Consider the following 70,513-nt stretch of genomic DNA (forward strand, 5'->3'; position numbering starts at 1 on the left):
CTCACTTTATTATTTTTTCTGTAGCCTTAAATGTTTTCAAGGTTTTAGAACCTCTGTATTTTATATTACACTACTGCTGGCTTTTCTCATCTCCAACAGTATTTTGATTTGGTGTTTCTTTTTTTTTTTTTAAGCATGGATCAATTTTCTGAATCTCTCTTTTTAAGAACCTTACTCGTATTGCCACTGATATTCATTAAATTTGATCTCAGGACTTCCAATAGAAATACTTAGTGCAATAGTGTTAAAAAAGGACAAGTCTGACTGCCTTGGTTCAGTTGGAGACCAAGATGAGGTATTTCTCTTGGCTAGCTCTCAAAGGAAAAATCAGTTTCAGGAAAGTGGGTAGATACAGCAAGACCCAAGCCCTTATTTCAGCCTGGATCTTTGTTCTCTCCAATGGCACAGTGATATTGCAGATGTTCACATACTTCACCCACAGTCGACCACTTTTCCTTTGGATCAGTCTATGTGATCCTACAGTGAGAGAATTTGAAACAACAGGAATTCTGGCAAAACCTAGAGATGTTTTTCAGGTTGTGAATGGGGTCATCTGGAAAAGAGACCCATGCTTGCTTCCTAGAAATGGAAAGATCTAATAGCTGTATCTGATAAGCATTAGGTATAGTTTTACAGCAGATGAGACTGTTATTGATGAGGAAGGGTCAATGGGATGACCAGCACTTGCCAAAAATGATTGCCCTTTTTCTGTAACCAACTTGCTATCTCCAGTGTGCCTCATAAAACTGAAATCTGACTGGATTTCTCCTTCACATCCCATCTTAAAAATGCTGAAAGCCAAGAATTTAAATAACATCTTGTGCAAAATTATCTCAATATTATTTTATCCTATTTTGTTTCCTGTGGGAGGAAAAAATGGCCATTCTTCCCATAGGCAGGAGACTGGATTAGAGGTACCTTCCAGACTAAGTCACACAGAAATCCTCAACAGTGCATTTCTCAGTTCTGTAGTATAAATACAACAGAAAAATATCAGTTGTTCCAAAAAGGTTTATATGTTCCAGCGTATTTCTTTTCTTTCTTTTCTTTTTGTAAGGTTCAAGACTGAGGCTTCCTTTATATAAGAAAAGACATTTTTCTTACTATAAAACTGACTAATATGACCTAATCTCCTGCAAATATAGTTTAGATTGTTTGGTCTCCTCTGGGAAACTGCCTTCAAATGTTAACCAAAGAATCGCCTTAATCAGTAAGTGTATCAAGGTGGTAAAAACTTTAGACTTTCTGGCTCTGCTTTATCACCATGCTGAGATCAACAGCTTTTCAAATGGCTAGAGGATGTGCTCACCTGTTTGGGCTCTCATGTAAACACAGTGTTTAGATTGTCTTCAAAGGCTGCATCCTTATCCTCTCCTCTCTCTGCCTGGATTTACCCATGTTCAAAGGAGCCAAATTCAGGCTGGAAGAGGTGCAGAGAAGGAATATCAGAATGACCAGAGGCACCGAGATGTGACCTGAAGAATTTTCTTTATTTACCTTAGGAATACCAAAGACTGGGAGGAGATAATGTAGACCCCAACAGATAGAGGGCAAAAGGAAAGATGGAAGGAAAAACACGAGGTGGGGGTAGCGAAGAAGGAAAAGGAAGCTAATTAAGTACAAGAAGGGTTGTTAAAAAAGTACCTTTGATCCTCAGAAGCCTCAGATTGCAGAACGCTGCTCTACCTGGAGAAGAAGGGAAAATACCTTAATGAGGACTGATCATTTTAAGAGGGGAATAGAATGGCACTTCTGTACACAGTGTCACCTAGATCTGTCCTCTCCAAGAATCCTGCTTTGGGTCTTCTGACTCTACAGTAACCCTTTCTGCTAAGGAAGCTGATTAGGATAAACTCTTTCAGATCATCCGTTCTAAAAAGCCTACTCTTCTTTCTTTCTTTTTCCTTCCAAGGCCATCATAATAATGCTTGATGCTGTCTTTTGCTAAGGGAGAATATTCAAGTGCCGAGCAGGTAAATATCCACAAGTCCAGGAGCAAAGGTACTGAGTGAGCTATTTGCAGTCCATTTTTATCATCTGTGACCTCATTGTGGCTGGGAAACCCCTGACCTTGCTCAGAGTGCCACGTGGTCATAGCATTTTTGAGTTTGCAATCTTTATCTTTCTAAGTGAAAGGACTAAAGCGGGTGTCCATGTCCTTAAACATTTTGCTTGAAATATTCAAACTATTGGACATGTTATCTGGCTTTGATTTAAGCAGATAAGGAAGGACTGGATCTAAGTATTCATACACACACCTATCTCTATGGCAGTAAATGTGTATGCCAGTGTTGCAGATCAAACTCTCCTGTAAGGTTTAGTTCCCTCTCAGTAATCCAGATCCATTCTGTCAGCCAATGCATGCTTGTGGTGGAAGTGCATTCTTAGCTAAGTGAGCCAACAACCCTTTAAAAGCCTTATTTATTAGGAAACAATCAAGATAGATGTATCAGAATTTCTAATTGAACGTGCATCGTCAATAGCCTTTTAGTCTTCAGTGAAAAAATGTTTCACAACACCACCAACTTCCCTGTAATGTTCCTGAGGTTAATAAATGCAAATAACTCATCTCATGGCTCAGCCAGTTACTGACTCACGACAGGACTAAGCCCTGAGTGCATGTCATTGAATGTAAACGAAAACACGACAGTCTTCCCATCAGTTAAGCATGTGTGTGAATGCAACTCCCACTGTCCCACACTATTTTCTACCAATGGTTTTTCCTCTTCTCTCCTGCTCCCCCCATTCTTCAACATTCACTTAGCAAGGAAGAATACTACTTAAACAAGTTTGGACACAAAAGTGTTATTTGGACACAAAAGTGTTATTTGGACTGTGAAGAAATACTATATATGAGCAAAGAGCCAAGAAACAAGAAGCACTGACACTCACGAAAGAGAAAGGCAGCCAGTATTAATCCCCTTGTTAGAAGGATTCATGTGTTGACTCTTCTGATACAGCTGTCTTCTTTAGTATGAGTTTCATTTTAAGATGTGCACATTCCTTGGTGCTCTGATAAGCACCACTGTTTCTTACCCTAGGAAGATCCAGGCACTGTCTTGCTCTAGCTCCATGCATCAGACTATAAGGGACCAAGTTATATACAGAACAATTCATTCCAACATCCAGGTTCATTTTCCAGAAAAACAGCACCAGAAAGAAAGAAACACACAAAGAGAAAAAGAAAACCAAAACAGACAAAAAATAACAAAGAAACCCAACCTCATCCCAAAGCAGAAAGCAAATTTTCATATAACCTACAATGTTACATGAAATATGGGTGTTTCATATGTCAAAACATATCAACTATGATGGTCCCATATGCCTTATGGGACTGTCTCCTCTGCACAAAATAATCATCTTGGTTCAAAGCTGGATGTTTGCTGACAGCAGAACAAGCATATCTGGGAAGGGTGCAGGTAATGTCATGGTTTAGGTGATGCCTAGACCCAGACATTAAGACCTAGAACGTCTTAAAATGCTTGAATGCTTAAATTGAAACATCTGTAGAACAGAGTGGCGTGGAATTAGCTAGCTTAATTCTTTAAGCTACAACATCTAAACATAAAATCATTCTGGACACGAATCACAAATTTTTAATTGAAAATTGACACTCAAGCATTGTTGTTTTGAATGAATCTAATTCCTCCACTCTGCAGCAGTTCCTTTGTGAAGCACTTCTGCCCAGCTGGCTTTTCAGGTGGGTGTGTTGTTACGTAATCATCCTCTGCTGAAAGACAACAGGATTCCAGGTATTATGTCTCAGGACATTGGAAATCCCATGCATGATTGCAATATCCTTTCTTGATGGGCACAAAATGTACTCAGCACAGTTCTGCTTTTTTTCAGCTCGCAGATGCTCATAAGCTATTTAAAAAATGCTGCTGCTGCTCAATTTTTGGAGTATCAGATCAATCTGCTTGGAAGCAGATGGAATAAAGGAAAGAAATTGCCTTGGATATTTCCCTGTCCTCTTGGCACTGTACTGAGCTATTGGGAAAATGATCCTGATTGTCAATAAGAGAAACTTGGATAAAAATTAAGGCGTGTAGCAATCAGATTCCTCTGTCCTCTCCTGTTCATAGCTTAAAAACACAGCGTATTTTAACTATTCCATACCTCAGGCTGACACAGTGTGAAAAATACACCTACTTATGCTGGTGTGAGAGGCCGGTGTGCAAAGTTTATATCAGAATATGAGAACAAATGCATCTCTGTATCCATTTCTTGTTTTTGAAGTAGATATTTCATACACTTTGGGGCTTGATACTGCTTTTAACTTCTTACTGCCTACCAGGACTCAGCAACAAATCTGTACAACCTATTTACAAAGTCCTAAAAGCAGTTTAATTTGCTCAGAGCTGCACGGAGCAGTCCTGGAGGTTTCCTCATCGCAAACCTGTTTCTGGCATTCAATTCGTACAACTGTCCGTTAAAAAAGAAGTGCAGAGACAAGAGAAACCCAAGTAAGTTCCTGGATGAGTGCCATTAGGAGATGTGACCCTGCGGGATGTGGTGATGGGCATGGTGGGGATGGGTTGACGATGGGACTTGGTGATCTTAGCGGTCTTTTCCCACCTTGATGATTCTATGGCTGTATTCAAACTTCTTAAAGTCTGAAAGCTGTAGCGCTTCCTGAAAATAAATTACTGGCCCAGAAGAGTGGTGAGGTGGAATTGCAATCCAAAATTGTAATCTGAAAGCCTTGCGCTTGCTTGATTGTTGCCTAACCCCATCGTGTTTAATCACTGCAGGCTTTCATTTAGATAGGAGAAATCAGGAACCTGGGAGACCCCAAGGATCCTTGGTGTTGGCCGATCAGAGTGGTTTGATTAAAATCAGTTTGTCATTAGAAAACAGCATCCCTCTGGCTGTGGGAGTGCCTGCTCAGGGAGCATATTGAAGGAATGCAGGTGTTTCTGCTGCTGCCATGCTAATGGCATGGCCTTGTGGAGTAGGGAGTTGCCTTCATGCCCATTTCACTCAGCTGGGGTTCTTGGTCCTCCCACTGGGCTACTGGGGCTGGATGTTCCTGGAGGGAGAGCTGTTGGACTGAGAGGATGGGCTGGAGATGCTCAGAAAAACCTGAGCCAGAGGGAAAGAACCTCTGGGCTGGAAAGGTCTGATTGTGGAAGGGAAGAAAGCCAAGGGAGTGGCGAGGTTTGTGGCAACTGTGGGTATTAATATGGCTGATGGAATTCCTGGTTAAAGGACTTTCCAACCAATTATAGATTATTTGGGGGAGGGGAGGTGCCTGCTTTCTTCTCTTCTTGAGGGGAATCTGAAGGCGCTCACTGGCTTTATAAAGAAGGAGATGTTGTGGAGATAAAAGAAATAATGGGGTTGGGGATTCATGGAGTTCAACTACAGTTCATGTCTTTTCTATTCAACAAGCGAGCACTAAAATACTCGATCAACCTGTTTATAAAAGCAGGGTAAAATCACTCATTTCTACTCTAAGGAATTTCAAAATCTAGTGATGAGAACAGCTGTAGAAGGCCTGCATGTTCGTAATAATGGTGTCTATATCATCCATATCCTTTTGAATGGCTTTTTTTTTTTTTTTTCCTTTTACAATCTGAATGTATTTGGCTACATCATTATTGGTTTAGTGTCTCTATAATGTTTGTTTGGTGACACGGATAAGTAGTACTACTACACACTGTATATTGCACTGGATCTTTAATGTATGGGGTTGTTTTTTTTTTTCCTTTTTTAATTGTGTCATTTAACAAGTGATTTTATGGTGTTATTACTTAATGTGAGGTTGCTTTTGCCCATGTGAGGAGTCCCACTGGCTTGAATAAGCCATTTCTGAGAGTATCTGTAACCTACAGGAATAGATACTACAAAAAGGAAAGCATTGATGGAGGCATTTGCCTTCCTAATATATTAGGCATGGCGAACAGCCTGGCTTTTGTCCTGTTGTGAAGGAATATAAACCCAAGGATAATTCCATTAAAGATCACATAACAGCATAGTATGTTAGCATGCAAAGTTACCTGAATGAAAGTTAGACTGAGCTGACAGCTTTTCTTTCTGCTTTATGGTAGTCAAAGCCTGTATTTCAAAAGCTGCTGATGAGAGTGAGGGACCTCAGTTCAGCATATTTGAAAATAGCATTGTACTCATCTGTAGGCTTTGTCTTACTCAATTAAAAATGACTCCTTAGTGCCTTTGGAATGTTTCCCAAGAGGAAAGTCATTATATTCTGACACCTCCCAGATTTTAGTTATTTCATCCCTTTCCTTAGTTGTATCTGTTGTTATGACTCTCAGGATGCTCACCTAAGGTTTTGCATTTACGCACTGTTTCTGTTGCTTGAAGACAAGCTGAAGGTATTTGGTCAGGGAGGAGGCAGCTGGGGGTGAGGCTGGCCTGATGTCTCACAGCCTTGGGTGCTAATTTGGCAGCAGGCTCATCTGCCCATGGAAAGCTGAATTGCTCTGGGCCATATTTAGCAGCAGAACTGCAGGAATTAAGTTTTCTGGGGCTGCTAATGCAGTTGTTCACCTCATTTTAATGATTCCAAAGCAAGTCAGTATTTCAGCTGAGAATTTTCACGGGTTGACATGTCTGATAGAGACATCTAGCCTCTATTTGATCTGACTTTGGATTCCTTAATCTTTTTTTTTTCTTTGTTTTGATCTTTACTCTAGATGGAGCTCTATGTTTGAGAAGCATCATATTCACATGTGGCAAACCAACAGATTCTCAGTGACTGGAACTTGTAGTGTGTAGATCGATTATAGTAGATAAACAGCTGACAGTCTTGCAAATAGTCTTGAAAACACCTTTATTAACTTGATGGATGGGGACTTGTGCATTTTGCATTTATGGTGCTTTTCCAGCTGCTTGGTTTGGAGGAGATCAGTGAGTTAATTAGCAGCCTCCTACTTTGGGGTATGATAGCCTAGAGGCAAACAGCTCAGCAGAAGTGATGTTGCTGCACTTACCACCTCAGACAACCACACAGCTGAACTCAGAAGTGCTAAGGTTGGGAAGAAAATGGGATCAGGTACCATTACTTGCAGTTGGGTTAATACAGACTTTTAATGTGATGACATAATGCATAAGGAGTTCCTTTAAAAATATGGTGGAGCTTTTCCTTCAGAGAATGCCACCCCTGCAAAATAAAAACATTTTATGGGAATATTTTTGGTAAAAACCTTGATGGAGTATTTCTCAAACGATTCAAAATGAAGATAGACTAATTTGTTTCCACTTTCCATTTTATTTCCTCTTACTTTAAATTCTCTTTTGTACCAACAGTTAATATTCGAACAGTGAGCAAAGCTCTTCAAATATTAGAGAAATTAAAGAATACACTTATTCTGATACTACTTTTCTAAGGTAATTAATCCAAAATTCTTAGAACTCCCAATCCATGAACTCTATTTTTAAAAAAAATGTGCTCTTGGCTCTGAGATCCCAACTCAGCAGATGTGAGCTTCTTCATGGCCTCCTGAATGGCAGCAACAAACCTCCCAGCTATGCAGAAAAGGCACAGAACTGATAAAGAACAACAACACAACCAGGAATAAGTATGTATAAAAGATTATTTCCTCTTCCCATAGGCTAAATCTCACCCTTGCCCTGAAGGGATCAGTAGGGTTGGAAGCGGAGTACGCTTCTTGTCTCTGTTGGCTGATTCACACCAACTGTTGGATGGAAGCCATTAGGATGAAGCAAGGGAGACAATTGGTTTCGTCTCTGCAATTTGCATAGCTTGTGCCTTCATTAACACTATCACTGTTTTCTGAGCAGCTCTGGATATCCCTCCCTTTTAGATGTTGTCCCACCTTGCACACAGAGCAATAGTACATTTCTCACAGGTGGAGAATCCTGTCTTGTTTTCACGGACTGCTTGACCAATCAGTGGTTTAAGTTAATGGTAAAGGTTGTTCGAGATCACCTGCAGGTCAGTTAACCACAAAGGAAACAGTCTTACTCATTATCACTTTGTCCTTTAATCAAGGCTGAAACTTTGCTAAGCCCTACCATTTATATTTAAATTAATGCTTTGTGTTTAATTTTGTTGTTCACCTGTGCAGGAGAAGGTAATTCCACCTCCTGTGGGAGCCAACTGTCTGCTTTGCCTTGCTTGGTCTGTTGGCTTGTAACAGTCATAGGATCAGAATAGGATCAGTCATAGAATGGACTGGGTTGAGAAGGACCACAATGATCATCTAGTTGCAGACCCCCCCTTCTACATGCAGGGTCACCAACCACAAGACATCCCTTCTGCCTTTCTGATTCTGCTCACCAAGAAGAGTACGATGTGGCCATGGAGCTACATGGGTCACAGTAATCATGTGTTGTTGATGGATGGCTGGGTGCTTGAGGTCATCTTCCTCAGACCCTGAAGACCAACTTTTTTCCTTTTTTCTCTGGTTGCATGCATTGCTGCTACCTTAGCTGGTGTTTGTCTGCTGCTGAGATGATGCTGGGATAGAGGAAGAGAGAGAAGACTTTCTGCTCGTCAGCAGCTACAGATATGTAGTCCCTCACTTCCATTTTGTGGGAATGCACCAACAATCCTTATGACCACGCAATGCCCGTTGGCACACCCCTTGCCCATTCCTAGGTGTGGAGCAGGTTCATGACACTTGCCTCATGGTACCCAGTGTGGCGTCACCTCCTTATTCTATAGCTGTCACTCCTCTTCTTGGAGTGGGTTTTCTGGTCTTTACCTTCTGCTTGTTGGCAGTGGGAATGGTAAATGAATGATTGTTTTGTCTACTGATTCAGTTTTGAATGTGTGTGCCCGGTGCCAATATTAGTTAGCACTGCTATCACAGAAGATACAGATTAAGAAATAGTTTACTCATCTTGTTCTTAAATAAGCGCACCAAACACCTCTACTTCATTGCCATAGCTGTGTTTGTGTTTGCTCAGAGCCATATCCAACATGTGATAAAACCACTGCTGTAACTAGATGGAAAACACAGATATCTTTAGCAAGTTTCAGGGTTGTTTACTGTGTTGTCAGTGCATTGAAGCCATCCTAATTCTTATTAGTGTTATTAATTGGGTTGACAGAATGCCCTGTACATGGAGTTCGTAATAGGTGATTTTCCAAACTAAAAAGTGACTTAGATAGCTGCTATGGTGTTGGTAGCTCTGCTGGCTTTGGGGAAGCAGCCTTTGGGGCTTGAGTTTGATCTTTAGCCTCCAGAAATTGCAGATCAAACTGTTGTGCTATTCAGCTGCATATCTACCAAGCAGGCAAAATGAAGGCCTGCCCCAGGCAAAGTTCTCTCCTTTAACTGAATTCATCTCTTCACTGATCACCTCCTGAATGCTGACTGTCCTCAAATACAGAAAATGCATTATGAAGAACATTCCCGTGGTCAGAAACTGAGTGCATCCCAGGAGCGATACCTCCAGTATAGTTTTACTTTTAGTCATCTCGAGTTACACAGAGAAAATGCCACAGCTGGTGACTCCACAGCATTACAACATGCACTTAATCCTAATAAGGAGGGAGAGGCTGTGGCTAACAGGTTGTTTTTCATCTCGTTTTGTTTCTAAACAAGCTGATAACCAGTTCTGAATCATGAGTTTGGAAGAGATTTGGATGCTTTTGTCGGGTGCTGCTTGCAGGAAAGTGTTGTTTTCTACCTGGGGAGCCAGTGGTCCCCAGATCCCAGGGTTATCCATAACCCAAACCAAAATCATGCTGTCTCATGTTAAAAATTCCATATTCACAACTCACTCTGGGTTTGTCAGGTTAATTTAGCTTACGTTAAATCCAAACAGACTTCAGAAGAATCTCAGCTCACCCTCGGTGTGTGCGAGCTGTGTGCTGTGCCATGTAGAACTGAAGGCTGGCATTCTGTGTTCTCATGCTTGGCTGTTACAGCCCACAGTTTGCAGGCAGCCCATCAAGGAATGCTTTCTTAATTTGTTTACCTTAATTTGCAGAGCCTTCATTGTGCCAAGACAATACGCTTGTGCTTACTTTTGTTTCCAAAGACGCAGTATTCGGGCATCCTTCCAGGGGCTAAAATAGAAATCTCCAAGAGAAGCTGCTGCATTAAAAAGATAAATCTGATTTGACCTGTGTTTCAGGTGCTGTCCCACACACTCTTCACTCCTGATACAACACATGGAGACTCAGGCTGGGTAGTGCCTTACTGAACAAGGAGCCTCACTAATTGAGAACAGTGTATGCAGGTGAGAGAAAAGAGTGGGTGCAATGGAGAGCAGCGAGGCAGCTGGCTGACCATCATGAACCACTGTGTGCTTTAGCTGCTGTGCTCCTGAGTGCCCATAGGGTATACGTGGGGAAGGCTGCTCAACTTGGTGAAGCACAGGAGGTCCTCAGTTAAGTCGTCGTTGTCATTAAGCCATTGCTTGTTAAATTCCTCCTCTGGGGGTGGCTTTGCTTTTATGACCTGTCTTGTCTTTGTGTGTCCTGTGCGTGGAAGGTGTTTAGAAACCGAAGTTTAACCCCTGTTGTGCCCTTGGCTTTCATGCATCTCCTGAGCTGAGACTCTGGCGTGAAGAAGGAAGAGAAGGAACAGAAGGAAGGGATGGGTGTTGGATGTGATGGGAGACCGGTGTGCTGGGAACTGCTCGTGTGGCAGAAACGGAGGTGAGGCGGGCAGGCAGTGGTTCTGCGGGGAGAGGCATGGGGTGATGTGGGGTCAGATGTTCTGGCAGGTATGTGAGAAGCTGGAAGGCTGGATAGGAGAAGGCTGGATAGGCTGGAGAGGAGAAGTTGGATAGGTAGGAGCAGAATGTGTGTGAGAGGGGAAGCGGGTCCGGGCGTGGAGAGGGCAGGGGGTACTTAGGAGGGGAAGTGGGCAGGGGACCGGGACAGCTCGGGCGGGTGTTCCCGAGGAAGTGGGCGAGGGGTTGGGCGTGCGGAGGGGAAGTGGGCACGGGTTGGGGCGAGAGGCCACGGGGCGCCCGAGCTGCTCCAGGGGGCGGGAGGGACCGCATCGCCCGCAGCCCCGCCCGGAGCGTGGGGCAGCCCCGGGGCCGCGGTTCCTGGCAGGGGGGCGGGCGGCAGGAGGGAGGCGGCTCCGATAAAGGGCCCGCAGCGGGCGGCGCGGGCAGAGCGGAGCGGCTCCGGCAGCGGCGGCGATGGGGATGCTCAGCCTGCCGGGCTTCCTATCCTGCGGGAAGAAGAAGGTGGGGATGGGGCACGGGGCAGGTGGGCTGTGTGGGTACTCGGGTAGGTGTAGGGACACTTGGACTGGTGTGTGTTGGGAGGGGAAATAGGCGGGTTACAAATGCACCTGAGCAGGTAGGGTATGGAAGTGCTTCAGGTGGGCATAGGGGCATTTGAGTAAATAGGGTATGGCTACCTGGAAGCACTGGGCAGGTGATATGGTGTACCTAGGCAGACATTAAAGCATCTATCCAGATGGGATGCAGGTAAATACAGGAATACAGGGGGACCTAAATAGGTGGGCAGAAGGGGATGAGCTCAGTACTTAGACAAGTATGGATACACCTGGGCATGTACAGAGGCAGAGCAGAGGGTTCCTGGAAATTCTGTCCCCAGGAGCTGCTAGAAGGAGCAGGATACAATTGGCTCTGAAGAATCTTTGGGCTCCCGGGAGGACCCTAACAGGTTCGTGCTGTCTGGTCAAAGACCAGTTGGACTGGTCACCCCACCTGGCTCTGCCCACCCTATCTGACTGCCCTGCCCAGAGATGTTCAGGTGATGCTGTGGACAGATAAATGAGGATACAACTGTCCTGCTTACCGCTGGGGTGATCCTGAGCCTTCCCTCTTCTTCTCTTCCAAGGACTTCAGTCTGTCAAATGAAAAAGATGCTCACGCCAGTGACAGTGATGAGAACTCAGATCGTGGCAACTGGTCGAACAAAGCTGACTACCTTCTCTCCATGGTGGGCTACGCTGTGGGCCTGGGCAACGTCTGGCGTTTTCCATATCTCACCTACCAGAACGGCGGAGGTACCTGTATTGAATGGCAGTTCTGGGTGGGCACCTTGCTATCTCCAAGAGCTATGAAGGCCAGCCCTGAGGCTGGATGTGTTTTGTCAAAGCTGGATGTGAGCATCTCGCTGAGAACTGGGATGATGCCTGCTGATAGGAATGGGAAGAGCAGGAAGAAGCATCTCTGTGCTTTTTGAGTACTGGCTGAGGAGAGGGATATGATTTAGTTTTAACTGCAGGCTTCCATCTTAGTATTGCAGAACTCTTCTGACTTCCTCATCACGCAATTGCACCTCTTTATTAATGTGCCAATATCCATTGATAACAGCTTAAATAGCTGTTCTGTTTCCTCAGTGTTTACTGCTTTGATATGTTTATAGAGTGCAGTTGAGTCCTCTCTCAGTCTTTGTTTTGCCCGGACAAATGAGCTAAGCTGAAATAATTATCCAACCTCAGTAGTAATCCCCATCAGATTCTACAGAAGTGTGGGGCAGAAAGTCTCTACCTGCTTACATAATGAATAACTGGCGAAGCCAAATGGAGGCTCTAGATTCTCTGGCTGCTCTTCCAGAGCTCTGTCTACCCACCAAGCAACCACTGGTAATTAGGAAGAGTGCAAATGTCTAGTATCTGCAGTGTGCTTACTTCTGTGTACTTATTTACTCTGCCCAACAATCATTTTGAGTCAAATTTTGAACTCTTATATGCAATGCAGTTCATCCAACTGTGTGTGGAATGCAAGATGGCATTCTTAGTACAGAAGTTTTATTGGCTTGAGTTGTTGGCCAGATTGCCTTCCTTATGGCTCTTGAACAAAACTGTGAAAACAAAATAAGTCAGGGCATCAGCCTACCTGTTAGGTGGTTTGTATCTGCTGCAGCAGATCTAGCATTTAAAGCACCATTGTGTTGCTTCTTGTATCCTTCTTTGCCCCAACTAATTGAAGGGGGCTATTTGCATCCTTAAATTACAGCAGGTATTTGCAGTTCCTTGTAGAACTGGGTCCTCAGTGGCTTTTAAGTCAGGCAGCATGGAGGATGGATTTCTGCCTGGTTACACATGTGGATGTCGGGTCGTGTTCAGGAAAGCTGTGTTCTCTCTTTCCTTGTTCTTCATGTGTGCACAAAAGAAGTGCCAATCCCTTCCACAGGACAGGGTTCTCATTGATGTCAGGTTAATGTGAGCTCTAAAATGGGCTTACACAAGAGCCATGCTGGGATCCTGTTTGACATAGGAGTCAGCCAACCATATAACATAATTTTCATGCTTTGACATCCTGTAGGTTCTCTGACGGTGCAGCTGCAACTCGTGGCTAAGGATGTGAAGAAATACTTTTGTCCATGCTTAAATTAAAAGAAATAGAAAGCAGACCAAGCCTACAGCTGAGCAGCGTTCCTGGTTCTCTGAGAACAATATCTTCAGTAGTCTTTGCAAAATCCCTTTAGCTCAATAAGAGGAATAATCCCATGTAAATAAATTCTGGTAACCCACATCTCTTCTTCATAGGTACTATTAGTCTTACAGAAAACAACTTTTACATATAAATGCCTATGTTCTGCAAAAAGCAAATAAGCCACAGCAGGTATTTGAGACGGGGCAAAGTAGTCTTATAAAATGCAGTGAATAGTGAAAGATTCATTGTTTTCTGCTTTTTTCTTGTTCTCTGCTCAGGTGCTTTCCTAATCCCATACACATTGATGTTGGCATTAGCTGGCTTGCCTTTATTTTTCATGGAATGCTCCCTTGGGCAGTTTGCCAGCCTAGGCCCCATTTCCATCTGGAGAATATTACCATTGTTTCAAGGTTGGTACTGTTAAATTTCCTCGTTTTATTAATGAACAGATGCAGATTGACAATTTCCTCATAGAATTATTAACTAAGAAGCTTTTTCTGTTCGATGTGTGGACAATGCTCCTACTGGAACTGGGTTAGTATTACATTCCCAGATAAATGTCTTCCTTATTAACAAATAGATAAACAGATGTGGGTAATGATTTTCCATGAAGTTTCTAACTGTGTGAGGCTTTATCAGTAATTCATGCTAACTGCAGCTATCTGGAGAGAAGAAAATTACCACGTTTGCTTCGTGATGGGAAAACCCCACTTGCATACCTGCCAGTCTACCTAAGAGATTGTGAACCAAACTTTGCCTTATCGCTTTCTTTGCACTACAAATCCCAAACAACTCGCAGGACAGTTCCATGTTGATGTGCTCATTCTGCATTTGGCCAACCAGAGTTGGTGCAGGCGTATAGAGTTGGTTGAGGTGTGCAGTCAACCAGGTATCACTGCACTTCCAATAGGTAGGAAACTGATCCAATGGATCCAATAGTTTAGGCTTCAGCTTCATAAGGTGAAGTACCTTCCATGGTAAGAGGGATTGTTGTATTCTGTAGTGGTAGTTTGCCTTCCTATGTGGGGGTTTGGATTTTACACGAAGACTTATTTGTTTGGAAACAACCAATCACGTGCTTTACTCACTTATATCCACTCAGATGATGTGCATGTGGGTGTAAATGGCTACGTAATTGGTCTTGTTTGTCCTTTATCTACCTGAGAAATTAATACAGGAACAAAGAAGGTTTTTCTTTTCTTTTTTTTTTTTCTTTTATGATTACAGTAAGTACTTCAATCACCACCTTCTACAAAACAAAGGAGGTTACAGACTGGCTGGTTGACTTACACTTTTGCCAGTCTTTACTCAGCAGCACAACCAACCTTTCAAGAGAAGAATAGTGTGTTTATCTTCAAAGAAAAAGTCTATAGACACAGCAAACGCTTTGTGTGTCTGTGAAGATATAAATTTAAATATACTCCCTGAATGATTAGGAGGTGTTTGGCAGATTTCCTCTAACTCAGAACAAAGTTCATTTCAGAAAAGGAGAATACCAGTATTAATGGCAGACTTCTGTCATTTTCTGCTATTTCTCATTTATTGGCAAAACTAGTAATTACAAAGGTATCTTTAAAATGATCTGTGCTAGGTCTTGTGTAGTTTCCTCTGTTTTACTAAGAAATCAAAGCTTTCCACTGAGCTAGGAGAGGAAAAAAACATTGAATTTCTCCTTAGACTTGATAACTAGTCCAATTATTTCTATGGGTCTAAGTTGAACCTTGTTTCAAAAGCACGTCTGGGTTGGTCAGTTTGGATCATACCCTTCATTTCATGGATGTACCCGTTCTGTCTGGTGGCTGTTTGCAGTTATTAAAAGTAGTCTTTGTCCTGAGAAGCCTTTCAAAAGTGAACTGAAGGCTCTTCAGTTTTTCAACCTGAGTTTGGAGTAATTAAGACTCTGCATCTTTCTGTTTCATAGGAGTGGGTGTCACGATGGTCATCATCTCAACGTTTGTGGCAATCTATTACAACGTCATCATTGCCTATGCACTCTACTACTTGTTTGCCTCATTTCAAAAAGTGCTTCCATGGTCGGATTGCTTTTCCTGGGCAGATGAGTTCTGCAGCAAAACACGCCTAGGTACTGTGCTCAACAGCTGTGGCTCAATATTACTCTTGATAAAGTGTGCTTTGGGCTGTTTTCGGGGAGAGATTACAGGAGCAAGATGGCAGCCATGGCTTGAGGAAACGATTCCTGGATTTTGATTCTAAACTCATGAGCATAATGCTTACCATCTTCTCTTTCACCAGTTTTAGGTTCTTGGGAAATTTACAGAGACCCGGGGTGAACTTCATTTTTTTTTTTTCCCCCTCGCCTTTAAACTCTGATGTTCCTGGCAATTGCATGTACCAGAAGAAATACTGCATTCCTATTTCACCAGGCCTAATGGCAAAGCAAATGCCTCTCTCAAGGGAAGCAAAAGTATTCCTATAGCTTTTATCAGGGCTGCTTTCATTATCCTTTGCCTCTTCTGTAGCTACAGCAGTGCTGAGCACCAATAAGGCATTGATTTCATACTTTATTAACTGTTGAGAACATATCTCAATGCTATTATTCTTGATGTTTGGCAGCGCATGTACTGCCAAACACTTATCTCCCCAGCTTTCTTATCAGGGTAGTTTAAGGCAAAAGGTGAAGCTGATGTGATAATTATCAGTTATTAGCACAGTTGGAAACAAGTTGCCATATAACCTCTGACACTATTAAAACAGGGACAGCGCTACAAAATTCAGCTGAAGATATTGTCTTAAGTAACCTTCCACCAGATTTTATGGTAAATGCTGATACAGAGCTTTTGAGTGCTGAGAGTAGGTTATATTTGCTGTGTATAGCTGAAGCTGTAACTGTTTAGAAAACATATTTACCATTGTAGGCTGACTTCGTTTTTTCAATCGCTGCTTGTTGATTGTATCTTTTCTTCCCTGCTGTTTTTCTTTCAGTAAAGGACTGCAGTGCAATGTTAGGTGGAGAAATCATTCATGCAAACTACTCGTTCATCACAAGCAACAACCTCATGTGTATCAACGGCACCATCAACTATAAACCAGTGCAGTTTCCCAGTGAACAGTATTGGAAGTAAGAAAGAAACAATCTTGTCAATGGGAATAAGCATGGAAATCTGTGCAGGAGGAACTTAAGTTCTCGTTGATGAGTGTGGGCCCTTAAAAATTATATGGAAGCAAATGAGCAAACACGTAGCAAGCTGAAAAATAGTCCTGCTGAAGAAGCCTTTTCTTGAGTTCTGCTGGGACTACATGGTGTTGTTGTATATGGTATCTACTTTTTTGGGGGGGATTTATGCAGTAAAATATACTTATTGTTCATAATCAGAACCTATTTTGAAATCTCCATTTCTTCAGCTGTGTGATTTCTATCTGCCTGAGAACTGATTCTTGTCATGGGCTCTTCTGCTGTTAGAATCTCATGGTTAACTTGGAGGCATGATGGGACCTGTGGAGTCGGTCATGGAGCTGAGGGCTGGTGGATGCTGAAGAATGCAAAACACACAGCTGCATTTTAGGTTTTTCGGCTCCAATCATGCAGTTATAGCTGCTGCCTGTGGGATCTTGTAAATATACCTGTGAATCATTACAGTTGGAAAAGATCTTAGATCATCCAGTCCAACCATCAACCCATCCCCCCCAACCACTAACAGTGTCCCTCAGTGCCAGTACCTATAGGAAGCAGTTCGTTTTCCTTCAGGAAGGGACTGTAGAGGAGCAGGTGCTTCTGTCACTGTTTTCACTGTGCTGTTTTGTGCTTCCAGTAAAGTGGCTCTTCAGCGCTCCACTGGGCTGAACGAGACGGGCAACGTCGTGTGGTACCTGGCCCTCTGCCTGCTCCTGTCCTGGATGATCGTTGGAGCTGCCTTGTTTAAAGGCATAAAATCTTCTGGAAAGGTGAGGAAAAGCAGACGGCAGATTCTGGCCTGATCCTACCCAGCAGCAATCCCAGTGTCACCTGGACTGGAGGGAGGCCAGCGCAAGGCAGGATGTGATGGTGACCCACTGTTAGGCTCTGTTGCTGTGCCTTGGCTTCAGAACTGTTATATAAAATATGAGTAAGGTGCTGATTGCTCAGCAGTTACTTAAGGCACTGCTCTGCTGGCTCCACCAGGGCTGCCCTGTGTTTGGAGACCATGCTGTCACTCAGGTGATGCAGGCTGGGTGCTGGCAGCCAGCTGGCTGGCAGTGATGAAGGTGTGCATGTGACAGCACACGCACATATGCTGTGGTAACACCCAGTAATTATTTGCACCTACAGACCAGTTGAGATGTTTGGACAATAAAGGTCAAGTCCTGCCAACAGTTGTACATGTACCTACCAGGTTGTGAAATCTTGTTTGTACCCAAGATTTCTGAGCTGCCTGCAGGGACCAGGTCCATAGGTGCTTATTTTCAGACTCTGGCTGTGCTGAACTATCAGGCCTGCCTGTGTTCTGCTGGATAGGGAGGATCCTCTTCAGAACTCAAGCTGTATTTCATTCCTCGCTGCCCGAGACCCTTCTCTCAGTTTAGTTGATCCCCTTCCCATATCTCTTATTCCCTGTGTTGCATCTCTGTTACTTGTTCCTTCAATCCGTTGTAAGGAACTTTGTCAGCATTTCTGCACTCATTTTCTTTTTCCTCCTTAATTCCTCTCACTGTGCCTTTCCAAAGTTCCGCATTGCCTGCCTTGCTTTGCTCAGTCTATCATCTCCTCCTATTCTCCTCTCTATTTGAAGCATTCTGCTTTTTGTCTCAGAACTTTGTAGTGGAGTATCTGAGCTTTCCCAGTATCGTTTATAATGCCACATTGTTCCTCTATAACTTGCATTATTTGGCTTCCTCGCAAATGGCTCTTCTGTCACTTCTCTTCTGTATGAAGGTAAGACTACTTGAGGAGAAAGTTAAGAATCAGAACTATCTAGCTGGGCAGGAATAAGGAAGTGATGAAGAGTTGAGAGTTGACTACTGCAGGCAAATATGAGAGAGGTCTTCAAAAACAGACTCTCCACCTGGTGCAGGGCTATGGCTTGGTGAAACCAGCACCGTTCTTTCAATTATCTGCCTGCGTAACACCGAAACCAAGATTTGGGAAACAATGGTATTGTTAAACACAGCCTGCATGATAAACTCGCTGCTGGCCTGGTTCCCACCATGCTAGAAGTTGTATGGACAAACAAGCCGGATTTGTGTCTGAGAGAGCTGAAAAGTCCTTGTTCCCAGTAGAGAAAAGTTTCCAGCGTGGGCTGTTTTGTTTTGTTTTTTGGTCTCAATAGGAGATATTTCCATCCTGATAACCTAATTTTGCTAGCTTCAGGTCTTGTTTGCTAGAAGCATTGCATAGTAAGATGCACCTGAGGTAGTTGAGTCCAGGCCTTGCCATAGCAATAAATTATGTCAGAAAACATTTCTGAAACTGATCGAGAGCTATCTGAAAAGTGGATATGTGGCTTGAGCCTTCTGCTGGAATGAAGCTCCAGAACTGGCTAAGCCAGATGATTGGTGCTTGACGTGTGCTCACCTCCAGTCCCACTTCCCGGATTGTCGGCTCTTTGTACCAGCAGCTCTCAGCCTAGACCCTTGGCCTTCCTCATGCATGAAAGGCTGTGCATCTCATCACTGCTAACATGTGTCCCTGCTCTTCTTTCTGCAGGTTGTCTATTTTACTGCGCTCTTCCCATATGTCATCCTACTCATCTTGTTGGTGCGAGGAGCCACCCTGGAAGGTGCTTTGGATGGCATTGAATATTACATTGGGAAACAGTCCAACATCACCAAGTTGATGGAGGCAGAGGTGAGAAGTGTCAGGTGTCAGGAAGCATTTCTGTGGTTATATGGGCTTGGCATTTACAGAACAATTTATTTTTTTATCCAGTCAAAAGTTCTTCACTTCCTGCCCTGAGTTCTGTATAGACAGCTGGTTTCTGGCTTTCCAGTAACCCCAGCTCTATGAGAGCTTCAAGTCCCTGTTCTAGCTACTCTCAATCTGTTCCTTCCTTTCCACACTGGACAGCAGCAAATTCCATCACGTTGCCTTTGAGCAGTTCTCCAGAGGCAAAGTTTCACCATAGCAAAACCTGCTGAGATGGTCCTTGGTGTGGGATCAAGCATTGCTCTTGCATGATGCCCTCTTGCTTTGGTTGTAAGAATTTCAAGGAGAAATCCAGGCTGTGCATCGCCCAGCAAATCGCCTCAGGAAATTGGATGGGTAGGGAAGGGTGCTTTGTGCAAAGGAAGCCTGGATGATTTTTCATTATAGTTCAGTACATTAGTTCTGCTTGAACAAAAGCAAATATTCAGTATGGTTCATTTGTGGTGTCGTAGGTGAGCATTGGGCATTAACTGAGGGGATGCAGCAGGGGCACAGTTTCCCACATAAATCATTTGATTTGGTTGGGTCATGGTGTGAGGAACAAAAGTTAGTGAGCAAATGGAAGCTAATTTCTGAGGCCTCTCCTGGTTTTTCTTATTCACTGGCGCTGTGACAAGGCTCACATCTTGACAACCTATGTATGTAAGTGAATTGAATCTCTTCTTCAAAGTTGGCCCAGTAAAGCCTAAATATTTGGCAACGTACTTGGGATGTTGCCTTTATGATTTCACAGAGGACCTTGTTTGTGCTGGAGACTGCAGCATCACCAGCATGCTACATCCTACCTATTCTGAAGTTCATATGAAATAAAATCAGATATTTAGTCTGGATGTAGAAAAATCTTGGAGCTTCCATGGACAGTACACGTGAATAGCTATGGTGCATTTAATAATAACTTTAATAATAACTCACATGTGCTTGGTTCTGGTAGGTTTGGAAGGATGCAGCCACTCAGATATTCTACTCCCTCTCTGTGGCATGGGGTGGACTCGTTGCTTTGTCTTCATACAACAAGTTCCACAACAACTGCTACTCGGATGCCATTTTTGTTTGTGTAACAAACTGCCTCACCAGCGTATTCGCCGGGTTTGCAATTTTCTCTGTCCTGGGACATATGGCATTCGTGTTGAAGAGACCTGTCTCAGAGGTCGTGGACTCAGGTAGGGTGATCATTGCACCATTGGTATGACTGAGCTTGAACAAAACATAGCAGTAACCTCCATCATTCTGCTTCTTTCCAGGATTCGATCTGGCGTTTGTAGCCTACCCTGAGGCTCTCTCCAAGTTACCAGTTTCCCCTCTTTGGTCCTTCTTATTTTTCTTCATGCTTCTGCTTTTGGGCCTTGACTCCCAGTTTGCCACTATAGGTGAGTGGGGTTTTAAGTAACTGATTGCTTCCCAAATGAACAGTACCTTTCTAAATTGTGCTCTTCAGAACTCACACTTATCTTTCCCTTGCAGAAACACTTACAACCACCATACAAGATATATATCCCAAAATGATGAAAAAGTTGAGAATCCCTATAACCCTGGGTGTGTGTGTATTGCTCTTCTTTCTTGGTCTTATCTGTGTTACTCAGGTAAGGTGCCATACTTGTTTTGGCAGTGGCTTTAGTTATTCTGCAAGTGGGTCAGAACATCCCTTTGCAATGTGAAAAGAGCTTCCCCAAACGCTTCCATTTGCATGAGTCTGAGAGAATCACCGATGCTGTCCATGTGCTTGGATGTGCAAATAGGAAATTCCTATGGGGAAGTGCTGGAGTACTTCAGGGTGTTGTGTGGTTACTCAACTGAGATGTGTTTTTAAATAAAAGGCCTATAAATAGCCTGTGAGCCATCAACCTGACTATTTGCTACTGGGTTTAGAAGACTGTGTAATTTCAAGCATATATACACAGTGTGTCTGCAGCCTTGTGGGAACTGCTGCTAGACATGGATAGAACCTTTGTGTTCAGAACCAACTACCAAACACAGCAGTGTTTGAGAAATTCTCTGTTCAAGTCATAAAAAACCTATTAACACATCATTACTCCTCCAGAAATACATGGGATTTCCAGTACGCTGTGTGCTTTTTCTTGAGGCAATTGCTTGTACAGTTCTAAAGGTTAATTGCCAGGACTACATCCAGAAACACAGATTCCTATGTGTAATTGGACTGAGAATATAAAGATCACTGTGGTGAATAGGCAGCAGTGTACGGTCAAGGAAAGCGTATAGGTTATGAAACATGATGGGGGGATTTGCAAAGGACGCGGTATGAAAGAATGTGAAATACAAAGCTGTCCCCTGCTCTGTGATCCTGCTGTTGCATACAAGTATTCACAGCCTTGTTCAACCAGTGTGGGAAACTTGTGTAAGAGCACAAGCCTATCAGAGCTGCTAACTGGCACAGCCATTCCTGTAGCTCAGCATTAAAGATGGTGAAGCAGGCTTATTTCCTTCTCGTGTTGCCGATGCTAATATATACTATAGCTATGTTACAACTATGAATGCTGTAAGTGCCAAACTTGAATCTTGCTATCAGCTGTCTATATACACTTTGCATATATGCGGATCTCATTAACGTGACAAAACACTGTAGATCTGCAGACCTGCTTTCTAATTTTTCATAGAGATGTTTAAATGAAATAATGTTTGCAAATGTGTGCTTAACCTGGAGAAATGGGAATTTGAAAAGCTCAGACTGGTGGTCAGTTAAACTGGCTTGAACAAGAGAATTTTATTTACATAAAGATATTATGGGCACTGGGTACGTTTTTACCTCTTTCTTGTTTGTCCTGCAGGCAGGAATTTACTGGGTGAACTTAATAGATCACTTCTGTGCTGGATGGGGAATTCTTTTTGCTGCAGTCCTGGAGATAATAGGCATCGTCTACATTTATGGTAAATTACTGACATTGAAAAACCACACTTTGACTACAGATTTGATTATACAGACAGAGCATACATTAAACATTTGTTTCTGCAGTAAAAGATTTATGACTTCTTAATGGTGAAAGCCTTTTGTTTAATTGTCATAGAACTGGAGTTATTGACCTTGACCACCTCCTTCCTTCTGCCATTTTGATAGGCACATGCAAGGTCCTTATGTGCTTTACGACGCACCGTGTGATTGTTTTTCCACAGGAGGAAACAGATTTATTGAAGACATAGAGATGATGATTGGGAAGAAGAGCTGTTTCTTCTGGATGTGGTGGAGGATGTGCTGGTTTTTCATTACTCCTGTGCTGTTAGTGGTGAGTACAGTTGACTGGATTATATTAATGTGATAGAATTTATTGATTTGGTGACAGATAGGTTTCCATGTAAATATTCAGGGATGAATGCCCATGCTCTGTAGGCAAAGATAAGCTATAGCTGAGACAGTGGAGCATCCTATGCATTATCCATACTGTTCAATACATGCCACTTATAGGATTGTTACGGTTGGAAAAGACCACTAAGATCACCAAGTCCAACTATCAACCCACTTCCATCCCCACTGACCATAGCCCTCTGTGCTATCTCTGTGTTTCATGAAAACCTCCAGGGATGGTGACTCCAGCATCCTCTCCAGGACAAGCTACACCTTCAGATCCAGCAAACTGGATCTACGCTCCAAGGAGTAACACAGAGCCAAGTAGATTGTCTATTTTAGCAGCTGGCTTTTCATCATTGCAAACTAAGAGAATATATATTAAAACCTAGCCTCTTGTTTGATAGAAATCCCATTTTCTGGACAGATCTCTTGCATAGGTTTATTCTTCGGATGTCCAGATGTTCACCTGTCTGAGATTTCTCTTTTGTTCTGTAAAAATACATAGAACTTCTCAGGTTTGCATTACTCCTCTGTTCCTTGCTGTGACTGTAGATGGTTGGATTTTGTTGTGTGACTGAACTTAATATCCTAAATCCACAAGCAGTGACAGGTCTCTTTGGCCAGAAGGCATTTTGTCTTTATTCTCTTCAGATTATAATTAAGAAAATGTTCCTTATAAACAACTTCCTTCTGCCACCATTTAATCTTAATTATTTTTCATTCCTGTAAGTACAGGAACATTAGAGCACATAAAACATTACAGGAAAAGATGCTAAGCTTACTCAGTAACGTGTCCTCCAGTGCTGGGCTCAACAGGACCCAGAAATCTAGTTCTGTTTAAATGAAGGTATGTTTAAAATGTTGGCTTTCATGTCAACATCCTCTTTGAGTTCTGTCTGCCAGTCTTACAGTTTGACCATAGCTCAGCACTGAATCCTGTACAACAAATCTCATGTTCAGAAAGCATGAAGAAACTGCAGAATGTGTAGATAGGTTGGGTTGTTCATTTGTTTGTGTTTTTTTTTTTTTTAAACTAAGTTGGAAATATGGTCCAACTTGACTTCAACTGGAAATCTGCTTTTCTCTCCTATCTATTTCTTTATATATACTTTTAAACAGGCAATTTTGGTCTGGTCGTTAGTGACGTTTTCAGCTCCCACTTACGGCTCAGTGCCATATCCAACATGGGGAACTGCTGTTGGCTGGTGTATGATCATCTTCTGTGTCATCTGGATTCCCATTGTGGCTGTTGTAAAAATATTTAAAGCAGAAGGAAACCTTTTTCAGGTAAGGATACAATGCAGTGGTCATTGTCCCCAGTTTTGCTTTTCGTGGCATCGTCAGGAATGTCTGTGCCTTTTTCTCAGAAGCATGTTGAATATCTCAAGGTTCCATCACCTGGATTTATACACCAAACCACATCTTTGGTAGTTATATCAGAGCCAAATGTACCCTATTGTGGTCTGGTATGAAGATAAAGTCTACTTCTGTGGGAGTGTGCCCACACATTCAACAGTGATTTTTTGTTGTTGTTTTTTTTTGTTGTTATTCCACTTACTTAGAACACTATATATGTATGTGTGTGTATTTTTTTCCAGAAAATTTGTCTTTATTTTTCTGGAATTTTGCCTCATATTCCTCACTGAAACGAGCAAGTACAAGATCTGGTGTTTGCTCTTCTTGCCAGGCTTTGCAAGAAGAGTCCTGCTGGTCACAGCTTTCTCAGTCTGTTTGACTTCAATAGCTGAATCTGTCCAGAATGTTTTATAAAACATCGATGGTATGTTTGCTGTTTCTTGAGTTAGGGACATGTTTAGAGTTACAGCTTTATGGAGCTTTAAGAATAGCCCAGAATAAGGTGAGATATGAACTGCCTCTTGCTGTTGCTTTTCAGCGCATCGCAAGCTGCTGCAGGCCCACAGCAAACTGGGGTCCCTACCTGGAATGTCACCGGGGAGAAAGATACAGCCACGTTGTAACTCCCAAAAAGGAAAAGGAGCATGAGATTCCTACTGTGTCTGGCTTTATGTACTTCCGAGAATGAGATGGCTCTTTGGATGATCAACTTTTAACATAGATGTGTGTTTTCTTTAACTGTTAGAAAGTGACAATGCAAAACAACAATCAACCTTCTGCCCTTCCAAGTTCAGCCTTCAGATGCAAGCAAGCCCCATTATTTATTTGTAGTGTTGTATTCTTGGGGAAGAACAGATCTTCCCAGGTAACCAGGTCTGAGAGGGCAGGAGGAGGCTTTGCAGCCTCCCCAGGCTGATGGACTGGGCATGCTTGGTCCCATCCCACCAGTATCCAGCTGGACTGTGCCTACTGGCGTGGAGAAGAATAAAAACACACCCTGGTGCTTCCCAGCTACATGAAATTTAAGCCAAACGGTGCTGTACTTGCATGCACATCTGTGCTGTGGGCAGCATGCAGCTCTTCCTTCTGCTGTGCCCTCTGCAGTGCTGCGTGGGGCTGTGCTGTTGCCTGGCCCCTGCAGCTCAGGGAACATGAAGACTTTTTCTTAAAACCTTGCTCAATGCTGTGAGGCTGCTCAGGATCTGATGTTCACTACACAGTGTGTTCATTTTGTCTATGCACCTAAATATTGAGTGGCAAGAAGTTGCCATCACTGGAAATAAGGCGGTGAGAAGCGGCCTGCTCTATCGTTATTTCTCTTGGAGCCCACCAAGTCACCTTTTGTTGTGTCATGCTCTGTACCCAGCATTCAGCCATTTATAATTCAAAAATCCCATATCTCCAATAATCTGTCCTTGGTCTCTGCAGCCCCCAATGGCAACCTTTGATTTCTGCTCTCCATGCAGCCAGCGAGGCTTGCTCTCCTGGGATTTTCCTTGCAAGGGAAAGCAGAGTGCTTTCTAAGGGTTCAAACAGTGTCATCGGTCTTTGGATAGAGCTAGAAGAAGCAGAACTGCCAGGTAAAGGTTAGAATTGACTTTGTAATACCAGTAGTCCAACATTTGCTGATGTGTGAGAATACTGAAAAGTGAGGAAGTCTGTGATGTATTTGGGAGAGCAGACTTTTGCTTTTACCTTGGAACCAGTGGGATAGCTGGAGAGCTGACCTCACTCACAATAGGACTGAATTCCCCTCTTCAAAAAACCCCAAACAAGGCTTTATGGAATGAAAGCATATGTTTTCTGTGCTGGGGCATGTCTCTCTCACTGTGATAATTGTTCCTCAGGAACAGTGCAGCAGGGTTTCTCATCCCTTCCTCTCAGGGCTTTGTCACTGTTTCTAAACATTGAAGGACTGTGGATCGTGGCTCGTTGCCCAAGACGCACACCTCGCTGTATGTTTTGTACTGATTTTTTTTTTGTGACAAATCAACACTTGATTGCAAATAAAATGTAATTTTCTGTTTTTAATGGCTCTTTGGAGCTGCAAAATGAGATTTCAGCCTTTTGTATGGAGGTGGGGGGCAGCAGTTGGTGGGGTGGGAAGTACCACCACCTCTTCAATGTTTGGTGCTATTGAACTGGAAAGGTTCAACCTGGACAAAGACTTTTCTTATAATAGGTAGGACTGAATGCAGTAGCCCTGTTTCAAAGCTTAGTCTGAACATACGAAGGTAACCAAGAAGTGGTGTGGAAGCAGGTTGGCCAAACCAGCTCCAAAAGAGTTCCAGGAGAGCTTTGACAAGAGATGAAGGCCAACACCTGGTTCCCATCTATTGCCCTGCAGGGAGCCCCTGCTGGGACTCTTCTGAAGCTTCTTCTGCTCATAGGTGCTTCTAAGAATCAGTTTCATGATGTTTACCAGTGGAACCTCCCATAAGAGTGACGTTAGGCAACTTCTCAAGGGCTGGAGATCCAGATTTGGGTGATTGCATACCCCATCTTTCCAGTGCGTGCAGTCTTTTTGGGGTGAGCTGATTTTCTCCTCTTTATGCTGAGTGCTGCCATCTGCCAAGGAGTTTTAAAGAGTATTTAGGTGCTGGCATTCATATTCTTCACCAACCCAGCTCTGGCCCATCCCCTGGGGTTGTCAGATGGCCCCGGAGAGTTACTGTCCCTCTGTGCAGAGGCAGCAGATCCAAGCTCTCTGATCCTCTCTGATGAGGGCTGGTGCCAAACATTGCAGTGCTTGTTTGTGTTGCAAGGTCTGGGATGGGAGGGTGTTCTGTGCTGGGCAAGGGATCTAAATGACTGTTTGTTTGTGTGCTTCCTTAAGGAAAAATGTTAAAAGAGAATGATTCTGCTTTGGATGAAACTAAAAAGAGAGGAAAACTCTTGGAAAGAGAAAAGTAGAACAGGGAAAGAAGTCGATTTTGGACTGCCTCAAAACACAAGTATGTTTTCAGACAGAAAGAGAACACAGACGTGTGAGCAGTTCCAAAAAGCCTGAAAAGCCACATCTACAGCATGGAAACATTTAAAAAGAAGTATTCCAAGTGGCGTTTGTAGATGTACGCAAGGCAATTAGTTAGGGGCCCAGCACAGGAGAGCAAATATAAATCCCCTGTTATTTCCATTGGGAAGGCAGTCTATAGGCTTGAATTCAAGTTATGAAAGTCTGAGAGCTGCCGGCGCTGCTCTGACCAGCAGGGAGCAGCGTGGCTTCGTGCTGTGGGCGCAGCGCTGCTCCTAAAGCTGAGTCATTTGGCACTCGTTCCTGCCCTGCTGGTGGCTGCTGGGCGGTGGCTGAGCTTTGAATCCGGCCAGTAGTATCAAAAGGTCTTTCTTGCCTTCTCTTCTTTCCCTTTCCCTCTTTTTCCTAGTTTTATTTGTGTTATTACCTTTTACGTTTCAGCTGGGTGGAAAAAAAGATGCTCGGTGCTCTGAGATCTTCATGGTCTCAGTGAAGTGTTTATGTTGGTAAGGCAGCTGCAGTATGACAGAAGGTGACCATGGTCACCCCAGCAGACAGGTTATCCCCATAAATGGACCTTCTCTGTCCTACAGTGGAGCTTTGTGCCCCCTGTTCCCAAATGTGCAAGGGGTAAGTCAGCATTTTACCCTTTGCACTTTGGGCTGCAAGTTGGATTCTCTTTGGAGAAGGCTGAGGGGAAAGCTGAGAGCAGCCTTTCAGTATCTAGAGGGGCTGTGAGAAGGAAGTGAACAAACTCAGTAGCAGGGTCTGTTGTGACAAGACGAGAGGAAATGGTTTCAAAGTAAAAGAGGGAAGATTTAGGCTGGATCTAAGGAAGTTTTTTCCAAGAATGGTGAGCACGCAGGTTGCCCAGAGAGGTGTTTGTGCTCCGTTGCTGCAGACACCCAAGGTCAGGCTGGATGGGTTCTGAGCACTGATGGAGCTGTGGATGTCCCTGCTCAGTCCAGGGAGTTGGACCAGATGGCCTTTAAGGGTCCCTTCCACCTCCAACAATTCTATGATTCTATGCAGTCCCTAGGGTTGCCCTGTTCTCATTCCATACTTTCCATGGATGAAAATAAACAGAGAGGAAAACTCTTGGAAAGAGAAAAGGAAAAGAAGTTGATTTTGGACTGGCTTGGGACTATTCAGTAGATCCTCAGAAGGCTAGAGCTATAGAAATAAGATGAATCAAAGACAGCAGCCTCTGGCCAAGCCACAGGATATGATGTTACACTGAGAAGCTGTGGTGAAAGAGGCAGCAACGTGTAAATTGGAACATCTGCTGAAAGAATTGTTGTGGGGAATGGCCTCACCTGTGGGGAATGGCCTCACCTGAGCTCCATTAAGGTCAGTACAGCTGATGGCATGGTCACAGTTATTAAAGGCAGACTTTCTTCCCCAGTTAAACCCATGTGAGACAGCTTTCCTAAGCTGCTTTGTTGGTGCGTGAAAACGCAGCCAATTATGTAGGTAAAACTGCACCTCAGTGAGGTATGGAGTCAGTATGGAGGTGAAGTCTGTGTAGGCACCTTGAATACAGCACACGGTTCCCCCAGCCCAACAGTTGGGAATGCAGAAGAGTTTGCAAGGAGCTCTGTAGTTGGTGCGAGCAACTTTCTGTGTCAGGCCTGGTAGAGAGAGCAGACAGGGAAACAAGCAAACAGAAGATGGATTGCATTCACTTGATTTTGTTGTTGCCAGAATCTAGATGGCAGCAGAAAGATTAAAACAGAGCTGGGTACAAATAGTGCTACTGCTGGGAAGCTTGTGCAGCAGGACGGAGTTGTGTTCCTGTTTGTGGGAGCCTGGGATAGAGTGAAAGCATGGGCTGTCCCCTCACCTGCAAGCGTGCACAGGTAGAGATGCATCCCAGTGTGCTCACCTGGTGCAGCTTTGCAGGCAATGAGTATGAAGGGGCTGAGCACACAGCTGTGTATTGCAATGGTGTTGCACAAGGTAGGGTGCAGACCTTCAGGCAGGGAAATAGGGGCAGAAATTTGCTGAGCTGGATGCTCAACTGACTGTCTCAGGTCAGATCCCAGTGGAGAGTTTTATTAAGGAACGGTTGGAGCAGCAGTGCAGCTCCTCGACTGGCAGCACTTCTGTGGAGCTGAGAGGTGATCGAGTGCCAACAGAGTTCTGCAGGCCTGCCTGCAATGGCTGGAGGGCTGCAGTGCTGGTGGAAGCTGGGTGCAGTTGTATCAATGGTGTGCAGTGAATGTCTGCCTATTTCAGTGCTCGGAAATGGTATGGCCCCTCTTGGAGCCACAGAGAGAAAGCTTGTGAGGCAGCTTGTAACCATGCACTTGTGTTTTACTTTCAATACTTTTCAAGTGCTTTGAAAGCAAAGAGAGAAAAGAATAAGCAAACACTGACAAGGAGCCAAAAAGGCCAAACACTGGTCGTGTTTACAGGACATACTGCAGACAGCACTGTGGGAGGTAGTAATATAGTGGTGTACTTGATACAGCTGCTGATCAGAGAATGATGAATGCCCAGGGGAAAATCTAGAAATATGTAGAATACTCTGATTTCATATTGGTTTGACAAAGACTAAAATAATGAGAGGAATCTGCCGTGTTTCACCTGTTCAGAGGGAGGTTCAGGGCTGTGAAATGACAGATCAAATTAATGCGCTGGGCAGAAAGGCTGTAATGAGAGACTGTGATTGCTGAGGTGTTGGCCAAGCCCTGGAGCACAGAGCTGGGAGAGGTGAGGAGGAGCTGATGGCTGGATGGACCTCTGCTCCTGCTGAGCCTGCTGCTGCCTCTCAGTGCTCTTGCTCCCAGGCATTGGGGCTATGTGGTTTTATCTTTATAAATGAACCTAGAAGCCCTTTTCTTCTTTTGGCCAAGTCACCGTTTTCTCATATGGACAATCGAGATGTTTCTGTGTTCAGACCCCACTGCACCAATGCAGTTGTATTGTCTCCAATTCCCAACAACAGCATTGTTCATGGCCCTGGTGCAAGCCCAGGTCCAGGCACGGGCTTGGGAGTTGGTTGCAAGAACAGGGTGACCTTTTCTTTCTGGAAGTGATGGATGGCTTGTGCATGGTAGGCAAGAAAATAAAACTTGTCACTGGAAGATAGACGAGGGCAACATTTCCCTGTAGTATTAGGATATGTGTGTTCCTCTCTGAATAGGTTTTCATCTTATGTTGGTAGTGCATGTGGTCCTTCCAGGGGAGCCTTGCCAAATGTTTTGGTGCTTTATGTGAAATTTGGGAGCTATGCTGCTTGTGAGCTAGGCAAAAGGAGTAGAAAAAAATAGAGCTAGTCTTTGCAAACTGTTGGTGATCGATGGCTGTTTGGATTGGGTGATCCTGTGGGTCTTTTCCAACCTTGATGCTATGATTCTGAACCCCTCTCTGTCTCACTGCAGTGCTGTAAGGGGTCCGTTGGTATTTTACCCCTTGCACTTTAGGTTTTTGGATTCTCAGGTCCTGCTCAGCATGCGGCAGCGCTGAGCCAGCATTCCTCCCCCTCATCCACAGCACTCAAATTCATTAACCTGCATTTATCGGCTCTTGCCAGGGAAATGGTGAATAATGAGGCCTGGTTCAGGTAATGAAATGATCTCCCTCTCACATCTGATTACTTTGCTTCTTATTATTTCCTCAGTGTGTAATTTTGCTTCCCTGGAAGCTTGTTTTGTAAACACTAATGACTGTGCAGTTACAGCCCAAAGTTAAGCTTCCCGGCAGTGCTGCAGAAGCCTGGTGAGCCATGTGGCCGGGCTGTCTGCGTTACCATGTGTGCTTCATTAGCTAACACAGGGATGGAAACACTCCCTTTCTTTGCTGCATGGTACAAGGAGCAGCAGCAGGGATGGGCAGCCCTTGGCATCTACCAGGGACTATGCATATCTTCTGTTTAGGTATCAGTGCTGTGATTTGGCCCACCTATCTGTTCTTCTCTAGTGCTTTCTTGAGCAGTGAACACTATCAGAGATATCTCACATAAGGATTCTATGTGTCCTCTCTCTGCTGGAGAGACTTTTCTCATACATCTTAAAATTTCATCTACTTTTTCAGCAGCATCCACTGGGAAGTCCAGGGCCATCTGAGTTAAACCATTATATCCAGAAATCCTCATTCCTTGCCCCAAAGAGATGACCTTCTGTGCTCTTTGCCCTATTTCCACAGCAAAATCCCTTGAGGTCATCTCAACTTACATTGAATTTTCCTATATTATTTCCTTCTCATTGACCTTTGTTTGTACTTGGCAACACCATCCTCACTTTAGCTACTTTCTTCTTCAACTGGGCAGTTTTACATGTCTCACCAACTATAGTATTTGTAGCTGTGGGGGGTGCTTTACTGAAGATTAAGCAAATGAGGATTCCCCACCTAATGTGGCTTAGGCATCCTGGTCTGATGGTTGACAACCCTGCCCACAGCAGGAGGGTTGAAACTAGATGATCTGTGAGGTCCTTTTCAACCCAGGCCATTCTAAGATTCTATGACTGCACACTGGAAACACACTGGAAGCACACTGGATGAAAGGTCATGGCCTTATGTTGATCCATGGGACATGGTAGGTGGGCATGCTGGGGATGGGTTGATGGTTGGACTGGGTGATCTTAGTGATCTTTTCTAAACATAGTGATTCTATGATTCTGGCTTTGTATGTATTTCCATGATATACCCTGTCCAGATAATGCAGGAGAACTTTGTGTTATTGCTAGAGAAGTAAAATCTTATTTATGAAGCGTGTAGCCAGCTCCTGGCTTGCCAGTAGTCATCCTATGTCTTCTCATGATGAGTGTTTCATTTCCCTCCTCATTATCTCTTTACTACGTTATGTAGGAGCTTCAGTAACAGCCTGAAACTCCTGCAGGGTACTGTCCAAGCAAGGAGTGGAAGAGCCACCAGATGGAGTCCAGGCATGGCTGAGCCTTTGGGCACGCATGAGCTGTTCCATAACAGAGTGAAGGTGGTTGGAGTCAGCAGTTTGAACAAGGTACCAAGGCAGCATTGGTGCACAGATAATATGTCAAAGACTCGAGCTGCACTCGAGGGACTGTGCTTCTCTCAGGAGATGCTTTTTCCTCATGGTCCCTTTGGCCGTGTAAAAGCTGCTGGGAAGCTGAATCTAATCATATAGGTCAGCTGTATCTGATGTAGGAGTTTTTGGAAGAGTTTTGTGTTCTCTTCAGAGGGCTTGTCAAGGCACAGTTCATAAATTTGAGGAGGCAGCTGGCCCTGTTATGGATTCCCATGGTGTGCATTGCTGGGACAAGCCTGTCCCTGCAGCAGTGCCTCCTCCTGTACAGTCATGGGTACATCCCTCATACACTGATTGCATACATGCTCAACCAGTCACTAAAAAGTAAAATTTGACCCCATCAAGCAGAGGATCATAATGATCTCAGCAGGTTTATTGGCCTGATCGATAGCACATGACTCCTCTGCAGGAGCTGAAAACGTCTAAGTCATCCTCACATTAAAACAAGTGTGGGGGAAAGGCATTTCCACAGTGAATTGTTCAATCTGTTTAAATTAGTTTCCCCCCCCCCCCAAACTATCGACTAATGGGCTGAAACATTTCTAAATGTGTCTGTTTTTGAAGACAATGCCATTTTTCTCAGGAAAGAAAATCGTTAAGTGACAAGTGAGCAACGAGCCTGTCCTTGTCAGTGTGCTTCTCAGCTGGGGAAACAGGTGTGGAAAAGGTTTAAATTAAGTGCTTCTCCGCACTGTGAGTCAAAATGTAAATGGTTCGCCTTCAGATGGTTTTGTTTTCCTCTTAGGGTTTTGCTCATTTTTGCTATCAAGTCCAGTCGTGCAGTATATAAGTGCAAAGTTCATAATGCATCGATTTCCTTGGTTGTAAAGCCTGTAATTTCATCACCATTTCCTGTACACCTCAGGATTTCCAATGGCTCCTATGATGAAGCCAGCCCTAGGCAGCCACCCCTCATTTCAACCCATTGGCGCATGTGCAGAGCCCCTCTGTGCTGAAAGCCATGTGCCATTTCATTGCCTCTGTATCATCATCCCAAACCCTGGGGAAAGGTTGTGCTGGGGCTTTGTCAGCACAGCAATTCACCGTTGTTGCTATTAGCTTTGTCCTTCCAGCCCCAGGTGGCTGTAAACCCTGCACTTTGTACAAAGGACATGCCACACCCCTCCCATCTCCTGTTTTTATACTCATTTTCAGATGTTATTAGGACAGGTTTCTTCTGAAAAAGAGCAGTGATGCACTGGCACAGCTGCCCAGCAAGTGGTGGGGTCGCCAACCCTGGAGGTGCTCCAGATCAATGGGGATGTGGCACTGAGGGATGTGGAGATGGGCATGGTGGAGAGGGTTGGGGTTGGACTTGGGGATCTTAGTGGTCTTTTCCAACCTGATTCATTCTATGATTCTGATTACATAAAGCGCTTAAATATACCAGCTCAGGGAGGAAGCCAAATCCTGCTCTGTCTTGTGTTGAAGGCAAAGGTAGAGACCAGCCCAAATCTTTCTCACCTAGGGAAAATGACTGTTCTTGTCATGGAAAATACCAAGCAGGTCATATCTATCACCTTCCTGTATTAAGAAACCAATGGCAATCTAATGTAAATCAGGCAATATTTACCAGGGTAAGTGGAGTACTTAGTGGTGTTTGATGCTCTCTATAACTTCCTGAAGGGAGCTTGTAGTGAGCTGGGGGTCGGCCTCTTCTCTCGTGTCATTAGTAATAGGACTAGAGGGAATGGTTTCAAGCTACGGCAGGGGAGATTCAGGCTGGACATGAGGAAGTATTACTTTTCAGAAAGGGTGGTCAGGCACTGCAATGGATGCCCAGGGAGGTGGTGGAGTCACCGAGCCTGGGGGTGTTCAAGGAAAGGCTGGATGTTGTGTTGAGGGACATGGTTTAGTAGGAGCTATTGGGAATAGGTGAATGGTTGGACTGGGTGATCTTTTAGGTCTTTTCCAACGTTGGTGATTCTATGATGATTCTATGCCATATTTATTGGTGCTGGGTGATTTATTTTTTCCCAGATTTGCGGTGATATTATCACACTTGGAAGAATAGGAACAATAAAGGGGAGTTGGACTGATTGACCTTTAAAAGCCCCTTCCAACTCTAAGGATTCTATGATTCTAATATTGGAAAATGCAAAATTTTCAACAATTGTGGAACTGGTGGGGAGATGAATCTAGCTTTTATTTTTAAAAGCACAACTGAAGTTTAAAGCAGAAAGGGAGGGGGTATCCTTCACTGCCCATGCTCCCTTTTAGCAGGTGCCTTGTTGTATTGATAACACTCAAGATTGGCATCAAGTTGTACCAGCGTAAGTTTAGGTTGGATATCAGGAAAATCTTCCTTACAGAAATGGTTGTTCAGCACTGGAATAGGCTCTCCAAGGAGGTGGGTGATTCACCATCCCTGATTGTGTTTAAAAATCATCTGGATGTGGTGCTCAGGGACGTGATTTAGCAGAGGGTTGTTCAAGTTAGGGTAGTAGGGTAAGGTTGCAGTTGGACTTGATGATCTTTAGGGCCTTTTCCAACCGGAGCAATTCTATGATTATCAAAAAAACAAGTTTCTGAAGTGATGAAAAGCTGGTGCTGATGCTTGGTTGTGGTCCTACAAATCCTCTGAGCCCAGGTTCGCTGTTGTTCTGCTCCTCATCATGTCTTTCACATGTAAAGCTTCCTGTGGCACACAGGGCTGAGGGCTTTGAGGACATTGCATATGAAAACAAAGCAGTAATATTTTTTTTGGTTGAATGATCCTCTGAGTTCTTTTCTATACGTGTGACTAAAAAGTGTTGTTGTGCAATCTTATGAAAACGAACCAGGAGATGGGAGGAGGCATTCTGGTCCCACTTGGGCTTTTTGGAGGGGTAAACTTTCATTCCTGTGATTGTTGAAAGCAGATAAAGCAGAACAGGTGCGGAGAACCTGGCTCCAAATTACTCGTTGTGCAATGGTTTGGCTGCGATCTGAAGGAAGGTGCTGGGAATTACAGCATAAAGGCAGTCAGAAAGCAAAGAGCAATGGATTTTATATTGTAGCCTTTCAATTCCCTTTCCACAAAGTCTTTTGTGTGCATTTAGGGAGGGGAGGAGAAGTGGCTGCTGGTCCTGCCCATGGGAGCAGAGAAGGGTATGAGGGTGACGCAGAATGCTCTGCATCTCTCCTCTGCTCAGGAAGAGATTCAAGATGCTCTAAGCCAGAGAAAGATCCACAGTGCACACAGGGGAAAGCTTGATTTCCTAACACAGCGGTGTGTTTTGCTTTTTATTAGCTATCTTGCACTGCAGCAAAACTCATCCCGGTCATAATCGTTCCCAGTGCCAAAGAAAGAAGTAAAATGCAGGAGCAAATAACTGCCTTTGTGGGTTCATGAAGACCCGGGCGTCTTTCACTTCTGAGTTCTGGCATAATAAATCCTGAAGTGCTTTTCTTCTCACAGCAGACGCAGTTAATACAGCTGTTTGCTGGTGTGTCCTTAAGAGCAAACAAATGGCAACTTCTCAGTGGGCAAGCAGCAGAAGCCTGAAAACCCTGTGATTTTCTCCTCATTTGAGAAGCTAAGAAATAAAATGATATATATCTATAGATTTTCTTCTTTTATTCTCTTTCTCTGTTTTCTTCCGGGACAAAATGCAATCAGCATTTCAGAACGTGTCTCTTAAGGTGGAAAAGACAGCAGCTCACTCACACCACCTGCCTTGACACCAGAGAGGGGCAAGTGGACAAGATGCTTTTCCTACCCAGCAGCTCTTCTGCAGAGGGAGAAGGGGCCTATGGGGATGCTCAGGTGTTCTGGGCCCTGTAAACTTGATGCTGTATAAATGCAGGCTACCTCTCCTCACATTCTGCACCCCCCAGGACAATTCTTAGCAGGACACAGTGAGCATAGCAGGTTTCCCTTCTGTTTCTTCCAGTGCAATCACAGCTGCTGACTTTTGCTTGTCTGCAGATCCAGCTGGAAGCTCAAATCTCCTTTTATTTTCTGTATGGGTTCCTAATCTGGAAATGGATCTCATTTGCTTTACTGAATTACAAGCAAATTAAGCTGAACACATTGTGTAATGCCCGGATGCGTTGCAGGGTTTTAGTGAAAGAGAAAAAAGAGTGTTTGTAATTGCTTCAAGTTTCTCCTTTCCTCAATATCAGTAACTTAGTGTTCTCAAAAATATAAAATGTCTCTATTAAGCGGAGGTTTTGCTCGGGGCCAGGAGCTGGAGCTGCATCTGTCTCACATCTTTCATCCTCTCAGCCATAAAAGAACATCTCTGCCAACATCCCGAGTTCTGTTCCCTTGCAGTTCCTCCCTTCACAGTCAGGCACACTTTGGTTATCTGCAATATTGCTCTTGATAGTATTATTAAATAGTTCTGATCGTTTTCCTGTTGGCAATGGCTTTTTCCTCTCAGATGGATTTTTTTTTTTTTCCCCTGGTTGTAAATCAGCTTTAGAGCCTCGTATGTTTAAGGAGAGTAAATACCTCAGTGCTCCAAATGAGACAAGTATTTTGCATTTTCATTTCCTGACCCATCAGGGAGAGTTTCATGCAAAATGCAAGAGAAACATCAAAATGATGAAACAGCAGTGTTTATGGTTTGATCTCTGGTTAGCACAGCTGATGTCAGACAAACTATCCAGTGCTCCTCAGACTTTGCAGAGAGTGAACTCCAAGAGGGCAGACCCTTTATAGGTCATTTCTCAATGGCCAGTTGAGCTTGCTGACAAACACTCATCACCTGAGTTTTTGTATGTTTTTTTAGTTTACTGATTTGATGAGATCTGAAAACCAAGAGATGAATCTTGCCCGAGGAGGACAGGCTGAGAAGAGAAGGCTCTGGGAAGGGCTGGGAGTAACCTGTCAGTACCTACAGGCCGTAAGGAAAGAGGGGACAGACTCTGTAGCAGGGTCTGTAGTGACTGGACAAGGGAAAATAGTTTCAAAGTAGAAGAGGGGAGATTTAGGCTGGATCTAAGGAAGAAGTTTTTTTCCAATAAGGATGGTGAGGCAGTGGCACAGGTTGCTCAAAGAGGCAGTGGGTGCCCCATCCCTGCAGACACCCAAGGTCAGGCTGGATGGACTCTGAGCACTGATGGAGCTGTGGGTGTCCCTGCTCAGTGCAGGGAGTTGGACCAGATGGCCTTTCAGGGTCCCTTTCAACTCCAACAATTCTATGCAACATCAAGTTTGATTTCCTTTCACCACACCACGTTTATTCTGATAGCAAGGAAACCTTTCCTCTTCCCAAAGGCTGTTTAACAGGACTGATTTGCAAGGTTATTTTTTAAGCTGAGAACAATTATAAACTCTGACTGTGATAATTAACAGTCACAAAGCTTATCTTTGGGGAAAGCATAGCACGCAGTCCTATTTTAGTCCTATTATAACGAGGAGGGAGAAAAATAATGTCAACCTGCACCAGCACTCAGAGCAGGAGCCTTGTGGAGTGCCTGCATAGGGCGTGAGCTGCCATGCAGCACGGGAGGTGTGTCATTTTGGCAAACAGAGAATGTTGTGACGCAGAATCAAACTGTCAGCAGCCAATGTGTGAAAGGGTGTTCCTCCCTTCTCACAGGAAGTGATAGTTTTGTAAGCCCAGGGTCAGCCTTCCGAGACCAGGTCCACCAGGATGCTGGGGAGGATTCTGGGCCGTGGTCCAGTGGGGTGGTGCAGGTGGGGGGCTCACCTACACCCCTGGGACCTCCATGCTGTTCCACAACTGCTGTGCTGTGCCAGAGGGAACAGAGCCAGGGTTGCGCAGGGTGCAGTGCTGCAGACAGCTGCTCCAGGTGGGTGGAAGTTCTTTGGTCGCTGTTTTGTGCTGCAGAATGGGGGGAGAAGGGTTTGTGCAGGGAACAGCTGGGAAATGATCCCCGTTCTGTGCTGTTGCATTGCTGTGTTGGTGCTATGGATGCTCTTGGGGATACGGAGACAATTGAGAGTTCCAAGTAGAGGGAGGAAGGTTTTTTTTCTGTGTATTAAATAGTTCTGCTGCTGTGGTGGCAAACACAAAGTGATGCCTTATGTCCGAGAATCTGTTAGCTAAAAAAGAAAGTGAAAGTTCCTCCTTGCAGCTTGCTGCCAGCTTTCTGTAGGTGGGTGGTGCAATCCCCACTCCCACAGGTACAGTGCTGCCACATCCCATCCATCCCCACCCAGAGCACTTTGGAAACCAGGGATGTGCCAGTTCAGAAGGGGACACTGCAATGCCTCAGTGCAGTGACTTCCAGGCAGTGGATTTGTTTGTTGCTCCTTCCAATGATAATGATGTTCCTAACTGTGGTTGCACATCCTTCCAGGCTGGTCTTCCCACCAAGGAGCTGCTTGGTGCCCACTGCAGATGAGGTTTCTGCACCAAATTCCTCGCCCTGGTGAGTACAGACTGTGGGGCTGCCAGTGCTGCCACTGGTATGCAGCATGGGACTTTACCCGTATCTCCTTGGGATTGGAACCTGTCCTTTTAGCAATCTGCCCATCTGCTGATCAAATTCAGACTCACTGATATTTCAGATTCACCTCTGGTCTCCCTGGCACTGTTGAAAAAAAAAAAAAAAAAGTAGGAGAAGAAATAGATTAAATTTACCTGCACTGTAAGGATGCCAAGATTTATACCTGGAATTGTTCAACCTTTTATCACCCCTGGTGTGCATGAGCAGGTGTGGAACAAAGGCAATAAATGTGATTTCACCATCTCAGTGCAGGCAGGGAGAGATGCTGTGTGCCCTCAGCAGCAGCCAGACAGTATGGGATACTCAGACCATGCATCTTTGTGTCCATCCCTTCCTGCATGGCTTGGTCACCCACAGCATGCTTCTAAACACCAGTCCCACATCACAGGGCACCATCACCCAGCATCTTGTTTGCACCCTGCCTGGGTGTGCAAGCAGTGGTTGCCTATACAGGTGCACAAGGCAAAAGCCAGCATTTGGGCTGGCTTCCCCTATTTCCAAAGGGGACTGTGGCCTCACTGTGGCCTGTCATTGCTCTTGTTTCCATCAAGAGGCGCTGGAGTCCCTTTCTCATTATGCTCACAGTGACAGCATGCTAATGGCATCGCTGCAGCACTCTTCTGGGGTGTCATGTATCATCATTAGAGTACAGCAACCTGGTACCCAGCTTGCATGAGAACGACAGCCTCCCACCAGGCTGTACTTTCACAGACCTCATCTCTCCATCAGTCCTTTCTGAAAGAGATGCTGTGGAGGAGTTACTGGTGCTGCTGGCAGTTTGCTGAGTTCCCTGTTGGAAAGCAGGAGGCAAGCAGGGTGACAGCATGCTGTGGGGCGGGTGATTGCAGCCCCACATCTCTTCCCTTCAGAATAGGGAAGACTGGGGAGATTTTTAGTTTACAACCTACCTGAAATAAAGAAAATAATTTTAAAAAATGAGTAAGTTCTAAATATAACAAAGCATCTCATCCCAGCTGCTGGTTCTTATTGACATTGGAAAGCATGTTTGGCTCTCAAAGAATAAAAAAGTGCTGTTCTAAACTTTAGGACCCTTTCCCCCTTAACTGTATTGGTGTTGGCACAGCTGCCCAGGGACTGGTGGGGTCACCATCCCTGGAGGAGTCCAAGAACCGTGGGGAGGTGGCACTGTGGGATGTGTGGGCATGGTGGGGTGGGATTGGACTGGGTGATCTTAGAAGTCGTTTCAGCCTTGTTGATTCAATGGCTTCTTTTTTTTTTTTTAATTCTTAAGCTTTGCTCACTCTTTTCTTTTGCAAAATCTCTTAAAGCATTCAAAAATGAAAGAAGGCCTACAGATTTTGACAAAAAGGTGTTGGTGTGGGCAGGACGCTTTAAAAAGGAGGAGGACATTCCCAAGTACATAACGTAAGTAGACCTTTTTTTCTTTTGATATTAATTTAATTTTGCTGAGCGGTACTGTCGGAGGTGAACATACAGATGTGGACCCCAGCCTTCTTAGTCAGAAGGCTCTCGCATGGTTGGTATTTGTGGACTGCCATGCCAATGGTGCTTACAGCTTCTGGTGTCCAAAAAGAATCCCAACTGTTGGGAGCATGAACTTCTTGTTTTGCCTCTGATGTAAATTGGGTTTGCTTATTTTTGTTGTCATCCATTTCAGACTCATCAGAAGTGTTTTTTGCAAGGAAGTGGCTCTGTAGTTCAGGAGTCACCGTGGTAAAACGTCATCCACATTGGGTTTTTACAGGTTTTGCTAGCTTTTATTAAAGGAACGTTAGTGTTATTCACAGATCTGGTGGAAGACGTCTGCAAAGAGTTGCTGGTTTCTGGTCTGTGGTTTTACCCACAGATGATCTTGCTGGTCGTTTCCAACCTTGCGATTCTACGATTCTAAATGACCCCTTTGTCAAGGTATTTTGTTACAGGGTTGTGTTTCATTTCAGAGTCCCAGTGCCCCCTGCCTTGTGGGGTTCTTAGGGGTTGGCCTTTCCCTTGCAACATAATGGAATCCACAGCTGGATATGATTTCATGAATGACTCAGGCCTTGCAGTCTCTTGCAAGCATGAGTGGTCAGATAAATGCTGTGAGTCACTTGTGGAAGGCGGTGGAGATTTCTCAGCAGTGGCTGTGAGAAGCTGCTTGGGACGATGACTCTGGATGGATGGTGGTCATCTGCTCCTGCTCAGCCTTCCACTTCATGGTGCACAGATAGGCAGCTGTTGGAAGATTTGGGGATTTGTCACCCAGCTCCTCACAATCTCATTTCCCACATGCTGCTGCAGGATAGGAACTCTGCTCTGTCCTCCGCAGGTCTGAGGTTTTGGATGCAGCAAGGAACACTGTGAGGATAAAGGTTTGCTACATCATGATTGCACTGACCTTGCTGGGTTGCTTGGCCATGGTCATCACAGGCAAAGAGGTGAGTAATGTTTTCTGGGTAACACACTTATCGGGTGGTCTATGTGGACTTTCTTTTTAAATAAGCACCCAGTTGGCAGGCTTTGAGATTAAGTCCATATTAGCAATATTAGCATGGGATCTCTCTTGCCCCATTCTCCAGGGGAGAGGTTGGCATGGGGAAGCACAATTTGCTTGTTAGAATGTTCCTTCTGGCACACTTCACCATAAACTCATGTGCTCAGTGCCTCCATATCACGGTGTTTCAGCAAGTCCAAAGGTCGTGGAGTAGCTCAGATAGTGTTGGCAGAGCCTACTTCTGCCCTGTGGCCATGGGTAATGGGTTCCTGTGGTTCTGCCCAGCATGCCACCATGGCCACATGGCTGTGATGCTTCTCTTCTCCTGTGCCACATGTATGGAAGGAGGATCTGCAGCCCAATTGGCACGTTCTTGTTGCAAGTGCACTGTCCTACCTTCTTCCTACCTGCTCATGCACCTGTAAACATCATGCGGTGTAATTTTTCTGCTACTTAGAAGCTTAGAATGGTGAGAAATTGGTAAAATAAAGAAGCACATTCATGTCTTTCATCATGAAATATCAGAGGAGAGTGGGGTGTCAAAGCAAGTGGTGCAAACGAAGAGAACTTTGGTGGCATGAAATGTATGCATGCAATGTTTTTCACCATTTCTTTCCAAAGGCTGCTAAAAAGGATCACACGCTGCTGAGAATGAATGAAGAGAAGAAGGCTAAATGGAGGGCTGAAGCAGAGAAAGATCACGAGGCAGCTGCTGTGAAGGCACAATGATCAGGAACAGGTTTGCTTTAACAGCGGGAGAGAAGTGATTTGCACACATGCCATATGTACCTGTCTTCCTTTTACTCCTTGGATCTTTCTGCCTGCAACTCTCTCAGAGTAAAGGCTGCTCCATGTGAGCTGTGAAGTTCTGGTGGAAACCCCAGCAGCTTCCTTCTGTGGCCTCTGGTCTTTGGTACTGGGTTCATCTAAAATAAAGACACCTCCTCTGAGCTGGGAAGTGTGAGGGCAATGGGTGGAAGATTGCACAGCTCAGGATCCATTCCTCGTGGTGCTGCTGCTGCTCAGTGTGGTCTTTGCAGGCAGGAAGGATGCAACCCTATGTCAGAGAGCATCCCAGGCTGTGCAATTCCTCTAGTGCACACAGGCTTGGCCAAAGGGATCTGGGGCAGAGGGAGAACAGGTCTGAAATATGTCCTCAAACCAAGAAGAGGTCTCTTCCTCTGACTCTGCTGTCATTGCTGTCCCACCCCTCTCCTTAGCCCCTCACAGGGACACATGAGCAGGTGGAGGGTATGAGCAGCCCAGGTGACTGAATCGGGCCAAAAAGCCTTTGGGTCAGAGGAGCTGCTGTGAATGTGGGGTGGCAACATGGGCTCACAGCGTGGTTTGGTGATGGTGGACAGCTGCTCTCCCAGGAGCAGGGATCCTGGTGAGGGGCACTGCCCATCCTGTTGCACTTCGCTGCTTTGCTTTTTCATCTTCTGCTTCCAGTCGTTGGCATGGAAGCTCCCTAGCACTTGCTTAGTTGTGATTTTAGTTAGGATTAATTGCTAATAGAGGGTTTGCTAAAACTGAATTCTTTTTAATCACCATAGTTCATTAACTCATAATAAAACAGCTGTCCAATTACATCTAAAACAAACACTTCTCTTCACAGCTTCATTTAAAGTGTCACCAAACTCCGAGATGATGCTTAATGGGAGAGATCCTCGAAATATTGAAAGTTCCATTTTCATAAAGTCATTAAACTTTAAGACAGACCTCAGCTTACCCCCGTGGTCCAAGTCTCCGTGCATCATTCATATCATAGAATCATTAATGTTGGAAAAGACCACTAAGTTCATCAGGTTCAACTGTGAACCCATCACCATCAGGCCTGCTAAAACAGGTAAACCCTTAAGACCCATAAGTTGAGCCCACAGAGCTGGGTATGCTGCATGGGGTACCAAGGGATGTGGAGCAACAAAACCCGCCATCTCATCCCAACCACCAAAGGAGGTGGCAAGCGCTGTAACCATCTCAGCCTTTCTGCTACACATTATCACACCAAGGCTTGGCTCTGCTGCTGCAAGGTTTGTTACCTGGACCACGTATACTTGGTTCCAGCAGTCTGGAAGATTCCATGCAGGAGTTTGGGTTTATTGTGCCAAAAATGATGGTCCACTCATCACTGGCGTGTCACTCCATGAAGAAGCTGCTGGCAAGGGTGAGCTCTTCCCCAGGGCTTGGGGTCAGTGCTCAGCAACTGTTGGGCTCTGGGGCTCCTGGATGTGTGGTCTTTGGGTGTTTGGTAGTGGAGGTTTCTTCCTTCTGCACACCTGTGAAGGATGAGGAGCTGTGTGAGGGGACGTTACATCTGTCACATCTTGGTGTTTGCAGCCCTTGTTTCCGACTCACAGACCCATGCAGTACAAATTGTAAGAAGTGATGTCTGCTCCCCGCAGTATTCCTCACATTGCTTCTCAGAAAAGTAAAAATAATGGTCTAGGACAAGTGCAGAGTGAGCAAGTCTCTGATGAGAAGACAGTTCTGCTGGCACAGGTAATCCGTGCTTGTTGGGTGGATGTGACCTGGTTTCCTTGGTTAGTGCACTAACCTGGAAGAATTTCCTCAGAGTTAATGTTCACGTGGGGATAAACTAAAACACTCAGTCCCCTGGATAAGTTCTGAATTATTAAATGGCCTTCTTGGGCCCTTGCTAAGAGGACACATGTAACATTTAAAGGAGCCCATTCTGATGCTCATAAACAAAATCACTTCCACATTCTGGACTTCCCTGACTAAAGCAGAAAAGGAGATCGCTACAACTGTGATCAAAGAACAAACACATTAACAGTGACTTGTTCTGTTCTGCACTTCCCTGTGCCTGGGAGAAAACAAATAAGCAGCCAACCCATTTCAGATATGGGCTAGTTTCAAATCCTCTTGAATAACCTTGGTCTCTGTTGTGTAGTGCATAAAGCTGCTGCACTACACGTTGTCAGTAAGAAGAAGGGAAAATCAATTCCTCCTCCCTGATCCAGTGACAATGGGCCATCTTGGTTTGATCAGATGACCCAGCTGCTTTTGGGCTCTTACAAAGAGCAGTGAACATTATGTAAGGGATAATCCTTTTCCAGTGCTGGCTACAAGATAATTCATTTTAATATAGCAGTATTCACCCTTCAAAATCAATCAGATTAATCACTGGCTTGTACTCTGCTGGTGTAGCGCAGCCTCATCTGGAGCCATTCCCTGTAGTAATGGGAGATGCCAGCAGAGGACATTGTGCTGATGCCTCTCCAGCAGTGGGACTTATCTCTGCTCACTAAAATCAGTATCTGTTTGCAGTCCTTTGATTCTCCTTTGGAAAAGCTTCTAATTAACACAGCTTCCAAATCCTCACCACCTTGGGCTAGTGGCGTTTTTTATTTCTCCTCCATCTATATTGCTTCAGAGTCACGCCTGATCCCAGTCATTTAAAAAGGAGGCAGAAGTTGTTGTCAGGAAGAAGTGATTCTTCCCCTTTTCAAAAAGATGCCCTGTATTTCCCCAGCCTGGCCATAAGGCAGGGCTGGAGCTGAGAGCACTGCTTTGCCACTAGGCTCAGGCATTGGAGGTGAGTCTTTTCAGCTCTCACCTCCTTGTTTATCCCTCTGCATCAGAAGGAAAGAAAGCTTCCACCCTTGTAGGGCTTTTGCCATTTTAATGAACTCCTACGTAGAAATGGCTAACAATGGGCTGTAGGCTGGTGCCAGAGAGCTTTGTCTCATAGTGATCGCTGGGGAATATTTTGCTTAGTAGCTGGAGTTTACCTAATTCTGCTTCCATTAAAATCAATGCTGTGATTCCTCCTGGCTGTGGATTAGAGATATTATCCACTGCTTTTGGAAATCCATCTGTTTTACAGAAAATTGCCTTCCCCAGGATAGCTGTGGGGCAGCAATGGATGCACCCGAGCTTTCTTCTGCTGCAGTGATGAGGTCTCTGATGACCTCCCAGTGCATCAGACAGAATGTGAGATGGAAAATTTGAGCTCCAGAGATCCCAGACCCTTCCTTTCTCATTTTGCCTCTCTTTTTGACTCATTTGGGAGTTTATAGTGACACTTGGTTTCCTCCCATCCATCTGCTACGAACTCTCCTCTCTGCATTAGGTCCCATGCTGTCCTGCACTTGCAGGATCACTGATTTCCCTAGATGCAAACAACATCTTGCCATTCAGATCTCATTTTAAAGCCTTTCCTGTTTAAAGTCTTCAGCATTTTTTCTCCCACCAAGCCAGAAACTGCTGCTCATTTAAAGGCAGATTGCACCCACACTCAGCTTCCAGGCTTTGGACGTTGTCTTCACTATGGAGTAGAAAACATCCCATCTCAGCTCTTTCCTGTGTGCAGCCGGTTGTCCCTCCTTTGGAGCTGGATTCCTGCTATTTTCAGAACACCCGTTGTTTCTGACTGTTGCTTGGTCGGTGTCACTGGCTTACTGGCCCATGGGGTAAGGCACACTGGGTTTGCTCCTGTATCAAGAGATTTGCTAAGGTTAGAATCCTCTTCATAAACAATCCAAACGAATGTTATTAGCACTGAATCAATAACCTAGTCTAGTACTTTCGTGAGGAGATCTAAGAGCTGTTCAGACTTTTACCAGCTACCCTGGGGAATCCCAGTGCACAGTGGTGTTGCTGCAGAGGCTGTGTTGCTCTGTGCCTGAAGCTCCAATGCCTGCAGAAGCAGCATGACTGCAAGGCTGGGGGAAAGCTTTTGTTCCTTGGATCTGTTCAAAGGAGATTCAAGGTTGAAGGCCTCCTCTTTCCAGCCTCATGCTCCCTCACTGCAGCAAATAAGCGGTGGCTGCTGCTGGCCCAAAGGAGAGCTGTGCAGCTCACACCCATAGTGACTGCAGAGAGAGTTTAAACGCAGCTCTCCTGTTTGAATTTGGCACGAAGTCATTCTAGCCTAGCAGGGAAGCAAGACCAATGCTCAATAATTTGAATTAATTAAAGGATCATTCATTAATGCGCCGAGGTAGCGTTAAAGCAATTTTCCATGGTTAAGTGGTTTGAAAGTCATTAGGGCTGTATGATTTATTGCAAAACCAATGTGACTGTCAGATGAGGAGTAGGTAAGTCCTGAAAGGCTCAGCACTCCACATGGAGCATTGCACCTCTCTGCTCTGCCCAGCCATGCTGGTCCCACACCTGGGCTCTGCACAGAGGCAGCTGCTACACAGAAACCTGGAGCTTGGATCTGATTCTTCCTCTGGAACATTGCATCTCCCCAATGAAGAGATCCAGGCCTTCTGCTGTTTGGTCGTGGGCTGTTATTTGCTGGGTGTGTGAGGGCTCAGGAGGGGAGGAGGGCAGACTGAAACAGGATTTAGCTGAGCTCACTCGTGGCTTATGCAGGCTCTGCAATGTGAGCTGTTCATAGCAACTGCCAGGGAGGCTAGACCAGAAAATCAAGGGATCTGCATGCCAGTTTGTAATATGCAGATGAGAGATGGTCAGGAGACTTTTTGTAGATGAAATAGAAACCAAAATAGCCCAATGAATTAGTCATATGCTAATTACAATCATTGGTTGGTGTTTCTGCAGGCTGTATTAATGCACTGCAAATCGCACACAGCTCTGTTAGCTGTTTTCTCGTGGTCCTAGCATCATCCTGCAACAGATTTCTAACATCAGAGCTAAAGGGCATCCTCTAGGGATGCAAAAGTGCCATTAAAGCAATGCTGCTCCAGTCTCCAGTCTCCATAACAGTTTCACACCGTACCAAGGGGCCAAAATCAGGCTTGAAAGGGTGGGAAGTTAAGCACCCAAGCATTTTCCTTGACAAACCTCAGTGTGAAGTAAAAGCACAACCATTGCCCATTGTGTTCTCCCACTCATTTTTCTCCTCCCAAGGCTGCTGTGTGGGCTGTGCAGGGGATGCTGTGAGCTGAGGACCTACTGCTGCACACGTGAGCTGGGGAGGCTGCGGGGCTGCATGCGCTGTGCTCTGACACTGCAGAAATGGGCAAAGAGCTGCCTGTGCAGCTGCAGCATTCCATGTGCCACCTCCCACAGCCTCTCCGTAGCTGTCAATATGTACTGACTGAGGAATTTTGATCTCCTTACTGCTTTTGCTGAATGCACTGGGAAGGCATTTTGAGCTCATTGCCGTTGAAGTCCAGGTGCCTGCGGACTTCCACCTGGCTGTGGAGCACACAGGTGTCCTGCTGAGATGCTGTCTGGGAAGGAAACTGCACGGGGTGAGGAGCAGAGAGCTCCTGGATGTCACCTGGTGTCCTTCAGCCCAGGCCAAGCTCTTAGCTGGCACCTGGATGCTGTGCAGCAGATGGTGTCATGCTCCAAAGCCTGGCTGTGAGAGCCCAGCTGCTATGTGCAACCCAGGGCAGCATCAGCTCTGCAGCTCACGCATGAGCTGCAGTGCCTCGACCCACCTGCCCTGGGGATGACCGGGCTGGGGACAGGATGCCCAGCTGCAGGGACCCTCCTGCTCTCATGTCCTTATTCTGCTCACCCTGACAGCTGCTGGGGTTCATACAGGCTTCCCACAGCTCATAGGCTGCGATGTTTGTAGGGTGAGACATTGGCCTTTCCTTGAGAAGCTCAGGATATACAGTGACTGCTTTATGGCTGTTCAGCCTTCTCTTCAGGAAGAACTAGGACACAGAGCTCTGCAGAGCAGCCTGAGCTCTGGTATTTTATTTTGGTTTGATTAGAAATGATAATAATAAAAAGTCCCAGCAAAAGTGTGTCTGAATATGAGCTTGAGTCACCCACCTCCACAGTCACTTTCTGTGCACACAGCAATGCACCAGCCTGGAAAATGATTTGCAATATACCTCAGGTTTGTTTCTTTTTTTTTTTTTTTCCCCCTTTTACACATATATTTACATAAAGGAAAATAAAATCTCTGCAGCCAGCCTATCTTTATCTCAAAAGCAGGTTTCCCATGAGACAGAATGAAATAGTGCGGATGTCTCATCTGATGGATGAATGATGAGAATTTCACTTTCAGTCCTGTGGAAAGAAGGTGGAAGTTTTGAGCTGGCAGCTGAGGTGCTGCTTTTCTACCACCTCTGCAAAGTGGAGAATCTAACCCTGCCTGCCTCAATGGCTCCCAGAGGATGCTGATGCTATTTCACTCATTTCAGTAGTAAGGAGGTGAGGGATGTGGATGGCTCGAGGTCTCCCAGCAGCAGTTCCTTATGTCCCATGGTGGTGCTCAGATAACTCCAAACCTGTTGGAGAGAAGTGCATTCAGTTTTACACATTCTGTTTGCCCCACGTGCTGCACTTGTTGTGGCATGTGCTGGACTCAGTAGGCACATGTGTGGCACAGTAGGTACTTGCTTTCCCTGCTGTGCCAGATGTGGGGAATGCATCGCATGCAACACAGCTGAGTAATGGGGCTGTGCAATTCAGCATGGATGCTGTGAGAGGGGACAAGTGCAAATGTGGGCTGTCATGGGCTGCATCCTTTTTTTTTCTTCTTCTTTTAGAGCAGAGGCCTCCTGAAGGGCTCTGGTTCCAAGCTTGTGGCTGGCTGTGAGCCTCCCTCTGCCTCCCTGCTCCCTGTTAATGTTTCCATCAGCAAGAGAAAGTGGTTGGAACTGTTTTTACAGGGATCGTGACCTGGAAATTAAGGCAGCCTTCTGCATGTGCTCACCCAATCCAAAAGCCTTGGCCAGGTTGGGATGCTCACACAGCCATCGATGCTAGCTCAGTGCTTCCCAGGCAGCAGTCCCCCCTGCTGCTCTGTATGCAGGAGTACTCCTATAAACAGCCATAAAACCATGTACTTAACCAATAAAACGGGCATAGGAGCTCTGATATCCACACACCAGAGCCAAGATAATGGCTCTCTTGGAAACTAGCCCTCTACGTGGGCTGAAAGAATGTGATTTCTGACTGCATAGCCATTAACCCCCATTACCCCCCTGCTGTCCCTCTGTGCTCTGCATCCTGAACCAGCCCTCAGCCCACCCTCAGAGTACCCAAGTCCCTGCACTGATCCTGCTGAGCGTCTGCAGCTGGGACCCTCTCATGCAAGAACAAAGCAGCAGTGCTCTGCCTGTTGGAAAAACCAGCCCAAATTACCGAGGTGCAGGAAATGCGGCTCTCCTGCTTCTCCCATACCCCTGGGGCACTCAGGTGCTTGCCAGCTCGGTTGTTCGCTCGGCTGGGCACAACGGGAGATGTGTTTGTTGCTTGAGCTTTTCTAGCAATTTTCCTTGGACTGCATGGGATCAGCAAGGAGGTGCAAACTGGGATTTTCAGCCTGGCTTTGAGGGGCGGTCAGGGCTGAACTGCAACCCTCAGGCTCCAGTACCGACACCGATGTCCTCCCAGCGACCCTCCATCTCTGGCAGAGGGGAGCGGGGCTCCTCCCATCATTTTAGAATGCAAACCCACCGCTTGACATCTGTAGATAGTTAACCTCGGTGCAAGAACCACTTTAGCGACTCCTATTTTAATTGCCTGGAGAATAGATGTTAACCTAGCTTGAAACTCGAGGCAGATTTGCATAACAGCGGATCTAAAAGCTGCGCTCGCTCCCACAGCCCGCACAGGGAAACGTGTTTCTGGTAGGTTTTATGTTTTAAGTGCTTCTAACAATGGAGCAATTCAGTGTTTAAGTACAATTTTCAGGTCCTCCAACAAGAGCCTGCTGTTGGGGAAAACGCCTTCCTGGCACTTCCCCGTTTCCAAAATGTTTCTTTCTGAAGTTGTCCTCTGAAGCCCGGACAAGTTTTAGAAAAACTTTCTTCTCCCTTTGGCTTATCACCGTGTGACTTTAAGATTTAAGCCATTCCAGAATACTGTTTTAATTCTTTTCTTACTTTCTTGTAGCGGAAAAATCCATTAAGCTCAGATTCAGCCTCACCAGCGCGAGCAAAACAGCTTTTATTAACGCCTTAGCTGCGATGGGGGAGAACTCCAGGCTGTCAGCTGTGACTGCAGGAAGGCTCTGGGTGCTGTGCTCAGGATGCATAATAAAAAAGGATGAGGAATTGCACGTCAACATGTCAGAGGAAAGTGAGGACACGAAATACTGTTTACCAACGTTGTGCTTCAGTCAGGATGGGAAAGCTGTCAAATGGGAAGGACAGAACAGAGCTTGAGTTTCTCTCTGGTTGGGCTTTCCTGTCCCTCTTTGACTTCTTCTTTTCCCCTTCTTTCATGCTGGGCAGCACTGGGTTGCTCTGGTTGTGTTTGGCAGAGGCTATAGGAGTCCCATGATGACCCCTAGTTCTGTGCCACCTCCTGTGCCTGCTGTGCTGTGACCGTGCCATGCCATGCACATCCCCTCTGCCACACAGCCACCAGACAGGGTTGGTGTCAGCTCTGTTCTGCTCAGCTCAAATGTGTGCAGACATTTCCTCTCCTGCTTCATTTTACAGTGCTCTTCGTGATGAATTTCCATTATGTGTTTGGGCAGATGCTGAGCATAGCCCCAGTTTAATCAGGGATGCAGGAAGACAGCATGTTCACACCTTACAGAAGCTGCAATCTCCTGATCTTCTCTGCCAGAAATGCAGTGTTTTAATATAATGTTTTATAATATATTAAAATATTTTAATTATTTTTAAAGCCATTCTCTGGTTACCATGGTTTCAGGGAAACAGAGGGCTGGCAGTGCTGGGAGATTTCCCTGGCCATGCCATGGAGCTGTTTGGCTGAGGGTTCCTGTGCCAGCGTTGTCACCTGCACTACCTCCAGGACGCAGCGAGCAGCATCCTCTGCATGCACCTCAAGGGATTCCTTGGCTGCAGAGTGGTTGCAGAGAGGACACCTGCCCTGCAGATTTGCAATGCACGTGTACAAGCCAGGCACCTTACACCTTCAGAAAAATGTAGCAATGTGTTTGCAAAAAGCCCTGCTGGTCTGCACCCCTGGTATTAGAAATGCTGTCACCTCCGGGGCAATCTGAGAGGATTGCAGCTCTCAGGTGCCTTTCAGAAGGACTCTGACAGCTTAAGAAATGCCCTCAGAACAGTTCCTGCTTTCCGTGCTGGCCAGTATCATGCTGCTTAATCACTTTTAAAGTTCAGAGAATCCATAATCTGGCTGGGAAATGTGGAGAAAGCAAAATTTGCTCTGCAAGAGTTGGAAGAGAGGGCAGAGAGTGAGCTCTGAGGGTAGGACTGCTTCCTTTTAAATAGGCATTTGTTGGTGCAAAGTGGAGTTTGTGTAGGAGCTGTAAGTATATACATGTTTCCTTGGCCTTGCTTTCCTTTTGAATGGAGATGATTCATTTGATTTTTTCACTGCTTCTTCCTTCCACAATCATTTTTGAGATCAGGGATGGTGCCTTATGGAAGCAACATGGGGCAGTGAAGGCAGAGGATCTGAGGAGAACAGGAGGACCTTGCTCCTCCTCCTCCTCCTCAGCCACCCACTCTTTCCAATGCCAATAGCACCATATTGCAAGGGAGAAAACCCATCCCACAGCTGGCACAATTCTGTGAATGCATAAGTGACATAAACCAGGGCTAGTTATGATAAACAGCAGAAATAAAAAGGAAGAATTTGATCCTTTGCACTTTCCTCGCTGAGTTAATGGCAACACTTCAAACCTAGCACCATTAAAGCATTCAGGAAAATAGCAGCTCATATAAATGCAGGGCAATTCCTGCTTCTGTGTGTACCAGAGCCACCAAAATGATTCTTCCCATGGCACCAGCTCCTCCATCACCAGCAGAGTGAGTCTAAGAGGTAAAAATAGAGAGGAAGGAAGAAATGTATCCACTTCCATTTCTTTTTTTTTTTATTTTCCTAACCAAATTGAATAACCTCCACCAGGGAGCTCCTTCCACTTCTAAATGGTTGAATGAAGGTCCAATTTATTTGCTGTCACACTCTCCCATGCTCCGATGTGATGCGATCTGCCCTGTGAGCACTGAGCGGGTTCTCCTTGAGCCATCTGCATCCCCTGCGCACGCTGCCAGCTCCTTTTTATCATTTTGATTGGTTGGTTTGTTTTTGGAAATAAATCCTATGTTTCCATAATCTCCTGGGGTCATCACCTGTTCCAGTCAAGGAAATGCAGTATAAACTGTTGCTGTAGATCCTTTTCTCAGACATCCAATGCAGTTCTGTCGCTGGTGCAAGGACACTGTCTTGCTCTTGTCACAGGTGTGTGGACAGGAAGGCAAGGAGAGGGTGAGCAAAGGGGTGGAGGGAGTTCACTCATTTGATGTGAACAGATGAGACTAAGCCAGGAAGGGAAGAGCAAAATGTGAAGAGCAGCCCCATGCTGGGCTCCAGGGCCACTGAAGCTGCTGCAAACCAATGGAGCAATGCAGAGAGACAGTGCTGGGTGCAGCAGCAGCTTAAGTTAGATGTTAGGGAGATATTCTTCACTAAGACGGTGGTGAGACTAAGAGATCAGTGGGTACCCCATTCCAGGAGGTGCCCAAGGGCAGGTTGAATGGGGCAGCCTGAGCTGGGGGGGAGCAGCCAGCCCACAGCATGGGTTGGAGGTTGATGAGCTTCGAGGTTCCTTCCAACCTCAACCATTGTATGCTTCTGTGATCCTTGTCTCCCCCCAGCTGTGCTGTGGGTGTGCCATGTGTTCCCCACACAGATTGGCAGGGGAGGACATCTGAGCTGTGCTTTCATGTGTGCTATCACTCATGAAGTTGATGGACCTATGCTTGTTCTTGCAAAGAGAAACAAACAAAACGATCATTGCCATAGCTGTGGAAGAGCTCTCATGGAGTTATGACAAACACACTTATACTGTCCTCATTAATGATCTGCCCTGGAGAAAGAAATCCATTATGCATGAAGGCTGGGAAGACAAAGGGAGCATTGGTGTGTCGAATTGATTAGCCCAGGCTTTAATGTGCAAACGGGCTGGGGTTCTGCTGGCCTGGGACAAAGCACTGCACCGCAGGCTATGGGCTGCGCAGGGCTCCCTGTGCCCCATCGTGTTCGTGGCTGATAGGTGTGCATGGAGAGGGGTCTTGTGCTCACTGCTGTGAGTGTGCAATTGGAGAATGGCATCTGTGCAAAGAGAGACCAGAGCCTGCTGTTACGCATGGCAGGAGCAAGAGGATGCGTCTGTATGTTTCCAGCTTTGCATAGAATCATAGAATTGGAGTTGGAAGGGACCCTTGAAGGCCAACAGGTCCAACTCCCTGAACTGAGCAGAGACACCCACAGCTCCATCAGTGCTCAGAGCCCATCCAGCCTGAAATTAGGTGTCTACAAGGATGGAGCGCCCCCACCTCTCTGGGAACCTGTGCCAGTGCTTTACTAACTGTGAAAAAACTATTCCCTTATATCCAGTCTATCCAAAATTTTGGACGCACTGCTCTCCAAAAAGCTCTATGGAAACTGAGGAGCACATGTGGGTAAAAACAGCATCATCCTCCAGCACTGCACATGGCCGCAGTGCTGAGAGCTGCACAGCATGCATAAAATTAGCAACATTGTGTTTTTGTTTCCTCCTTTGATTAGGAAAGCTCGTTGCAAGTGGTGTGTTTAAACAGATATTATGCAGGATAGCGATAACCAGTTTTAAGTCATTATACAAGCAGTTTAATTTGATGTTGCTCTATAAATAATCTAAGTCTATTTGCATGCATATTCTGTTGACAGGAAGATAAAAACCATAATTCCTACAAACAACATAACGATGTTATGTCAGTAGCAAAAAAAAAAAAAAAAGAAGGAGAAAGGAAGAAAAATCCAGCACTCAATGGTTCAGTCTTTACAGAACTTCATCAAATGCAGTAAAATTAAAAAAAGAGTATCCTTCCAGCTGCAATCTCCATGGAAATAGAGAGAAGGCTCAAATACAGTAGAGGAGGTATGTATTCTGTCTGATTTCTGTGTTTCTTGGAACAGCTCGTTGCATTGTTACAGCAAGCATTGTGCTTTCATGAGCGAGTTTTGCAAACAAAATAAACTATGTATTTCTTTGACTATGCTTTGTTAGGATGTCACACGCTTACAAAGGAAGAAAACAAAACAAAAAACCCAGCTTTGTAGTTTGGCCAAGAGAACCTCTTAGAATAGGTTTCTCTTTGCTGTGAGTCCAAATGCAAATCTGAACTCAGTGATGTGTCTTGTGGAGGAGTGGGCTGCCCCTGCACTGCTGCTGATAGGAAGCTGTGCCTCCAGAGCAGGATGGAAAAGGGCAAAGCCTGTCTTGCTGCTGCAGGAGGGAGTGAAGCCCATGGGGATGGGCACGACAGCTTCATTTGTACAGATGGCAAGGAAAAGTCTTTTTGTAGAAGTTTCCTGATGCGTGACTTGAAGCTGCTACATCATGTTGCCTTTGAACAGTTCATCCTTATTTCTGCTGTCCAGCAAGCAAAGCTTAGCAGATTTAAATTTGCACCAAATTGGATAAAATCAAGATGTACTGTAAGTCTCTTAAGTGTTAAGAGCTGACAAATGTGCAGATCTTTGATACTGTGCAAGAAGCATCTGGACCCAGAGATTCAAGCTTTCTGGACTGTAGAGTGCAAACCAATGCATCCATTTATTTCCATGCCAAATAAAAAAAATCACCTTTCCTTACTTTCTGTCACGGTGTTTTGTGACATTGGTTGATTTGGAGGTTTATTCATCCCTGTTTGCAGGATGAGCAGGGAGCACCTTCAGATCTCTTCCTTTGCACAGAAGGTGAATTCTTTGAGCTCATGCTGTTTGCTGCCTTGCAGTGAAGTTTTCTGGCCATCTTCCCTCACTGAAGTCTCCTGCTCAGTGGTGAGCACAGGAGCTTCACCCAGCACAGGGCATCCTGCCGATGAGGTCTAGGTTGATTCTCTTGCTAACTGCATTAGGGAGAAAGTCTCTCCAGGTCTGGAAGGAAGCATGCAGGCAGGCTTAGCTGCACTCAGTCATGCTCACCTCAAGACCACTTCAGTTGGCCAACCCTATGGTACGAGACAACCAACTCATCCTGCAGAGCTGTCTGGCAAGTCCCAAAATCTTCGCTACAAAGACATAACGATGGTGAAACAGAGATGGTGTCAGCAAACGGTGGTGAAACAGAGATGGAGTCAGCAAACCCTTTCACTAACTTCTATATTTCATTTTTTAAGAGTTAAATGTTGTTTGAAAAGAAAGTTCACCTTTTTACTGCTTTTACACACTGGGTTTCTTCAGAATGAGGCGCTGACGGATAGGAAGGGACTCTGCCTTTAGTGCTGGTCCATTAGGTCTGCTGTTTGTTCACTATTTATTAATCTCTCACTCCATAAGACTTTGCTTTAATTTAACAAACAATTTCATCTGTCTGAAAGAGAAAAAAATAAAAAGAAAGAAAAAAAAAAAGATCATTTATTTTCCAAAGACCCATTTGCCAAGTCAGGGATGTATTGCCATTCTTTTAAGGCACAGCACTGGTGAAGAAAGTCATTGTGCTCTCTGGAGAATACACTTCATTCATTTCACAGTGGGTGGTTCTTGATTTTTCAAGTTGAGTTTCTTAATAAAAGATGCCTGTTGCTGGAAATAATAAGCTGGAGAATACTTCCATGCTGTAATTTAGCAGATAATCTTAGCACAGTAGTTAATAACCCAACCATTTTTGAGGCTGCACTTTTGAGATTCTGCATTTCAGTTTTGAGGTTATGAGAGAGAGCAATCTCTCATCAATTCATAAAAGGCAAAGCTAAAAGAGGTGTTCTTGACTTGGAGCAGGTTGCCCAGTGAGATTGTGGGTTCCACTCAAGGCCAGGAAGCACTCAAGGCCAGGCTGAATGAATGGGGCTGTGAGCAACCTGGGCTAGGGGGAGGTGTCCCTGCTACAGTAGGGGTTGGAACTACATGATCCTAAAGGTCCCTTCCAACCCAAACCATTCTATGATACTATGACTTGGCCAAAGCATCTTTTTGTTGCCAACCTTAAAGTCTTTCCAGTGTCGTATTACTTCTTGCTTTTTGTTGTCACTGAAAATATGAATAAAGCAATGTAGAATATGTTCCTAATAAGGAAGGGAAAAAAAAGGAATTAAGAATGGGCAGCATAGGATTCCAGGCCAGCTCCAAAAGTAAAGTTGAGAAGTGAAAAAAAAAAAAGTCAGTAGAAACAGCTGGGGGTGAATTTTCAGCTTGTTCATAGCTTTTGCAAGGAATGAGCTTAGAAAGGTGAACTTACCTAGAGTTAATGCAGGTGAGAGCTTGTGTCCCAGTCAATTTATTGCTAGTCTTCCATAGGAAAAAATCCATATGCCCATTGTTTTGGTAGCCAGCACCTCTGTTTGTGTTGTGCTCAGGCTTGTAGTGAGATGTTTGTGCTGCCTTTATTAAAGTAGATTTTCCAAAGAGAGGCACACACGTAGCTGACAGCTGGTCTGGGTAGGATTTATGTCTTCTTGGATCTAGGACATTCTCTCAGATTGGTAAACAACGACACTTTCCCTGTGCTTCACTGAACACATCTGGATGTGGAGTTATTAAGCAAATGTCCTTTGATTCACAGTAGGGAATGGTAAGGAGCTCTCTGTGGATTTACTGAATGGCATGCTATGTAAGAAGGCTAATAATTTATCAACATACAGTATGCATTTACTGCACATCTTCAACTAAATTAGTCCCAGATCTGAAATAAAATATGAAGAGCAAACAGATGAGAATGAGAGCTATTTTAGTATGAGGCTCCTGGCCCCAGTGGCACAAATACGGGAGGTGGGAAGAACCATTCAAGGCTGCTCCCATCCACCCAGGGGTGCTTCACTGACCCAGAGAGACCAAGAGGTGCCTAATTGACTCTGCTTTTCTAGCAGATGGCTAATTGGTGGGTTATTCGTGAATGCCATTCTCATGGTTGGATGGATCCCCACTGAAATCTGTCTGATGGGTATGGCTGGAAGCAGTGCTGAGCTCTGGTCTATTTGCAGAGAGGCTGTGGTGGGTAGAGCAGAAAAGCATGTGGCTCCTGGGGATGGCTGGGTGGATACACTGGGGGGTGGGTTCTCAACCCTTGCCATGGCAGGATCTCATTTTTTTCTTATTGTTTTTGTTTGTTTTTCTACCTTCAGCATGAAGGCACTTGAAAGGGTTGCTGTGAAATCCTGCAGTTCTCAAGAATTGCATTAAGCCAGGAAAGACTAAGGAGCCTTTCCAAAGGAAGCAGAAATGCATATGTATACCCATATTTGGGCCTCCAGCAAGCTGGGCTGTGCAGAGTTGTCTTCCCCAGTAGCAGCAAAAGGCTTTATCAGAACTGCACTGGTTTCTTTGCCATGCTGGACTTGGTGACATTGCCAACTGATTTCTACAATTCATATAATTTGTTTATATGAGTCAAGAGATTGGTATAAATAATAAATGAATAGTATATCAAGAGATACATAAATAAGCAAATATTCTCATATAAATAAGCAAAATCTGGGGAAGTGAAGAGATGTAGAGCATCCCCACAAAAGCACTGGATGGGAAGGATTTATCCCACCCTGAAAATGACAGTGAGATGCAGGGATGTTGCCTCTGTTCAGCGCTGCTCATCTGAACACCTGAAACCACATTCCCAGGAGTGAATGAATGGCTTTTATGTGCTGTACCTCTTCCCAGAATCTTCTGATGTTTCTCATAGTTGTTCCAGATGGTAACTTCCTCAAAACCACAAATTATCAGCGCAAATTAAGATGGCTTAAGCTCTGAATGTCAAATGTAGCTCTTATTTTTTGGCTGAAAGGTAGATTTCACATCAGAGGAAATTGTCTGGCACCCAGACAGACAAATGTCTTTTCTGCAAAAGGACTAGATCCAGTGAAATAATATTCATCTCCTTCAGTTGTCATGCAGCTGGGTTAAGCCTTGCCTCATTATGTTGCCATTAGCTGCATTAATATCTTCTGACAAAAGTACATTAAAACTGCAGATTGATCTTGGGGCACTGTGGAGTCCATGCTGGCTTTCTGGAGTGCCTGGAAATGTTTTGTGTTTTGAAGTGAAAGAAGATAAAAAGCAGGAGAGTCTATTAGAGAGATATCCTGCGTGGTGCTGTGTCATTTGGAGCATCGCATTTTCAGAGGGGTTTGACATGGAGCACGGTGTGATGGAAGGAGTCCAGAACCCAAACAAGTCAGGATCCAGAAATAATACACCTACTTTTAATGGAAGCCCTTTGATTTGTAAAAAGTCCAATGTCCAGAAGCAAGGAATGTGGGTATTGTTAATTCCAGCAGTTGTCTGTTCTGCTGCATCCATCTGACAATAAGACTGAAAATCTTTCTGTGGCAACAACCGACCGTGTATAATAGCAATGTTCCCATACCATAGGCATTCATATTGGGATGTCGTAACTGTCTGCATTTCAGCAAACAGACCATCAGCTTTTCCCAGGACAGGGCAACCTAGGTGCAGCATGTGGGGAAGCTCATCCTGCAGACAGCTCAGCTCTGCCCGTAGTTATGGAGATAACTCAAAAAAAAGCTGAAGTCACACGCAAGAAAGAAAAAAAGCTGTACGTATTATTTTTAAATGTGTTGATTTGAAGGGCTGGAAAAAAAAAAAACAACAAACAAACCCTGTTCACATTTTTATACACTTTTCAGATAGAGATTAAACTGATTGCCACCGTGGGGGGATTTTGGACAGGCTCCTTGATTTCTTGACACTGAGATGCTTTGTTCTCAGCTCTGCGGCACAGCTCTGTACAAACAGCAGCGACTGAACTTTAAGAGTACTTACGAGTGGATTTTAGCTCTCTTGACTTAGCCAAGGGAAGCCAGCAAGAACTCAGCCTGCATTTTAATGACTGCAGCTTGAAAAGAGTGCAGCGGCGTTCAGGAAGTCTCATAGGAGCTGCCTGGTGAATGATAGGGCACCGTGGGGAGACTGTGACTTCTTGCTCACCATCACACCCAGAGCAGCTCCCCCAGCTTGTGCTATGGACACCAGGTGTACCCTCTCTTCCTCTCTGCTTTCACCCATAATTTGGAATGGGCTTTGTTAGGAGATGTAATTGAATGGGTCGGATATTAGGAACATTTTCTACTCTGAAAGAGGTGAGGCACCAGCACAGACTGTCCAGGGAGTGGTGGGGTCACCATCCCTAGAAGTGCTCCAGATCCATGGGGATGTGGCACTGAGGGACATGGCTATGGGCATGGTGGGTTGGAATTGGACTTGTGGATCTTAGAGATCTTTTCAGTCTTCATGATTCTAGAGACCCAGCCTCTCCTCTCTGTGGCAGTAACCTTTAAATTGTGAGTTCTCATTGCAAAAGCTCCTCAGTTGGGTGGAATTTCACCCCGTGCTCTGTACCAGCTCAAAGCACTAGCTGAATTTCTTCCTATTCCTGCTGTGAATGTTAGGTCAGGTGCCTTCAGCATGCTGTTTACCTCGTCCCCGGGTGCTTCATTCACTCCTGTGAAAAATAAGTAACACTTCCACTCATAGCAAAAAAAAATCTTTGTCTCTTTTTATCTCTTTAAAATGTACCTGACTGGCTGAGATTATGCCTGGAATATTTTTCACCTCTCTTTCTCCTGTCGAGCAAAATCAAAGCTCCTGAGCTCCACAAGGCTGCTGCTGATCTAAGTACAATCTCTGCTAATCACTGCAGCCTGCGGGTGATTGACTTCAGGCACTTCCAGAGGCTGTGGTCAAAGCTGATCGCAGGGCACAGGGCTTGTGGAGATGAGCTCCAGCTGGGTTTGGCCCTCCAGCTCAGAGAGATCAGCTGCAAAATACAAGCTGTAGCCAATGGACTCAGGGAAGAGCTGGAAGGACTCAATAGAAGTGAGTATGAGGCATAGAGAAAAAGGATGCTTGATGCTACTGGGTAGGAGCTGAGGCAAGTAGGAGGGAACTGGAGGATACAAAGGTAAGTGAAAAACAGAGACCTGGTGCCTCTTTCATAACAGTGGTGTCTGTTCTCATAGTACTGCAGATGCTGGGTGGAGAGGGTTGGGTGGCAGGGATGCTGCCTGGCTGGTGCTGCAGGGCAGGTTCCTTCAAAGGAGAATTAGCTCCTATCAGAACTGAGTGTCAGCTTAATTATTCTAGTTACACTGGGATAATTTCAATTAGCTTTTCACATCTGATGGTATCTCCCCTGTTTTGCTCAGGCAGACGTTTGCCCTCATTTTTTGCTCTTACCCAGGAGTTGGACACGATTAAAAGTCTCACCTATTTTCCAGGTGCTCTGTGTTTCTGCTCGGTCTTGTTGATAATCAGATTGTTCAGGATATTGAAGCAACTTATTGGGAGCAGCTTCTTTTAGATTAAACCTCACCTACGGTGCAGAGGTTGGGCTCATTTCTTTGCCTCTCTTACTGCATCAGAATCAGACCTCAGTGTGTGCGTCCTCATGGATGATTGAAAACATTTCTATAATGTGTCCCTCACCCCCAAGGTAGTCGCTTAGCAACTGCTTCCCTGTCATGTCACACGTGTGATGGAGCTAACATGCAGTCAATCTTTCTCATTTGCTACAGAAAAAAAGGTACTCTGAGGAAGAAGAGGGTTAAACAGAGAAAATGTGAGCTTTGATGGATGTGACTCTTTACCCTGGGGAATGGTGCATTTAAAAGCATCACCCCAAAATGTTTGCTGGGGTTCATGGATGTGCTGCGCAGGTGATGGGAGAAGCAACCTGCTCTTGGATAGGTCACCATCCCAGAGGTGCCACGCTGCCCTTCACTGTGCAAGGATGGGACAGCTCACTATCTATGCCTCTGTTTGTCCTATGGATACTAAGGTTCAAAGAAAAAAATATAGATTAGATTTTCCTGCCCAGACTGTCTACTTCTTTGAGGGGTCTGCATGGTATTACACAGATGGCTTATGGCCTTGCTGGCCCACAGAAGGATACTGTATAGCAGCATCTGCTTTGATCTCTCAGCACAGAAGGGGCTCTGCCTGTGTCAGGCTGCAGAACTCTGCTTGTTCACAGCTATTTATCTAGTGTTTTTAGCTTAACCGATCTCCCCAAGTGGTTGGAAATGTCAGAGAGATGAGATAGTGTGATCTGAAGGACTGTCTCTGTTCAATATCAAAGTGAACTTGTGGTTGTCTTGTAATAATTAAAACTAGTTCTGCTAATCAATATGTCTCAGTTTAGCTAACTCTTGCTCAAGTTCAGACTTTCTTTTTAATTAAACTTGCTTCAGTGACCTTTTATTCCTTTGCTTGCATCAGCAGCGCCATCCGTTTGCATATATTAATGCAATAGGAGGGATGCAAATAAGCCAGCTGCATGGGGAAATCTTGATTAAGCAATTTTACAGGGAGGAGGATGATTTGTCAGGAAGGCTCTTCATGCATTTTCAAGAGAAAGATGGACTCAACTGGGAGAAATGAGTCCAGCTCCTTCACTGGATCTGGGGAGGTGTTGGCAGTGAGTGTCCCTACTCATGGTGCAGTAGAATACTGCAAGTTTCCTCTGCTCATCTTCTGAGGGGTCTTGCTTTGTGTTCTTTGCAGCTAGATGCTTCTTCATTATGGTTTCAGCAGGGATCCCCAGTTATTTTAAGTCTTGTAATGGCTATGGATAACTTAATATTTGGTATGGTTAAGTCCATGCATCTTCATCCCCAAAGGCATGGAGTGCTTTTAGTTCCATCCGGATGGTGATCTATCAGGCCATTTAAATGCTTCCATGGTAAGAGTAATATAGAGGATGTTTTCTCTGGCTCTGGGTTGCAGACTCTGTAGGTGCTTCCCACACTGAGAGCTCTGGGTATGACAGAGATATCCATTCAGTTATTTCATCTCCCCTGTAAACACAGGCTAATCTTTCTTAGATTCACAGCTGTAGTATTTTTAAAGGAAATAAGTCAAATTCATGGCAGACAACACAAAAATCCCAGTCCTGCATTACAATCCACTAGCGGACATGGGAGTTCAGAGAGCTTTGATAAGGCAGTGGGGCTTTATGCAGGGCTCAGCCCACTGCTGGATCACTGTCCTGATCTGGCAGGTAAGTTCATCACCTTGTGATTCATGGGGAAAATAGCTGAAGTTTTAAACAGGTAGGTGGACAGCTTTGCAGTTGTTCAAAATTACTGTTACATAGATGGCACATGGAGCATGCTCTATACATCCCCTGCCAATCTGCTCATCAGTTCCTGGGTATTAAAGGTCGCTGGGAATTCTGCAAAATTTATCAAAATCTTGCTTTGTGATGCCTTTCTGTCAGTCTGCTCCTCTATCATTGCAAACCCTCCTTGAGAGAGGCTGCCCAGGAGCTGGTTTAAAATTCCTCTGCACCATCTGTCTCCTTGTAGCATGGGGAAGTGGGAGCAGAGCAGTGTGACAGACTCTGTGCTGAGATGGCAGGGGCTGGCAGGTGGTGGGGCTCTATTTGGTGGGCACAGCCAGGTTCTCCAAAGCTATTTTTTGTCCTATGCTGCAACCAAAAGAGTGAGACGCTTTTCTTTTTGAGAGTAGAAGGAAAGGCTGACTCAGTCCAGAATGGCCCAAAAGAAAGTGAGGCTTGCACCCAAAATGAGCATCCCCCTAGGGAGGGCAGAACTCCTCATACCACAACCAAATGCTTTTGAGTTCTCAGAGCCCCTGCAATCTGCTGTGACAGCAAACAAAGGTGTGGGTGCCAGGGTGCAGGCGCTGCTGAGGTTACCTCGTGTATCAGGGACTGCAGCAGTGCTAAGGCTGTGCCCATCTGGGGTTGGCTGTGACAAGGTCACCCTCTTGCTTGATGCAGAGCTGCATCGTGCTTCTAATGCAACAAAATATGAAATTGAGGGCTGTTCCCTTCTGCTTTCAGCTCACTGGGGGGGAAAAAAGGCCCAAAGGGTAGAAGCCATGTGGAGCAAAGGCAAATAAAATGTTGGCATGAAATGCTAAGGTGATTTTTCCAAGTGTTGAGGGCAGCAGCTCCTATACCCCAAGATAACAGTGCCCTGAATTGCACTGACAGCCACAGCGTGGGCACAGCTGAACGCTGTGCTGAGTTGGCTTGGTGGAAAGCTAAAGCAAGGAGAGATGAAGGCAGAAAGGAGCTGAGCCATGCTCCCCAGTGCTGTGGGTTCAGGCATCTCACTGCTCTGCTGCTCTCATAGGTATCAGCACATACAAGCTGGTGTTTGGGGGAGGAGGAAATGAGCTTTCAATTCAGATTCCTCTGTAACGGACAGTAGGGTAAAGAGAAATGTAATTCATTAGGGCAATATCTTTACCTCCTATGTCTGCCCAATTTCTGCTCATTTAGTGGTGTAGCAGCAGATACGGAGTGCCCTTGCACAGATCAGAGTAAATCACTGCTGAAGGGAGCAGACTGGGGACAGCAATCACTTGGCTGCGTGGAGGAGGGGATGGAACACAACACTTGCTCCACAGCATGTAGAAAGACATGCAATGGCCCTGTGGAACCAACTGGGTGCTGACTGCTGAAAGGCAGTAATTGCTGGGATCATTTGCATGTAACGTCCTCCTTTCTAAGAATGTCAGCCAGGGTTGGCAAAGCCACCGATTAAATTTAACAAAATCATACATTTCTTACCTGGTTTTTCTTTTATTCTCTACCACCTCTTTCTGATGTTAAAATTAAAGCAGAGTAGCATCATTGTTGAATAGGAAAGCTGTAATTAACTAGTCCATCATGATTTCTTTGATTCCTGAGATCATTATAGGTGAGGCCAAGTTGCATCTACTCCTATGATATGCTGCTACTGAACGTATAGATGCTTTTTGAACAATTTGCTCTGAGTGCTGATTTGCCTGAATGTTTCTGCAGCCGGAGAACTTCTGAAAGCAGGGAGCTTCTATGCACGTGTATGTGAATACACATATTGCTCTCATCATGCACCTTGACATTTAATCACGGGGTTTTTTGTTCTGGTTTGGTCTGTGGGTCCTGACTTCTTCTTTTCACTGTGGAATCGCCACCAAAAGTTTGTTGGGTGCAATGTAATCTCTCCTAACTGTAGTCCCTTGTGTTACTACAGAGGTAAATGCCCTATAATGAGAAGAGATTCTTTGTGCTTCTGTCCAGCAAAGGCTATTTGGATTGATTCAATCATGCAAAACAAATTACAAAGAAAAAGAATCAACTCTCCAAAGCCCCTCTGCTCCCATGAGAAGTGAGAGCACTTGCTGACTTTGTGGTTAACTTCAAATGACAGTAGATTTGTTGTCTTCCTTTTAAACCATGTAGCTCTCATGTACGCAACTTTAAGCTGCTTGGATTTGAAACAACCCAAACAAAAAGAACTCCCAAGAGAATCAGTTTCTTTCTTTGGCTCAGAACTGTGTTTTACTGAACTGATCCACAAATTCTGCAAAAAGGAAAGCCCAAAGCCTGATAACAGGAGGGAGGAAATTGCTATTTGACCCTCTGCTTGCAGCCAGTTCAGTCCCAGTGTCTTGCTGTCTGATGGGAACTGTTAAAAACCAACAACCAAACACAACCCCAGGTCTTTGCAGCCCTGGCTGAAGCTTTGAAGTTGCACTGTCTTCTGAGCATAGTTGCCAAATGCTAATACTTAAAGCTGCAGCTAATTTGTAAAACCTTTACAAGATGATTCTTAATCACAGCCATTGTGGAGTTTCAGCTGCCAGAAAGCCCTTTGTGCTGGGAGGTGAAATGCAGAGCTGCTTCATGGGTGCAGTCAGGGTTGCCCTTAGAAGGTCAGGGAGTGCCCCAGGGCAGTGTTGTGTCCCCTATAGGAATGCAGTGCTCTGTAGGATGCTCTGTGCTGTGTCGGTGTTGTTTGCCAGACCTGCAGTGCTTCTACCCCTTCCCAGCTGTTAATTAGCAGCCAACCAAGGCTTCATTTCCTTTAAGGCTGTGTATGCGAGAGGGGAAAGAGAGAGGACAGAACAGTGCAAAAGTTGGGGCAAAAAGGAAAAAAGAAATGCACTAAATGAGCTCTCCAGGGCTGATGGCTTCAGTGCTGCTGCCTCAGCCAAGCTCCTTGTGGGAGCAAACCTAGCAGCTGGTTTCTATTGCGAGTGCTTGGCAGTGTGTGTGGATGAGCCCTAACCCAGGTGCTCTGCCATGGGCTGGGTTTGCTAATGTTGGCCATCAGTGTTAACTAGGTCATAAAAATGTCCATGGGTTGGCTGTAAGGAGGCTCCTAAAGAGCTGCTATTTCAGTCCCATCTCCAGCAGCTTCCCAAAGGCTGCATTTATGAAAGTGCTTCAGTGCTGGTATTTGTTCTGTCCTCGTGGTGGTGAGGGCTGTGAAATGGTTCATCAGTTTTCTTGCAGAGGTTGTTGTGGTCAAACATCTCCTCCATGTTAGGATGATGAGATGGTGTGCATGATGGTTTAGGTTGCATGCAAATGATCTCATCGCTCTTCTTAGAGCTGGAAAATGGAAGAACAGCAACCACGTGTTGTCACAGCTCTTTCCTTATAGCATTTGCTTTTGAGCATTCCCAGTTTAAAAAAAAAAAATAATGAAAAAGGAACAAGCAAACAAACAAAAAAAACCAAAACAACAACAACAAAAAAAACACCACAAACCCAAAATAAAACATTGAAGAGCATCAGTTTATTCATATAATGGAGACTTTGTGAACTGGCCCTTCCCTTAGGACTGCCCTTATGGGCAACTCCATTTTCTACACTGCCCACAGAGGGTTCCTCCCATGAACTGAAATAATTGAAGCCCTGACTCAAGCCCGGTGAGAACAGTGGGGGACTTTCCATTGACTGCCCAACATCTGCCTGCTCTGGGCTGCTCCAGGCGCTCTGGGGAGCTCTTGGTTTCCAGCTCATTGAAACCTTCTTGGCTTTGGGCAGTGCCCTGCTGTGCAGGACTGCTCTAAGAAGTTTTAATGAAGCATGAGCTTGATCCTCATCCTGTCCCTCAGCACTGGAGCAAGGAGAGGGAGCCTTGCTGGGGCTGCTATGCAGGCTGGTTGAAATGACCTTTAGGTGGAATGCAAAGCGCTACCAATCCTGTAGGGAGTTAAAGAATAATAGGGATAAGAAAAACCTTTAACTTTGGCTCATCAAATTCAATGGCTTTTGTTCTTGTGATTGTTCAGATTTGGATGTATAGTTTCCTCAGGGATAGCAAATTAAACTGTGGAGAAAAATCCATTCTTTGGAATGGCTCAAAAATATCTTTTTATAGGAGTGCAAGTTCTGCTAGTATTTAATTCTGTCTTTCTGTCCTCCGGAGCTAAATGACCAGCCAGATTATGTGCTGTGCTTCATTACTTGAGAACATTGCAGCAACAAGCTGGAATAATGAGTGTGGATCTTCGTTCTGATAGTGGTTGAGGTTCTCAAAGCTTCCAGAGATTCTTCAGCTTTAGCAATGAGAGAAATTGAAATATACTGAAGAAGTCAATATTTTCTAGGATAGTCATGGAAATTACAATAAAATCAGGTCAGGTGAAGGGCATAAAAAGATGCTCTGAAGATGGACTGTGCAATTCCCATAAAACTGTCTGAGCAGTTTCATCCTTGGCTGCCCCTTCTTGTTTCCAACTCATTCTATAAGCAGCTGGATTTGGGTTCCTGTATGGGATGGATGTCTTTTCACTGGCAGTGGAAAAGAAAATAACTGACATACCAAAATCAAAATATAAAACACATTTGACAGAATGTAATCAACTTTGCAAGCCTTAAATTCCTTTTGTAGGGAAGAGGGAGAGGTAGTACCAATCAAACCATGTCCATCTCTCTTAGCTTCTTGACATCGGGTCTCAAGCACCCATGCAATGTGTAAGAATAAGAACAACATGCATCTGGAATGCACAAAGCTGCAGCCTTTGCCCTTATCTCTTGTGCTTTCTCTGAGCTAATATATCAGTGTCATTTTTCCAAAAATACATTTTTTTAATCTTTGCAGAAATGACTTCAGGTGGATCTTTAAATGAATTTTTGTACCTTGTCATTTGTGACAGGTTTTGAAGAGTATTGTGAGCCAACTGGCTTTGTTCCCCTATGTAAAACAAAATGACACGAAGAGACTTTAGGCTGCATCCTCAGATATCTTGTGACACTCTGGGGTACTTCTGATACAATTTTCTCCCTTTCTGGATTAATGTTCCTTTACCAAATCACTCAAAGATTATCATTTTAATGGGCACAGACACTGTGTCCTGTATGTCTCCTAATTCCCCTCTCTGTAATTCCCACAAACCACTTGATTAACTCCTGATGTATTCTGGATAAAGTTGTCCTAAGTCTGGTTTAAGTATCCACAAAGCAATTCAGCAAGCCTTGCTGCCTTCGCAGCATTAACGTTCTCTTAATGTTGCATTCTGATGATAAACCTTATTTAAAATAAATAAGCCCACAACACTGAGCATGCATTTTGATCAGATGAACGCTGATCTCCCATGCATTAATATGAATGAATAGGATTATCATGAGGAAATTTGCAATTTCTGAAAGCGCTGGAAGTCTGAGCCGGAATAACAGTGTTAACATTTTGCCTTGGCAAAACCCTTTAAAAAACCTTAAAGGTTTGTTTTGTTTTTCCCCCTAGTTATAAGCAAGCATATAAATTCAGAGAAAGGCTGAGAGTATGGAATATATGTAAGAAGTTGAAACTTTAATGGTATAAGTTGGAGATAAGAGTTAGCAGGCGTTTTTATTCTGAATTTCCTGCATGGTTGGTTTGTGTGTTTTGCTGTTTATTTGCTTTTCTTTGTTTGGTGTTTTTATATTAAGTGTGGAGTGTGGTGAGGGCTGAAGGAACTGCTCAGCCTGGAGACAGATGAAGGATGGACAAATTGCAACTTCCTGACAGGAGGTTGATGTGAGATGGGGGTTGCTCCCAGGTAACAGTGATAGAATGAGAGGTGATGGCCTCAAGCTGTGTCAGCAGAGGTTCAGATTGGATATTAGGAAAGTGTTCACAGACAGAGAGGTGCTGCAGTGACACAGCTGCCCAGGGTGTGGTGGGGTCACCATCCCTGGAGGTGTTCAAGAACCGTGGAGATGTGGCACTGTGGGACATGGCTATGGGCATGGTGGGGTGGGTTGGGGTTGGATTTAGTGATATTAGTGGTCTTTTCCAGCCTTAATGATTCCATGATTCTCTAACAACTCAAAGAAACGAGTTATAAGGAGGAAGGACCAAGGGGCATCTTGAAGATGCATGGAGAAGGCATGTTCCCACCCAATTTATTCTATGACCATACAGATTAAGGAGATAGTTGCACGAGGAACAGTGCATCCAGACATGTTGTTAAATGTGCCTTAGAAAACACTGGGAATGACAAATGGTCCCAGTCCCAAAACGCAGTGCCAAGGAGGATGTGCTGGGTGTGCAGGAACACTGTGGGCTCTTGGGGTCTGCGAGCTCACACACACAGCCTGGTGCACAAAGAGAGTTTTGCAAGGATGTGGGCTTTTCTGTTTATGGTTTCACTGACAATTGTAGCCTTCCTTTCAATTGGAGATGTCTAGCAAGCTTCTGGAAATTGCAGTGATGAAAGGCAGTTTTTTTGCTCCTGCTCTTTGAGACATTCTCCTCTAAAACTCCAAGCAGCTGCAGTTTCTTTGTCCAACCATCTTAATTGCAAGCTCGTCAGTGAGCCAAGCTCTCTTCTTCAGGCCATGACAATGAGGAAGAAGCTTTGCCAGAGCATCATCCATCAGAGATGAATGCAGTGTTAGTGACAGCTCAGAAGCTGACCAGGTTTTGCTAGTGCAGCCATGTGAGTATTGCTGCACTCTCCAGTGCCCTGATGGTGATTTATCAGGGAGCAGTTGGGCTGTAATCCACACGGTGCTGGAAACTGGGAGAAAACGTGATGGAATATGTTAATCCCCTGAAACTCTGTTTCTTCTGATCATTGCCATCTCCTGCTGCGGGTACCTTTCTTTCTGTTCCCTAACATACATCAAAGCACTGTAAGTTGTTACCATCCACAAATATTCCCTGTCATTATTAAACAAACGAGATGTGATTGCCAGGCAAAGATAGCCAGAGTGCCTCAATGGGGAGGGGGAGGGGGAGAAAAAAAAAAACACAATAAAAAAAAAACAGAATAGGGAAAATATGTCATTCTGGGGGGTCTTATTTACCATGCTAAGGATGCTGGATAATTGGGGCATGGATCTTGGCACACTGACTCAGACAGCACTGTCTCAATGTGGGTTTGGAGCAGGGGTGGGAATGCAGGGGTGCAAAGGGGCTGTAAGAGCAGAGCTGGCCCAGACCTTCTGCAGCTCTGTGTCTCACTGGCACTGACCTTGTATTTGCACTTCTCCAGTTGTGCTGTTCCCAATCTGCAGCACTGGAACTGCCTGGGGAAATGAGGAGGCATCTGGGGGCTATGCTGTTGTTCTTGCAAGCACAGGGGATTTATAATCACTTCCAGTGATACTGAATATGTATTTTGTTTTGAAGTTAGCCCCTGCTGCCACAGCAAATGGCTGGAGTTGCATTAAACCGATATGTTATGATTTCACCACGGTCGTGTCATTTTGACTTTCTACACAGTTCTGCAGAACCATTTATATACACATATCTATGATCTGATTCAACTCCCTTGGCTGTTGCTGGGAGCTTAAGCCACTAGAAAATCCTATTTTGAGACAGAAAAAAAAACATGAGAACAAGAAAATTCAGACACTGTGGGATTTGTAACGTGTTTGTTCTTCCAGAGACAGTCCCAGCTCCTTTTTGGGAAGCCCCACATCCTATCTAGGGTCACTGCAAATGATGCGCTCATCTAGCAAAGCTGTTCTGAATGCTATGCAACTCTTTCCATGGAGAAGCAAGATATCTATGGTGCCTGGAGGCACCAGGGATTTGCAGTATTGACCTTCTCCCATGATTTCTTAAATTTGCAGTCTTGCAGAGTGCTGTGAAATAGCAGTCTCCCTGTGGGGCAGCAGCCCCACACCTCAGCTAGCAGGCAGGCTGAAAGGAGCTCTGCTTCTCAAGGTTCCCTGGCAACCAAGGTGACATTCTTGTTCCCCTTCTCTTTTAAATGTTAATATAATCTGGCAATTAATGTGAGAATGCTGAAAAGCACAAAATGTGAGGCATTAATGGTTTATTGCGTGGGATTTATTTACTTGCTAGAGCAATGGGGGTGCTTGGTCTGGAGGCACAGTGAGGTTTTTTCGGCTGTTTTCTCACTGGGGCAGGATTAAGCTGTGGGATTCTCTGCCATTTGGGGGCTGGAAAGCTCTGACATTGGGTGAATAAAGAGAGATATGTTTTGCTAAGAATATGCCCTTGGTGATGGGACGTGCAGCCCAAGGAGGAGGGAAAGAGGATAACAAGCCTGCTCTTTCCTGACACTGAATTCTTGGTGAGGAATTAGGGCTGATAGCATCCATGGTGAGTGTAGCCAGAAGGAGAAAAACTCCAGTTCTCCCTGGCTTTATGGAAACAGCCTCATTCACTGATGGCATGAGTACAGGAAAAGACTCTGCTTTTCCCAAAGCTGAGACAGGTTGAATGATGTTTGTTAATAATATTTGCATGAAATTACAAATAACGGGAGGAAACAAGGAGAAACTTTTAAACGTGGGGCCAATAGGCTGCAGATTATACCTCAATAACAGCAAATGATTAAGGTGTGGACGATGCAAGTGGACAGATGATTGACTTTTCTAGAAGCTCTGCAAACCAGAGGCAGCTGTGTGCTGTGTTGCAAGGTGTGAGCAGTTACTGCAGGGTAGCAGTGTGTTGCAGCACTGGGGCGCCTCTGTGCTGTGGTTTTCAAGCAACAGAAAAACCCTCATAGTGAGACAAGGTTGTGTGCTCCATCCTTAAACACCCTCTTGCCCTTCACTCAGATTGCCACTTTATAGTGGATTTTCAGTTAAAAATTTCAATTTATACTTAGGTTTAATTTGAATTATATAACACACTCTTTAGATTTCTGCAGGGAATTCTCTGCTGTCTGGTGGGGATTGCAAAAGGGGACTCTTTGAGCATTTTTATTTGTTCTGTTGTTGTGCTGACAAATTCTCCTAGGCTTTTGATGAATGGGCTCATAAAAGTAGCTCCCTACACAAATGTGGGATCTGAATCTCA

At 44.9% G+C, this 70,513-nt stretch overlaps 2 protein-coding genes across 5 annotated transcripts; both read left to right on the forward strand.

Moving 5' to 3' along the window:
• The first annotated feature begins 10,538 nt into the window (after positions 1–10,538).
• On the forward strand, positions 10,539–25,853 carry SLC6A14 (solute carrier family 6 member 14). Of its 4 annotated transcripts, none has more exons than XM_042876492.1 (14): positions 10,539–10,600; positions 11,765–11,933; positions 13,587–13,718; positions 15,230–15,391; positions 16,252–16,387; positions 17,079–17,211; positions 18,950–19,090; positions 20,100–20,328; positions 20,410–20,535; positions 20,630–20,748; positions 21,952–22,051; positions 22,295–22,404; positions 23,586–23,753; positions 24,361–25,853. In XM_042876492.1, exons 2-14 carry the CDS (start codon positions 11,864–11,866, stop codon positions 24,508–24,510), a joined length of 1,776 nt encoding a protein of 591 aa, XP_042732426.1. In that variant the 5' UTR covers positions 10,539–10,600; positions 11,765–11,863; the 3' UTR covers positions 24,511–25,853. The 4 variants fall into 4 exon arrangements, with proteins under 4 accessions (XP_042732426.1, XP_042732424.1, XP_042732427.1 ...); XM_042876490.1 differs by lacking the exon at positions 10,539–10,600 and adding an exon at positions 11,082–11,142; XM_042876491.1 differs by lacking the exon at positions 10,539–10,600 and adding an exon at positions 11,517–11,587.
• An 11,491-nt stretch (positions 25,854–37,344) lies between these two features.
• On the forward strand, positions 37,345–42,398 carry LOC122182929 (protein FAM162B-like). The gene is made up of 6 exons (XM_042876616.1): positions 37,345–37,552; positions 38,063–38,134; positions 39,502–39,598; positions 40,503–40,611; positions 41,289–41,406; positions 42,286–42,398. Exons 1-5 carry the CDS (start codon positions 37,393–37,395, stop codon positions 41,394–41,396), a joined length of 546 nt encoding a protein of 181 aa, XP_042732550.1. The 5' UTR covers positions 37,345–37,392; the 3' UTR covers positions 41,397–41,406; positions 42,286–42,398.
• Positions 42,399–70,513: the final 28,115 nt, after the last annotated feature.

The sequence above is a fragment of the Lagopus leucura genome, unplaced genomic scaffold (assembly GCF_019238085.1).
Source record: "Lagopus leucura isolate 7727_CA_CO unplaced genomic scaffold, USGS_WTPT01 Super-Scaffold_100016, whole genome shotgun sequence".
In the NCBI taxonomy this organism is placed as follows: Eukaryota; Metazoa; Chordata; class Aves; order Galliformes; family Phasianidae; genus Lagopus; species Lagopus leucura.

Coding starts and splice junctions, on each gene's coding strand:
- SLC6A14 (XM_042876490.1), top strand. CDS start 11,095: ATGGGGATGCTCAGCCTGCCGGGCTTCCTATCCTGCGGGAAGAAGAAG. Junction 20,749..21,951: donor GTCTTATCTGTGTTACTCAG/GTAAGGTGCCAT, acceptor TTTGTCCTGCAG/GCAGGAATTTACTGGGTGAA. Junction 23,754..24,360: donor CAGAAGGAAACCTTTTTCAG/GTAAGGATACAA, acceptor GTTGCTTTTCAG/CGCATCGCAAGCTGCTGCAG.
- LOC122182929 (XM_042876616.1), top strand. CDS start 37,393: ATGCTGGGGAGGATTCTGGGCCGTGGTCCAGTGGGGTGGTGCAGGTGG. Junction 37,553..38,062: donor GCTGCAGACAGCTGCTCCAG/GTGGGTGGAAGT, acceptor ACATCCTTCCAG/GCTGGTCTTCCCACCAAGGA. Junction 40,612..41,288: donor TGGTCATCACAGGCAAAGAG/GTGAGTAATGTT, acceptor TTCTTTCCAAAG/GCTGCTAAAAAGGATCACAC.